General features: G+C 42.7%; 2 protein-coding genes across 4 annotated transcripts; one reads left to right on the forward strand and one right to left on the reverse strand.

The window, feature by feature from the left end:
* IQCB1 (IQ motif containing B1) lies at window positions 1,435–22,136 on the reverse strand. Of its 3 annotated transcripts, XM_021398492.1 has the most exons (14): window positions 22,013–22,136; window positions 21,569–21,773; window positions 20,638–20,800; window positions 18,878–19,007; window positions 16,564–16,657; window positions 15,378–15,477; window positions 14,697–14,869; window positions 12,201–12,313; window positions 11,015–11,124; window positions 6,874–7,016; window positions 6,306–6,454; window positions 5,717–5,845; window positions 5,198–5,354; window positions 1,435–4,167 (listed from the first exon to the last, which is right to left on the reverse strand). In XM_021398492.1, exons 2-14 carry the CDS (start codon window positions 21,669–21,671, stop codon window positions 3,938–3,940), a joined length of 1,794 nt encoding a protein of 597 aa, XP_021254167.1. In that variant the 5' UTR covers window positions 21,672–21,773; window positions 22,013–22,136; the 3' UTR covers window positions 1,435–3,937. The 3 variants fall into 3 exon arrangements, with proteins under 3 accessions (XP_021254167.1, XP_021254168.1, XP_021254166.1); XM_021398493.1 differs by lacking the exons at window positions 21,569–21,773; window positions 22,013–22,136 and adding an exon at window positions 21,409–21,560; XM_021398491.1 differs by lacking the exons at window positions 21,569–21,773; window positions 22,013–22,136 and having other exon boundaries at window positions 20,638–21,400.
* EAF2 (ELL associated factor 2) lies at window positions 22,272–35,814 on the forward strand. Its single transcript, XM_021398494.1, has 6 exons — window positions 22,272–22,486; window positions 24,062–24,156; window positions 24,988–25,124; window positions 25,849–25,994; window positions 29,364–29,630; window positions 34,956–35,814. Exons 1-6 carry the CDS (start codon window positions 22,384–22,386, stop codon window positions 35,000–35,002), a joined length of 795 nt encoding a protein of 264 aa, XP_021254169.1. The 5' UTR covers window positions 22,272–22,383; the 3' UTR covers window positions 35,003–35,814.

Genomic DNA, 60,088 nt, shown 5'->3' on the forward strand with positions numbered 1-60,088 from the left:
GCCTGCGGAGTAAAGACAAGGAGATGGTGACGAAGCACCACTCGATAACTGCAGAGAAAAGCTGAATTCAGAGGGAAATAGTTTGTCAGAGCCACAGTGCCCTGTCCTTGGTTCCTGCCAGCCCGTGCCCTCCTGTCCCAGGGAGCCTGGCTCTGCTGCGGGGCTGGCAAAGGGCACAGCAGCACCTGGAGCTCCCCGTGGCCAATCCGGGCCTCCATATCGATTATTTAGCAAATGATCTCCTCATTAACGAGTTTTTCATTACATGAGAACACCTGGAGGATGACCTGGTGTCTCTAAAGACCTATTGCAATGATCTTTATGGCTCCCTCTGCAAAGAGCTGCCTCCCTTTCTTATGCACACTCATTAATAAATAGCCCTGCTTCCCTGCTTGGAGAAAGCTCTCTCGTTTCTCCTTGTGCTTGAGGTACACGATACCCTGCAGCTATTTGTACTCGGTTCTGCTCCTGTGGAAACCAGCAGCAGGAGACTGAGAGGCGAGAGATGAAATAATACCTGGGTAGAATCACAGAATCATTGAGATTGGAAAAGACCTTTAAGATCATCTAGTCCAACCCATCCCCACTGTGCCCACTAACCGTGACCCTCAGTGCCACAGTTCTTGATCACCTCCGGGGACGATGACTCCACCACCTTCCTGGGCAGCCTGTGCCAGTGCCTCACTCTTTCTGAGAATAAATTTTTTACTAACACTCACCCTGAACCTCCCCAGCACAACTTGAGGCCATGCCTTCTCATCCTATCACTGCTACCCAGGAGAAGAGGCCAACCCCACCTTAGCACAATCTCTTTTCAGGGAGCCGTAGAAAGCCAAATGGTCTCCTTTGAGCCTCCTTTTCTACAGACTGAACAATCTCATTCTCCCTGCTGCTCCCCATAAGCCTTGTGCTCCAGACCCTTCACAGCTTCATCGCCCTTCTGGGTACATCCTGTCCTGCTCAGTACTCCATTACAGCAGTCTGAATGGCCAGGGGATACCCTGCTCTTAGAGGCATCACCTCAAGCCCATGCATGTCTCTATGCTAGAGATGAACTCCATGTTGTTTGCAAAGTCCAATTACAGCTAAAGCTGGGGAAAAACAAAAAAACAAAACAAAACAAAACAAAACAAAACAAAAAAAAAAAAACAAAAAAAACCCACAGACCTGCCTTCATAAATGGGAATTTTCATTAATTGCAGAGGCCAGCAGTGGATACTGCTTTGCCTCCTACTCTGAAGGGCTGTGTGGTTTTGTTCCATTTGCTGCCATCTTCCTACTCCATAAGTTTCAGGTGGCACCTTTGGCAGCTGCTGTCCCTTACCCATAACTATCAGAGGAATTTGTTTTCCAGATTGCTTAGTGCTGCTGAAGTGGTTGCAGTAGCACTCCCATACAGCTTTACTGAAAGAAAGGAAGAAACGAAACCACATGACAAATTGGTCCGATTTATCACAGCAACAGAAAACTGCAATTCAGCTAAATCACCCCCACAGGCCAGGTTAGCCTGCATCAATATTTAATGACCTAAGCACTGCTGCCTTCACAGCTCCAGCTCTGTCCCTGCCCCACCATGTGCCACCCCCAAGTCGAGGAGGGCACCCCTGCTGCAAGCTAGGCTTTGCCATCAGGCTGCCTGGGTAGGTGTGCTTCATGCCTAAAGAGCCACAGCCAAGTTAAGCCCCATTCCCCACTAGGTCAGCCCACCTGGGCTACATTTATGCCTCTGGGCAATCTCGGCTCTCTGGGCATGCCTGGGAGATGGCAGTGGGAGCAAACAATGGGCAGTATGGAGTGCAAGGCAGAGCCTGGGCAGCTCTGAGTCCCGCAGTGGTGGGAGGGACAGCACCCAGTCAGAAAGGGCACTGCAGAGGGGCCAGCAGCCCTGGGTCTGCTGCTTGGACACGGCTGCACTTCCTCACTGCTTTGCTGCCTTGGTTCACTCAGTCTGTAAAATGGAGATATTGAGATGAACAAAGTAAGAAGAGGCATTCTTAGTTATTAGGGCAGGGGAATTTGCACTGCTGGGCTGGTAATAAATAACCCCACAACTTGAATTCCTCCAGCAAGGCTGCACCTCCCACCCAGCTCTCCATTCACTTAAATTAAAAAAAAGCCATTATCCAGCAAATTGTATATTCCAAAGGGGGAGTTCATTACTCACTCCCATGGCAGTGAGTGGCAGAGGTCATTAACATTACAATAAATGGCTTTTTGGTGAGATGTTCTATAATTCACTTGGTATTTAACACTGGCCAGGGGGCCTCATCTCTTTACATAAAATATATTAGGCAAAGCAACTCTGTGCACATCACCCTGTGCTAAAGAGCTGTTATAATGAGGGTGATTAGGAATAAACATAACAGCAGAGGCTGCTGTCTCAAAATAGTTTGGGTCAGCAGCTATACAGCAGAGGGTACAATGACATGTACAGAGGACAGAGGCAGTGTATTTGCGAGGGAACAGGTGGTTTGCTGCAGTTCAGCAGGGGAAACTGGGCGTTTTCCAGGACTACTGCTTGGTAGCAGCTGGGGAAGATTTCATCCCCAGCTCCTCCAGCTCTGGTGTTCGTAAGGCACCTGGTTTCTGATGAGCATGGTCTAAAACTAATAGCAGGGCTGTGCAGAACATGTAATTCAACAGTCACATGTGAGTGCCCTGGCAAATAATGGATTTTTCCACCAGTTAGCTCTCCAAGAAGGGAGCTGAGAGCCAATTCAGTGCCTTCCAAATCACAGTGCCTGCTAAAAAAATTAACCCAGAGCACAGCTCTTCCTCCTGGCAGCTGCCCAGTTATTAATTTTAACGTATCAGCTGCATCTGAACGGCCTTGGACTTCTGCCTACTATTTCTATTTATTTGTTTTCCATTCATCACTGAAATTAAAACTCAAAACCTTCTAGAGAAGATGGAAAGCAAACATGCCGAAGCAATATTGCTGCCCATACACAATTGGCAGAAACCACTGTGCTTTTTCTTCCTCTGCAGTGTTAAGACTTTCTGGGTCTCTCACCTAATAAATACTTTATTAGTAGTGCAGGCACCTACTGCAGTCTTGTGCTCTCCTTTCTTTCTATGCAGATTGATCAGCAGTGGCCTCTGGCCCTTGGCTATAGGTTTTCACCATGGGACCAGGTCACAGCGATTGTGCTGGAGACCTTTCTGGATTAAATGATATCTGCATGGTTGAAGAAGATGAAGCTGTGGTGCAGATGGCCACGCTGACACTATTGATCCCATTTAACAGTTTGGACTGCGACCATGTTACAATGCAGTGCACTGGCTGTGCAAGAAACTGCGTGCTTTTAAAGGAAACCATATACAGTCTAACAAAATCTTTCATCTTCTTGATTTTCACTTGTTTCTACGCAAGAAGTGGAGGTTCCTCAGACAAAGCTTTGCCTGTGCTGACCGGTGTTGGCTGTTCTACCCTGCAGGAAACACCCAGCCTGCCGCCTGCTTGCCTGAGTTCTTACTGATGTCTTGATTTGTTCTGAATCCATCTTCACCTCAAAGCACATCAGCCCAGGCTTTTACAATGGAGTAATTCTTTATGCACCTGGATGCAAATAATAAGCGAAAACCCCAAAGTTATATACCATCAAAGTTACTAAAAGTAAGTTACAAAATATCCATATTTACAACTGAATTATTTAAATCCTATTTGTAACAGTTACAAAATATCCTTATTAGCAACTACAGTATTTAAATCCTTTCTGTATTAGCACAGTCAATAGGATTTTACTGCTGATGCACAGAAAGATTCTCAATAAGGTAAGTAAAAGAAAACCATGTTCTTTTTCAGTGCTTTGTCTTAGAATTCAAGTGTTTTGCTTCCTTAAAAACACATACAAGTGAATGCATAGTGCAAGGTATGAGTCCGGCTGAATGAGTAACAGATTCTTCTGCCTGTAAATGGATTAGCTTCCACCAATAGCTATAAGGATTTCCTTCCACCAATAAATAGACTTCCAAGTTCTGCATCCAGGGTGTCATCAGGAATGACATCATCCTCCTCAAACTCATCTCCAAGCTTCTTCCACCATGGCCAGCGAGCGTATTTCAGCATAGCATTGTGGGACTCTTTGGCCTTGGTAGCTACAGGGACTGATCGACTCATAAAGACAGCAAGATCTTTTTCTGTGGTCTCTGCTAACTGCGGAGCATCTGTAAGAACAAGGAGAAACAGGTTTCTGTATTTTGTTTCTTACGCTGCAGTTTTATGAGTATCTTATACAAAAAAATAAAGATCACTTCTTTCTTTCACCTTCTACTGTCCTAGGTCACTCATTTCCCCTTGCTGACATTACAATTTTATTGCTATGTGATAAACCAGATTGGAGAAGCAATCCAAATTAAGGCTAACACAAAAAAAGTAAATACAGAACAGGGAGAAGGAGGGAAAGCAGGACTACATCATTCAGCGATAGTGGTGTTACCCATCAAACTGAGTTCTCATGAAACTATGACCTAAGAGGAGCTCCTGGTTGCTGATGCTGGATCAGCTCTCCTGGCACAGGGTGATATCAGCGTCGTGCTTCCACCGCTCTGGCACAGCAGAGCTGCGTATTCACTGCCTGGGGGCCCCAGCACAATGCAAGTGTGCTGCTGATTTGTCTGTTCAGGCAGCACTGAGCTGCAGTGGCACATCATGTGACAGACTAAGTAATGGAATTCAGTAACTTGCTGAATTTTGTCCTGCTTGGGTGCTCTCTGCTGGCTGCAGTTTGCTATTCTCGTTCGCAATCCCAGCTATGTGGAATTTAGATAGCACAGTAGTGAATTCTGTTTCAAGTAAAGCCAAGCCAGTCTAAATGAAGACATGCCTCAAAATTCATAGCTCAAAGATTTCCCTTTTCATCTGAAGAAAACAAGAAAATAGAACAAAAAACAGTAGAGGAAGAGGTTGAGTAAGATGCCCTTAAAAATGTTTATGGCTTTTACAAGGGCCATTGTTTTTGTTGTGAGAACACCAGAAAGACTTCTAGCAGAAAAATAAGCAGCTCCTTGAAAAGCAGACATACATTTAGAGCAATACTTGGATAATTTCTAATAAGGCCTCTAAATCTCAACATCAGACGTATGGCAAAGGAAGAAGGCTATTTCAGTTTTCAAATAAGACTGTTCCCTTTAATTTTCTTTCCAAATTAGTTTAATCCAAATGCTAATTAAAACTATGACCAGAGCAGTCACGTACTCATCAGCAGCTCCACATCAGTGTTGACCTGAGCCAGTAACGTCTCTCTCCGCTGTGCTGCTCTCTGATCCAGCCTGCTTCTCAGCAGGAACTGTGCCAGCTTTTCCTGGGCCTGCATATGTAATTCTTTACTCATTTCTTCTGACATTTGGGAAGCCTGGGGGAAAATAAAAGTTTGTTACCATGAAGATCCATTAATCTGCTGGGGGCAGATTAATGTCCAAACAAGGAATACAAATGCTGTTCTTAATTGTTAACTTAATCATTTTGCTTCCTCTGGAGCTCTCTCCAGCCTGTCTACCAAGTATATGTAATTTTCCAATTACAGTTTGTTTTGACCTTTTTTATTCAATTAATAGTTTAAATCCCCAATATTGAAGTACCTTGCTCTCAAACAAGCAGGATTAATATAGGCATACCTCACATGGATTATCTCGATCAGAATTTATGAACATACCTCATCCCTACAGTATTTTACATTGCATCATTAATGGGAATTATGAAATGACTAAAACAGACCGGATGCAATTTGATGTAGTCATCCACCTTCTGCTGTAGAGCTAGTCTCTGCTCATCAGTCAGTCCTTTGGGATCTTTCCAGGGAGAGAGAGCTCTCTTTCTTCTTTGCTTTTCCAAGAACTTACAAGCCTTTGAAAAGAACATATGAGAATATGAGAATCATAGACAGGGAGTTTGTCTCACTTTGCAATACATCAGTGAAAGAAAAATGTCTTAGCACTGCACTCCTTAAAACATAACTTTGGCTATAATATCAAAAAGGCAACATAAAATGGTCATCATGAATACTAAATAATGTTAGAACACTCGTAATAAATGATCGACTTATCTGTGGTGTAGCAAAATTCCAGCCTTTGGTTTCAAAGTGGTAGCTCACATTTTAGTTAGAAGATGGATTGTATCACACTTCTATCTCATGCAAGGTTCAACCTCTCTAGGCAACTTGCAGCTATAGATTATCATCCTCTGCACATTTTTTGAATAAGTTATAGCTTTATCAACATTAAGAAAAGTAAACAAATCTTTTTGGGAGGCATCAAAATACTGCACTCAGTCCTATCTAATTTTAGAGCAAAGTTTATATACTTACTGCTCTCTGAATGATGACAGCTGCTTTATACTCCTTAAGAGATTGTTTCTGTTGATGAAAATTTCTTCTTGCTCTATACCCTCGCCAAAATCTCTGGATAGTTAATGCTGATTTCACCTCCATTTCCTGCATGTATTTATTCATCTGACCTACCAATGTGAGAAAAATCCAGTTATAAGACCGTGCTTTGAGATCTATCAACAATTTACACTTTTAATCCTTAAACTAGACAATATGAAAAAGCTTGGGCACTATCAGTTAAATATCCTTCCTCAAAGGCCCACTAGCTGCAGGCCATTTCTCAGAGAAGACTTGTAGATGCAACAGAGCTTTATATACAGAGGCTCTCCTTTTCTCCTGTACCATTTTGAAGGCAGCAGAACTCAATCAGTAGTTACCGAGCCCTTGAAAAATTAGCATGCTCTTGGTCAGGTAATCAGGTGAGGAAAAGAGATGGTGAGACTACAGTGCAAACAGACATGCAAGATTAGGAAATACATTTGAGGAAAATGTTCTTAAAGAGACCCAGACAGTTTAATCTTCTGAAACACTTTAATGTAAATCATACTGGGATGGATTATTTCCAGTAAGGCCAGCTGTCTTTCATGGAAGAGTCTCATGGCCCTCTGTCTCTGAAGTTGCATTTGCAGCTTTAGGGCCTCATCTTCCTTCTGTTTTTTCAAATGCTGAAGCTCCTGTTCTCGTTTAGCTCTACAATACACAAATACATTAACAATTAGCTTAAATTGTACATTTCTTAAAAGAATCTCTTCCTATATTGAATGGCCCAGCAGCTGCCAAGCCAGCTGCTGGCTGCAGGACTACACCAAGAGACAAGATGTTACCTGCAAACTAACAAATTACCACACTACCCGTGAGCAGGACAGTGTGAGCCAGAAACCCAATTTGTTATCAAATCAAAAGACACGTTTTTATGTAGGATATCGTTCTAAGCACACTAAAGAGAGTAATGCTTCACATGGGACATTCACAACTAAAGTGAACTAAAACAACTGTTTTGCTTCCATCATCTGGGGCAAAGGTAAAGCAACACTAGATAACTGCTCTAGTATGTATCTTTTCCAATGCATCCATCAGTGTGCATGGCACCTGCTTTCCATTATATTTACTGTTATTTTTGTACAGGCTGCTAAAGTAGATTAGAATGTTGGTTGTTAAGGTTCACTTCTTAAATCTTGAAAGATTTTTTCTCCAGGAAATACACAATGACACATTTTCTCCACCAATTTTGTTAACAGAACACTAAGAAAAGAATCTTCAAGCAAATTCTTCATCTATACTGGCTGCTGTAATTTGATGTTAGGATGTTGCCCTGCTCTGCTTGGCATTGGAAACGCCCCAGTAAATGTTTCACAAATCAGACAACTAAAAACTCTGCAACTGGCCCTTGAGTGTTTAGGCTAATAATATGCATTAATGCTAAACATGCTCATATATCTATACCAATAATTATTGAGACCACTTGGACGTGGTCTCAGTGAAGCTGGAGGAGCTGTGAGTTAGGGCTCCCCCTCTCTCCCCTCTCTTGTCCCAGCAGACCTGACAACCTCATTAGCAGCTTAACACTCAAGATTAAGAGCTCCCCCCACGATGAGGTAAGGGTGGAACTCCTTTTCCTATTGCAGTAAGATCACTAGCCTGCTCAGGGCCTGAGTTCCTCCACTGGACCCACAGCTGGGAGTTCTGCTCTCCTCTAGCACTTTAATAGGGACAATAAAAAGGGGCACTGGGAAAAGGAACAAATAGAGTGTAAGCATAAAGGATGAGGAGGAGGGGAGAAAAAGGCAGTAGGCTAGTACCAGTGCCCAGAAGTTTTGGTATCACTGCACATCACATACCTCTAGACCCACAGTACCACTGAGATAACAGTGTGCTTCCTCATCTCTAGCATAAAATTAATCATAAGTTTTTCCATCAACTATAGTTTCTCCTCAGTCCCTGTAACTTAATGGGGAAAGATAGGATGGAAGCTATTATGTTCTGGATTTAAAGATCTGGCTTGAACTGATAAACACCATCATCTAAGAGACCATAATCCTCTTATGACAGCAACGCAGACTCTAAGTGTGCCCACACATCCACCTACAGAGACAAATCACAATATATACAATAACATCAGAATGGGCTCAAGGTTTTCAGCCCACACTTTTCTGTAAATGAGAGCCCTAAATTTTGCATTTTTAATACAAGAAGGCACATACTATACTTCTAAGCTGAATGATGTCACAGGATGAAACAGGACTTTTGATGACATTTTCCTAATAAAACTATCAACACTTTTCCCTAGAAACGTTTATGAGCTCCACTAGGTGGAAAACGACAAGAATGTTTTCTGAACTCCTCAGATCTGTGAAGCTACCAGTAGTATTAGTCAAGTATGTGAACGTTTACTTCCCAAGTAGACTGTAAAACACACATTCTTCTTCATTCTCCGTTTCTCCTAATGATAAGCCACATTTGTTTGTACAAGACCACACTAACCAGGAAATATCTCTGAACAGAAGTACAACACACACGAAGATCCAAGCTTTCTTCAGCAGTTCATAGCATGGATTAACCTCCTCTGATCATCTACATGCACATATACATTCACACACACACATACACATGATTAATACAAATTATTGCCATTTTAACAGTTCTACGATTAGTTGCATAAAAGTGAACTGACTTCATGGAGAGACTGCAGGCTTTAATATTCACTGAGGAGACATTTGTGAAACCAGAGAGTTTCAGAAGTTTGTAACTTGTAGAGTTCAAGATCTTCCACTGCAGCTGCAGGTGAGCCAGATTTGGAGTTTCAGCCTCAATAGTATTTAACCACACTTGTCCTAAAATAAATCCATGAATAAAACCAAACCCTGACTGCTAAAAATTCAAAAGGCCACTTGAAAGCTTTTCTAAAATAATGCTCACAGTATTCCAAACATTATTTTGATTTTTCAGCATAACTCTAAGTGCAGCTTTGACCTAGATAGAAAAAAAACCACCACTGGAGCTGTACAGCCTCTGTATTGTACTGAGTACACTGGGACTGCCATGAATAAATGACTAAAAATATTAACACATTTCTATTCTTCTCAAAGTTAAACAAACACATTCAAAAGTCAATTTAAATGATTCAGGAACTGCTTATTTATGATGCATGTGCTAATGCTTGCACTACTGAGAAAATGGCACAAGAAAGTTAAGCAGCTGGCTGATTGCCAGTAGCCTGGCCACCCTCTCCCTTCTGCTACACCTGATCCCATCAGGACTTCAGGACATGTTTACTTCATGGTGGAATTTTTAAAGAGTTAACTGTGAAGGAGTTAACTGTTCTGCCACTAGTACATCATCTTCTAATGCTGTTTAGTGCAATCCAATGCTACAGTGTCCCACACTTTCAGTTTTCCATATGCTGTACATTTTTACACTGAGGCATCACAGAACTAAGAGGTTTTTTTCACGGAGAAGAATTTTGGCAGCTGGGAAAGGGACAGTTGGAGCTTTTGGCACCACAAGTGGCAATTTGGTACTGCTGGAAAAGCACATTGTTTGGATGTTTTTGCTAAAAGAATCTGCAGTGAAATAGCTCATATTGGCATTACATTACTTCTGTGTTTGACAAAATACAGCTGACAGGAAAAAGGCATCTTTCAGATGGAGGACCTCTGGGTCAACCCAAGAACACTCCCTATGACACAGAACAAATCCTTGGGAAAGCTACACATTTCCAAGGACAGGAAGCAATGGGAACGGCCACCTAAGGTTCATCACAGACAAATCACGTATGACCAGCCTGATGGCCTTCTGTGATGACTGGCTCTGTGGATGAGGAGAGAGCACTGAGTGTCATTTACTTGGACTTTAGGAAGGCTGTCATCAGTCTCCCAAGCACTACAGGGCAGGGCTGACACTCAAAGGAAACTCCACAGACACAGAAAATGGGTCAGCAGAAACCACATTAAATTCAAATGGGAAGTCCTACACCTCATGAATCATACAGGTTGGGCCCTGATTACCTGGACAGCAGTGTCACTGAAAAGAACCTGGGGATCCTGGTGGATTACAAGCTGAACGCAAGCCAGCAGTGCGCCCTTGCAGTAACAAAGACTAGCTGCATAGTGTGCTGCACTTGCAAAAGCAGAGACAACAGGTCAAAGAAAATTATTTACACAGCTTTACGCATGCACTCCAGAGGGGACACCTGTAATACTGTCCATACTTTACTGGGTCACCCCGCAGAAGACAGATATTGACTAACTGGAGGGAGAATGGTACAGAGCATATGGTATAAGTTCAGCCTAAAGGAAGGGGAATCTAATCTCTGTCTTTCACTGTCTATAGAGAAGATACACCCAGATTCTTACAAGTGTGCAGAAGAAGGACAAGAGTTAGTGGTAAAGAGCTGTGATAAGGAACATTCCCACTACTCTAATGGAAGAATTCTAATGGAACATGAATCACGCAGCACCAGGCCAGGGACTGAGTGAGATGGTGGGTCTGCATCCTTGGAGACCTCCACAACTGCATACAGCCCTGAGCAGCCAGGTCCTGTTTTAAGGTTGGCCCTGAATTTAGCATGGAATTGCATTATACGCCCTCAATTTTTCCTGAGATTCTGTGATGTGAGAAAAACCAAACCAAACACAAACAAATCTTATCACACTATTCTCTAGTGCTTTTTACAAAGCAATACTGTTTACCTGAAGTTTCTCTGCAAAGTTGTCACTGCTTGAGGCAGCTTTTTCAGCCTTCTTCTTGTCTGAAACCCCTTCCATGTTGCCTGTATTATACAAGCTGCTTGATGCTGTCTCTGAAATGTATAAAATAGTTAGCAGAATATTTTCTCTGCATATAAAAACACATTATTATTGTTTGCATCTTTGGAACAATCTCAGCATTTGGTCAAACCTCATCAGTTTTCCAATGTGCTGAAATGCACAGTATTTATAACAGTGGGGGGCAGTTAAGGTCTTAGACAATTATTATCACACAACTCGTGTTGGCTCCAAAGGCAGCTAATCTGATCATTTGGATCAACGCTGCCTTTGGTAAACAAATGAATCCACAGCACAAGTATTTATTAGCCACATAACTGCTATTATGAATTTTTAAATTAAAAGTATCTGAAGCACTTGATATTTCAAGTGCCAATTCAGTCAAAATACCTTCACTAGAAAGAATGGAAAGACAAGTCTGGAGAAGTAACTGTAGGAAATATTTACATTTCCAGTACAATCAGAAGTTGCAACAAATATGAAAGAAAAAAATTATATTCTTAAATGGTGTTTTTTCCAGGGAGAAGAAAACACACAGAACTCCCTGCTGTGCTTAAGGTGAAAGCAGGTCTCTGCAAACACAACTCCTTTGAAGCACTCTCTCTGAAAACCCTGCATATAAAATTTCAGTAAGCTCATAAAACACACACTTGCTCTTTGATTGGAAACACAGCCCAGGCAATGCTCTCACTAAACATTTTCCCTGTATGACTCTTAATTCTACCTGAATGCTCCCAAGAATTCAGGAATCTAAATTTATAACACTGATGTGAGACAAGAAGACACAATTATTTTTCTTTTACAGTTAACAAAAATTATCTTTTCCCCTATGATTGCATAAAAATTCACACTGCATCGTGACTAGGCAAAGTCAATTTCTCAAGCCATTCCCAGTGTCCATTCCTCAATAACTGGAATTTCTTGAGATCGTAAAAATGAAAGAGAAAAAAAATAGAGTGAATTGGAAATTAAAAAAATCCACTGATACAGTGAAAAAAGTAGCACAGGCATTGAAAATCTTGGACAAAGTAATATAGTAAATGCATTTATATATATATAAATCACACATAACTACAAATTCATATTGGAAAGTCTCATTAAAATTCAGCACCTGCATTTCCCCTTTTCCATTGGATTTTTCCAAGCATAGCAAGTCCAAAAGTTGACTGAGATCCCTGTCAAATCCTTTGCCAGTCCACTGTTTACTTAAAAGCACATTTAATCCTAAGAAAGAGAGAAGAACCATGCAATACTGCAAAGGCAAATTTTTCTTTCCACAGTTTTAAACAATTTTCAAATAGAAAAATCAAATCTGATTCTAAGTGTAAAGGAAGACTAGACTGAAGCTGAACGAGATCCCTCATCTTTGAGTTTTCATATTATCACTGACTATCTGAAATCATCATAGAAAAATACTATAGTTTTGTATGGACAAGTCATTATCGCGTCTATGTAACTGGCAGTTAAATTAGCAAGGTATTTCCAATGTCTTATCAGTATAGCATTGTAAAGTACTAAAAGAATGGCAAGCACTATGTAAGTGCTAGGTTTTATTAGCACCACTTTCATATTTTTCATAATAAAATCTATTTAGTTATTAATGGAATTCTTTGCTGCCTTATTTGTACAGCATAATCTCACTGTGGCTACCCAAGTGTCCAATCTCTGGCACAAAACAGCTTTTTAGTTACATAGTAGGGAAAAGTACCCTTGTGCTCCCCCACAACACGCACACTCCCTGTGCTGCACATAGAAGAACACATAATACACAGTTACATGTGTTTCTTTAGATCTCTACCAGACAAATCCCAGAGCTACAGAGTGCTTCAGAGAGCTGGAGGGAAAAGGAAGGAAGACAGGCAATAGACATGTAATTGGACGGCCTCCTGAAGAACTGCAGATTTAAATAACTTCTATCTTCAGATCATCGGCTATGAACATATTCACGTAGCCTGGTTACACAAAGCAGTTCCCTCACGGAAGTCCTGCAGGTCTGACATAACTCGTTTCTCAATTTCTGTACAGACTACACAGCCACGTGCAATTTCCACTACTGGCACGTTGTACAGGCGTGCCTCTCAGATGTGCCAACCCATGCACATAAAAAAAACAGGCCCTCCTGCAATCCTGTAGTAAAGACCAAGCTAGTCTTGGAGATGGGAGGTTTGGGGGATTTCCTCGTTTCCAGCAGGTTGCCTCTACTGACAGAAATCTTACACTGAAGTACCTCATACTGGCAACAGCTCTGAAGCACCATGTAGCCAAGTTACCCCAATGAGATGGCCAGGCAGTGGAAATGCTGCAGTGCTCACTGTTGCTGCTGTTCCTCAAACTATCTAAAAGATTTCAAAGCCTCAATGAAAGTTAACACGAGGACTCTAACAGAAAAGATTTTTTTTCTTAACAGAAGCAGTAAACATATACAGAAAGATCGAGAGTTTCTGAATGCATGGGGCATTTTGTTGATATTGAACAAAATAAACTATAACCTCTAAAGCATAATTCTTTGACGGAGATTTACACCTTTTTAGAGAAGCCAGCATTCTACTGCTGGGATGACCAGAATATCACAGCAGCTTCACAAGAAGCCACAATATTACATCAGCCTTGGGCATGTCTGTTTCACACTGCAAGGAAGCCCCCTCAATTCTATAGGCAATAACGTGGGAAAGCTGATTGTTAAATGCAGAAATTTATCTGGCTGGTACTACCTACCACGTAGTCTGCAAAATTGTAAAAAAGAGAACTGCACCTTTTTGTCCAGCATATCCAATTCTTATTGCTCTTCTCCTAAAAGGACAGAGACTTCATAAAAGTAGCTTTGATCACCAGTAATAACCAGAACATAAAAGACCTGGCAAACATCAAATTCTCTTTCTTAAGTCTCCATGGACATGGCAGCCTAGGTCAAAAGGGTCCCTGCTAGGCTGGAGACAGAAACATTAAATGGGATACCACGTTAAATAACGAAGAGCATAGAACAAATTATATGCATGCTCAGTTTCCTCATCTAAAGGCATCAAGATAAAACGATTAACTACTGGCATGAATTCTTGGAAAGAGTTCATTCTAATCACTTGGACATCAAAAGACAGTCAGCTCCTCAGTAACAGTACAGCATTTATCAGATAATCAGACTCATAATGACCAGGGTCAGAAGTTGACTTTAAGTAAAACTTTCACACTTCTGGAGTAGTGAGGTTTAGCACACTAGCAGGCATTTGACATACAGCTCTTCGTGAGGCAGTATAGATGCCCCATTCCTAGGACCTCTCAATATCCAGCCTTCACAGGAAACAAAAAAAAAAATGGAGAACATCACACAGAGAGAAGTAAAGCCCATCCAGTTAGAAGTGACAAACTACAGCTAGAAGAGACAAGCTGCCACATGCAGAGCTTTCAATACACAGAAGCAGATAAATCTAAGAGGGGCAGCACCTTAAATTACAACAATAAATGAACAGAGGAGAAGGAAAAGAAAACAGCACTGCAGTTTCCATCTGTACTACATCGTTACTGAACCAAGACAGCACTGGCTAAACTCCACCTTTGTATTTTTATCGTGGATGCAAGGAGGCTGAGTGATTGGTTCCGCACATTCACAAACCTTTGTAGTGAGTTGCCAGTAACTTCAGGAGCTGCTTGCAACATTTTCCCATCAGCAACAGCAGTTTCGTAGCAGCGTTTCCTATGACAGGATTGGTGGAAGATGAAAGCTTATAAACAAGTTCATCCAATACAGAGTGCAGGATCTCTTCATCAACCTGAAGCAAGACAGAACTTTATATATAAAAAGGGGGGGGGGGAGGGGAGGAGAAACAAAGAGTTAGTTACAAACTGTCAGGTTTTTAACACTGAATTCCTATTATAGATGTCCTCAGGTATTCAGCAAGCCAGCATACTCAACTAACTGGACCAGCAATCTGATCCAGGGCGCAAGGAAATGGAACTGAAGAGTCATTTTTCTTTTACGCTCCTTTTTCTCCTGCAATGAGTTGATACTCCCATGTTTATTCCAGTTAAACAGAGAAAACAAATGTTGCTAACTCATTTCTCACTGCCTTTGACTCGGTGGCAGAAGCAGTGCTACCATTTCAACCAATTCCCATTCCCTCATTTTAACAATGGGATAAACAAAATATCTGATCTTCCTATTTCTGCAGCAAAGACTAGGAAAAAAAAAACACACTAGGGCTCTTGTATATGAAAAGTTCTACTTTACAAAGCAGTAATGAATAGAGTTTGAAATTTAAAATTCGGGAAAATCAGTGACATAAGAACAACTAACCTATTGACCCCCAAAATGCTGTGTAAAACCGACATCATTATAACTGCTGTTTCAACGTTGTCTGTTATTAGCAGCTGCAGGAAGTGATCATTTTGCAGCACTGCAAGAAAAACAAACCAACCAACAAGAAATCACACAGTAAGAATCACAGGCTTTAAAATACTATAAAACAAATAAGCTTCATCATGAAACATAAGTCATAGCAAGTAAAACCAGACACTGTTTCTGGAACAAACGTCATCTTTTATAGTTCTTACACTGAAGCTTACTGGAATAAGTAAACTATTTCAACATAAAAAAAAAACCAACAAACATGCTGAGCTCTGCTTTTCTGCCCTCGGATATCCTTTAGGCACTGGAACTGAGATATAACAAAAGCTTTAAAACCTCTTATGTTACACTAGCACCAGTTTCTCATTACACCAGTGGAATTTTATCACTGGGGCAACAATATCCAGAGAAGATAAGCACTTTGACCTTAGCAGTTTGTTAAACCAGCTTTGTTTAATGCAAGTCCACTGATGTCACTGAAGCACCATCTCTTTTTTTTTATTCCAGTTCCAGTCTACATACATAGAAAGTTTTCTGTCCATTTGTATTTTTAGCTATGTATCTCATAATCTTTAATGTACTGTTTTCTGTTAGAAGCAAAAGCAAATTCTGCTTTTCATTGTGAACTAAACATCAACATGCTCAACACTGGCTTAATTTAAACTTTATTTTGGTCAAAAGTGCTAGTAAAGTTTGTTAGATTCTTGTAACAAATTATGGCGTGGCAACAAATTGAAAAACCCATTTTCAGTTTGTCCCCTGCTTCATGTCTTTCAATGTACTTCTGTCAAATTTCTGCATATATTAATCACAGACAAGTGAGAAGTTCTGAAGTACCTTCTCACTAAATAAATACCTGCTTTTTTAAAGGTACTACATTACACAGGGAAATTTCAGGAAAACGCTTTTACTGTTTGTTTCTAAAAGACTAGAAATACAATTCCAGTATTTTCCTTTACTGGATCTTTTACAATCTAAATACTGCTGTTCCTGTAGAATGGAATACTTTAATAGACTGCTTTAACATCTACAACAAATTAGAAAACTAGGTGGAGATTGGCTTACGACTGTCTCTTGACACCTTTATTTGCTCTGAACAAATACTCAAGTGTTTTCTGCGTTAGTTTTCCCTTACCACACTCTGTTAGCTGAATGTGCCCACCAAACAGCCAGCAGATGGCATCAGTTACTGTTTGGAAATAGCGTAAAAAATCTTGTTTTTCTTCATCCTAAACAAGAGAGAAGTAAAAAAAAAAACATGCGTATGTATCTTCCTACTACATCATGATACAGCAGGAAGTCTTGTATACATCAGCTATTTGGAAACCAACTATACCAACTGCACAAAGTAGGTTGGTCAAACCATGGGAACCAGGCAAAACAACTTGCAAGGCCAGAGATCAATCAACAAAATCTAAACATGCTAGAATAAAGCATCTACTCCTGAAATCTTTGTTACAGGGAGAGAAAAGGCTTGTTGAATCCTTAAAAGTAGAGGATAGTATGGGAGGGCTAAGAAGATAAATGACAGGTTAATACAAATGAATCCCAGATTTGATTCACAAAGTAGTAAATACGTTATTTAAGACTATAGCACAGAAACAATGGGTACAAACCAGGCAAAGATACACTTAACAATTGACAAGGTTCCTGTGAACTGTCACGGTGAGGCTTCAGAAGCACTTCCTAGTTGGTCTGGCAGCAAATACCAAACCTCTGTTAGAGCTGCAGTTTGATCAGTTTACCAAAACAGAATAGACATGCTTGCTTGTGGTAACACTGCACTGGACACAACGGCCAGGAAGAATCCAAGCTTTAATGTAAACACACACACAATTTGGAGTTTGTAATCCAGGTACAATCCACAGGCCACTGGAGATCAAAAGTCTACATGAGTGGATAGCAAAGTGATTTGGTGACAAATGTTATTTTAAAGCACTTAGTCTGCTATCTCCCATATTATTGAGCCTCCACCAGTGAAACTCTGGAAAGTCACTTCCTAGATCTGGGCACTAAGTTCCAGCTATTAGTCATGGTTTAACTATGTATTTGGTACTTACTGAACGAGAGAGACAAAATAGCAGTAGGAAGTTAAGGCATAACACTATCTTTGGTGTGTTTGGCAATAAGTCAGTTTCCGAAAACTATTTTAGTACTTCCCTTTACTTCAAAAACTTGTACAGAAAGTGAGTGAGGACAGAATAAACTACCAGCAGAGTGGGATTTTTGAGGTTCCAGTGAGCAAGCATCAAATCTGGGTGCCCAGTCACCCCTGAGACAAGATTTAAAAGCCAAAATACTAACTATAACGCAGACTGCATTTGCATTCAGAAGTAATCTTTGCCCACAAGCATGACTCAAGTAGCATGCAGGCTGAGACATAATAAGAAAGTGCAGGGGAAATTACATATTGCAGATAAGACTGGAGTCTCCTGGGATGTCGTTCAGGAAGCTTGCTTCTTAAGCACTACATGCACTTCTAAAGTATTGAACAAACAGAAAACACGTCACTCTACTGATTCTTTCTGAGAAGTGATTACGTATGTACTGTCCAGAACAAGACACTGTAGGGAAACTTTGCATAAGTGCAAGAAGTCAGTGAGACAAGAAATGAGATACAAAGGAGAAACAGGAATAATAAATGAAACTGTTAGTGAGACAAGAAATGAGATACAAAGGAGAAACAGGAATAATAAATGAAACTATCAGAATCCAGTGGGTTGGTTATTTAAATTATCATTATTTTTTTTTTTGCTGGTTCCGTCAGTCAGAATGCTTCAAAAGCATAAGGGAATATAACTGGGCAAAACCCTTCCTCTCCACAAAGGACAGCAATGTGAGAAAACATTCTCTTCTGCTAAAACACAAAGCCTGCCTTTAGGGTTCCCAACATGCTGGTTCAGAGGCAGTGGGCATTTGGGGAATTTTTTGCCATTTTCACTTTAGAAGTTCTGTGTCAAAACAAACTCGGACCTATCTGACCTAAAGTCTTAAGTCTTCCTAAACCATACTTTCTTTTTTTTGTAAAACTGAATAAAGCAGTGAGAATAAAGCAGTTACAAAGACTGAGCTAATTACACGCCGACTTTAAAAGACATTACCGTGACTGGGATGCTGTTTTTTAAAGCTTTTTTTTTTTTCTATCTTACTGCTCTAATTCTTCTGTCTTACATATAATTGCATCCTCCCTAAAATCCTCTAAAATTTCTGAAAAGCAGTAAGGAAATTCTCAATCTATGGTAACAAACTTGTTTTGGCACGTGTAATGGACTGAACACTCCAAGAGGACAGACTTCAGTTTCAAAGCTACAGAAAGAAAAATTATTTTTATTTCTGGAAAATAATTTTTCATAATACAGCATCCCTAAAATAATACCTTACTTATACAATATATGCGTTCAGAAAGTTTACAGAGATTCTCTGCTCTTTTGATTATGAAATTTAAATACCTTGATTGCTCGGATAAATCGCACTTGGAGGCGTCTTCCCAAAAACAGCAGGTTGTCTACAGCTGAAGGAAGAAATTTCTTGTAAAATTCCTCAGGATCCTCTTTCACCTCTAGTCCTACACAACAATGACTGAAACGGGAAAAAAAAGAAGTCAACCTGAATAGTCGAGGGCCTGTTTGAACAGTTTTGAATGAATGTCATATCATCAGAGAAGAAATGCTTCACTGAAATGGGACAATTCCACACTGAACAACAGTTAACTGCTGTGACCAGCTCCATGATAGCTGCCTCAGAAGGAACAGTAATCACTGGCAGGCTGGAGACAGCAAGTATAATGCCACTTCTTAGAGAACGCCTCAGTTTAAAACATATCCAAGGCACTTCTGCCTTTATCTTCGTGGGTTCTGTTCAGACTTGTTCCATATGTTAGGAAGGGAAGGGCTCTGATGGTCATAAGGAAAAGAAACAAAGGTACACAGAGACCTGATAAGGGAAAAGAAAGTACGATGAAGTTGGTGCAGATCACATGACAAAAAAGTACACCAAAAAGCTATCACCTTACCACAAAAAATTCTGTGAATCTGCCTACAGCTTTCCTCTAATTGAGGAATACACGTGGGCTACAAATCAGTTCTTCAGATCTCAGTTTTCTCACTTTACTCACCACAAACACGTCGGCCATTTCTGAAAGGCCACTTACAAGGAACTGCAATTTTTACAACTGGGAATTTTTTCAAGCCTGTATTCCACACCGATGCGAGTGTAACTAAAATGTCTTTCTAACTTCTTACAAATTTTGCTTCCTGACATCTTATCTAATCTTTGTTAGCTTTCTGTGAACACGTACGTGTACAGCTTTGCTTACCTAAGCCCTGTGAAAGCACATTCTAAGCATGAAGCTCAGATTCATCTAGTTGCAAAAGGACATTTTTACAACCAAAATAAATCTCAGTTTTCTCTGCAAACCAAAACAGCTTATAAGAGTTGATTTAAATATCATGCAACCCCGGTGATAAATCTTGCATCTCTTAGTGAAATTCCCTGCATTAAAAATTCATTTTGCAGATATGACATAAATAAGAGATGGTTGCCTAATTGCTTCATGCCTTAGAATTTTGCTCTCTAGTTAAGCCAAAATCAAGTACAACTTGGGGAATATTTATAACTCATTATTTTTCCTGACATCAAAAATTGAGATTGGATCATTGGGATTTGAGTTTTAAGTTGGCTTATTTACTAGCTAGGAATTAAACTTCATTATGCCATTCTCTCAACACCAGTACATCAAGCTATCCAGTCTGTAAGAATAATGTCCTCTGTTACATTTAAAATGTAAATAGATATTTATATGGAGCCAAGCCAAGCTGAAAGTCAATCAAGCTGAAATTTTTGGAAAAGAAATCTAAATGGATCTTTTTTTTTTAATAACTGCAATTAAAAATTAGTAATTACTTGATAAAAACTGTGACACAGATGAGTACTAATCACACAAAAAAGGTAAACCCAACACAAAAACTGTTCCCACCAAACAGTTTACCCCGTTCAATGAAACACAATGAGGATGAATTAAACAGAGCCAATTAGGCTATGCCTGATCCCTCTGCTCTTGACTGCTCCCTGCACTTTAACCCTGGCCTTTCCTGAACAACAAGCCTTGTTCTGGATGGCAGCCAACGTATTATAGCTTCAAAAGAAAGAGAGCAAGATGAAAAGCCACAAACAAAACAAGAAGAAAACTTCTTGGCACTTTTTTTTTTACCTTATTATCTCTGCAAGCTGGGCAGCAGTAGCCCAGCCTCCGTGCAGCCGAGAGCAATCTTGTCTAAGGACCAGCATGCAGTAGTGAATCAGATCATAAAAGTATATGTCTTGCTTAATTTTCTTGGACCCCTGATGTCCCAAGGAAGCACTACTTAAAATTTCTGTGGGAAGAAAGCAGGAGAGAGGGGAAGCATAGGAAGATGGGAAGTGAAGGGAAGCATAAGATTCTGCTGTACTATTTGCATTTTTTTTCCCAAATGTAAGAGGAATACATATACACAGAGCCAGGATGGAGGTAATTCTAAAAGTCCTAACAACAAAATATTTTATCAGCATTTTTCACGCACGCACCTACAGCCTGCTTGCTGGACTGTATGACAGTCGGGAGGATAGCTGAATTTAGCTTTCCATTTTCTCATTGCACATTTAGTTGCAAAACAAATGTTATCTGGGATGTAGCCCACTGGCAGGAACGTCCTAGGCCAGAGAAAGCCACAGGCACTGCCAGACGTATGGCTCCCTTATAATTACATCCCGATTTAGAACAGGGCCCAGCTTGTTCTTGCCTTTCCCACGAGGAGTGGCTGCGGCAAAGGCACGGCAGCAAGGAGAGCCGCACCGAGCTGGGACTGAGCTCCCGGGCGAAGGCTGACAGAGCTCCTGCTGGCGGTCACAGCCCCGCCGCCTGAGGGAGAAATGAGGCTCGGAGCAGCACCGGCCTACACACAGTGCCAGCGGGGAGCTGACTCTTTGCACTTCCTCCCTTTACCTTCAGAAGCTAAACGCTGTCAGAACAGCCACGCCGTCGCCTTCGCAGAACTGCCAGCCCTGCCACCGCCATTCCAACCAACCTGCTGAACCCAGGGAGGCGGACGGGCCGCCCACACCTCCCCACTTATCCTTTTGACTTTACAAGCGGAACAGATTACCCTTTAACTTCAGTAGCAGCCCCGGCACGTCCCGCTCGCTGCTCTCAGCGACCCGCGCAGCCAGGGCCAGCACCCGGGGGTCCGCCGCCGGGCCCGCGGCCATGGGGCAGGGGCGGCCCTCAGCACCATACGGGCCCGCGCACTTCAGCGGGGGGTCCTCGGGGCCCAGCTCCCGCGCCGTCAGCTGGAAGCACGCGCTCTCCCACTAGGACGGAAACAAACGCGAAGGAAGCCTCCCGCCGCCTCCCGAGGCCTACGGCTACAGACCTCGGGAGCTCCGGCAATCCCCTCAGCCCCGGGGCGCGGGGCAGGGCCCAAGCACAGCGGCGCCCCACGGGGGGCGAGGGGTGACGGGGGGTGACGGGGGGTGACTGGGGGCGACCGATCCCGCCCCCCCGACCCCCTCCCTTCCCGGCCGTGTGGTCGCGGCCGCTCTCCACCAACCAGAGCGCTGCCCTGAAGGAGGAGGGGGTCATTTGCATATCCGCGTGCCGGCGGCGCCTCCAACGCTCCCCCAGCTCGTGGAAACCTACAGGGCGGCCTCCTGGAGGCGCGCCGCAACGCCCAATCCGCGCTTACGCTGCTCGGTGACGCACGGCGAGAGGGGCGGAGCTACGCGGGCGGCCCCAGCGGCACGGCGGCGGGGGGCGTGGCCTGGAGGTAAGGGGGCGTGGCCCCCGGCAGCAGCGCTGAGCGGGCGTGTCCGGCGCGGCGCCCCGGCCCCGCCCCCGCGGCGTGAGGGATGTGCGGTGGCAGCGGTAGCGGCGGGGGCCGCTCGGGCGGGCCATGGTGTGAGGCGTGCGGTGCGAGCCGCCATGAACGGGATGGCCCCGCCGCTCTTCGAACCCAAGGAGCGGGTGCTGCAGCTGGGCGAGACCTTCGAGAAGCAGCCGCGCTGCGCCTTCCATACCGTGCGCTGTGAGCTTGGGGTGGGCGCGGTGGGGCGGGGGGCGGCAGGTGCCAGGTGCCGGGCTCCGGCTGGGCGCGGGGCCGGACCCAGCGGGGCTCACGCGGCCCGGGGCGTCCCCGTCCCAGGCTTGGAGGGGGTAGGGCCCTACCCGGGCGGCTCTGCCTGCAGCCGGGGCAGTCCCTGCGCGCAGGTCTCGAGCTCTGCCCTCTCGCGCTTCGTTTTCAAAGGTTACGGGAGGCGTTCGTCGCGTCCCCTCCTTGAGTACATAACCGCTGCCTGGAAAGCTGTGTGCTCGCGGTCCCGGGGTAGCTAGGAGACGGCTGCCCTGGGGATGATGGCTCGGGCACGGCGTGCTGCCGGCCCCTCGCGGCTCGTAGCGCTGCCCCGTTCGCTCACGCGTTCCCCGTGGGGCCGCACGCCGGGAGCGAAGTGCCACGCGCGGGTAGCAGCGCTGCCGCTGCGACGTGCCCTCCTTCTGAAACCACGCCGGGTGCTTCCCACCCTTCCCGCTTTTCGCTGACTGCGGTAACTTGATGATTTGTTCTGAAATCTGTTTTGAAATCTCCCTTCCTTTCCAACGAATGAGACATAAGAACTGGCGCACTCATCGCCGCTGCACGCACGGAGATCGCTCTGACACCTGAAGATTTTGTTAACAAATGAGTAAAGGGGAGCGCAGCTGCTGGCTACCAGCGAAGCTCAGAAGTCGGCTTATGGGCACTGAAATCAGTAGCTCGGTTTTCTAAAGTCTGAACCGCCCACTGGGCGTAGTTTAAAGCAAATATCTCCCCTGAGTCCTGACGAGAAGCTCTGGAACTCTGCTATGCTTGTCCCTATAAGCACTGAGGGGGCTCTGCAGCACTGAGCTGCGGGCAGGGAGTGCTTCCTGGGCTCCCTGCGGTGGGGCTGCTCCCCAGCAGCGCTCTGTGCCTGGGGTCCTGGGCTCAAACCCACGTGCGCTGCGGCAGCGAGTAAAGAATTCCCCCTAACTTCTAATAGCCCCCTCCCGGACCTGCTCCAACAGGTCTGCGCCCTTGTGCTGGGAGCCTCAGAGCTGAACGCGGGGCTCCAGGTGGGGCCTCATGAGAGGCAAGCAGAAAGGGACAATCACCTCCCAGGCACTTTCAAGAACTGCTTATTGCTTTTCTGAAAGTATTTAACTGAAGTTTTTTTCCTTTGAAGTATAACACATCTCATCCAATCTCCTCTCCTTTAGTATCAGTGCTTTCCACATTTTCATGGAAGGGTCTGGGTTGAAAAGGAACGTAGTGATCATGTAGTTTCAACCTCCCTGCTGTGTGCAGGGTTGCCAACTGCTAGACCAGGCTTCCCAGAGCCCCCGTATCGTATCGTACCTTTTATCTGAAAGGTGTTCATGTTTATGCCAAATATGGAGAAAACAATCCTGACTCTTGATTCTGCTGATTTACAGAGTGGTCTGATCAGGGGAATGGCAGGTGATAACACCAGCAAAAAAAATGCTATAGTATAACAGTCTCCAACTGAAACGATATTCAGAGCATGTCTAGGGTTAGAAGACTCCTGAAAAGCCCGCAAATAATCCAGTTTGTTTTTATTTTTAGATGACTTTAAGCCTGCGTCTATTGATACCGCTTGTGAAGGAGACCTTGAAGTTGGCAAAGGTGAACAGGTGACAATAACACTGCCAAATATTGAGGTGAGCTGGTTGGCTGAAGAGTGGCAGCATGTGGGATGGTATATTTTGCTGTCATAGAACCACAGAATGTTTTGGGTTGGAAAGGACTTAAAGCCCATCCAGTTCCACCCCCTTGCTGGGGGGTCACCAACCACTAGATTAGGCTGCCTGGTGTCCTGACCAGCCTTGCCTTGATCACCCCATAATGATATCTTATGGCTTATTGTCGCAAGAATATGGTGAATATAGGAGGATACAAAGTTTTAATGCTGTTTCAGAGCTGCCTGTGTAATTTTTAGAGTTTAAAAACAATTGCTCTATTGTGTAAAATTGCAGAGGACCTAAAGGTTAAACAGCTGTGCTGTGGCTTTAAGTGTATTCACTGAATTGGAAATAAGTTGTAGGATGACCCTGAAGTGTTGCGTATGCTGAAAAGCTTTATGTGGATGTTGGCAGTGCAGGTTTCCCCTTGGTATTTACTGCTGTAGCACAGTTCTAAAGCAGGAAAGACTGGAAAGGGAAAATTTACTACCTGCCATGCTTTACTGCCCTGCTTATTGGTTAACTGAAATCCTTTTTGGTAAAAGGAGTCCTACAGTAAGTATGCTGTGAGCTGGAAATAAGTTTGAAACTGATTAAATGCTAAAGATGAAATCCCCTTCCAGTTGGTCACCAGCTGCTTTGAGTCATGTTTAAGATGAGTCTAATTTGAAATAACCAATAGCATTTCTCAAAGCTTGTAATGAATGATTGCTTGTAATGAATTTGTTGTCACTGTGATGGATTGTTTTCTTTTTATAAGAAGAAAAAGTACTACATAGTAACAGTTGTTGGACTCTTCTGATTTGCCAGGGCTCAACTCCACCAGTGACAGTGTTCAAGGGCTCCAAGAAGCCTTACCTAAAGGAATGTATCTTAATTATCAATCACGACACTGGAGAATGTCGCCTGGAGAAACTCAGTAGCAACATCACTGTGAAGAAAATCAGGTGGGTGATTTACGAGAGGAACAGCTGTCTTCTACTCATTAAGAAAATCGATTTGTTACTAAGTAGAAATTGATATACCCTTCTGCCCATTACTATTTTTATCAAAACATTGTATTTAGAAAGTCCCTGAGATCCTTCAAAAGAGTGGAAAGCCTGGCTTTGCATTGTACCTTTTGAGTGCTGACCAGCAGAAGACATGGGAAAGCTGTTTTTCCTCTGTTTTCTTTTAAAAAAAAAGTGGCATGCTGTTAAGAGATGGTAACTATTATCTAATGAATACAGAGGAGAGAAAAATCTCTTTGTTAGTTTGCATAATGTCTTCTGACTTCTAAATGAGAAAATAGAACAGAGGTTTTTTTTTTTTTGGTCTGGTTTCAGTAGTAGCAGTGACTTGTTTTTTCCCATACCAAGTTTGTGATTTATTTTTCTACCGGTGAATTTTCAGAACTTGCTTGCAGCAGTTATTAGTGAGTGATCCTGGGTAGCCAGGTATTATAACAAATCAGCTACCAAAGAATTCAAAAGTTACTGGCACTGTATTTAAAAAATAAATCCATATTTGGTTATATGCCAATAAAATTAATGTACCTATAAATATAACTGCTTTTTAGGAAGGTATAGCAAATAATTCTGTAACTTGATATACAGCATCGCCCATGTTCCTGCTTTTTTCCTTATATCCTGTCTTCTAGAGTAATGACAGTTTGTTTTTGTTTTTAAACAGAGCTGAAGGAAGCAGTAAGGTCCAGTCTCGTATAGAACAGCAACAGCAGCAAATCCGAAACTCGACTAAGACTCCAAACAACATTAAAAATTCCCCACCAAAAGACAAGATGTTTCCATCTTCTCCTATGGATGATATTGAACGAGGTAAACTCCACTGCTACATCAGTTTTAGGAACTTTGCTCTTAACACTAGCAGTTTTCAAGAGCAGAGTGTTTTTCAGTCTGAGATTCACTCCAGATGCTAATTGTGTAAAGCACTTAGCCCTCATACTTCGGTTCAAGTGGCAGCAAAGCAGTGTTTGAAACTTAACCTTAAAAATCAAGTGGATCATTAGGCTTAATGCCACAGGTGATACTGTTTTTACTGATTTTTGTTTTTTTCTCCTACTGCTTCTTTAATCAAGCAGAAAGTAGATTGTATTGTGGTACTGAAACCAGCATAGTTGTTCCCATTTTGACACAGCTTCTTATTTTGTTTCTCTGTGTTCAGCAAACATATAGGTTACAACTCAATTTTTTGAAATCCCAGATGAGACTTGTGAAAGATGACATTCAAGTGGGGGGGGGGAGGGGGAAGCAAGTGCCTGCACAAATAACCTCTTGAACAGTGCTATGTGCTGTGTTGTTGAGACACTGATTTAGTGAGACATGTATTTTGTGTAGTAGCAGGCCTTATTAGCTTTTGGAGGGCAGGGAAAATGGCAGGTGGTGATTGCTTGCTACAGAAATACTGACAGGTGACAGTTTCAGTCAGAATTGATGTCTATCTCCAAAGATGTTCTGAATTCCTTCAAATGGGTTTTACATGTGTGTCACTATAAAGATGTTTTTATTTGGGGATTAAACTCTGACCAGAACTTTTTATACTGGAGAACAGTACTAGAATAGAGCTAGAGTTGCAAAGATGAAGGAGAACTTGAGTGTGTCAAATGAAATAATGCTTTTTCTTGGTTCTGTTGTTTTGGGGGAGTGGGAGTGTTGAACATATTGCAAGACACCAAAGTGGATGCCAAAATACATCAAACTCTTTTGTACTGCCAGTCCAATTTTGAATAGTACTGAAGAATGCAGGGTAATTGAGAAACAGGGCTGGAAGGGACCTCTTAAAGGTCATCTACTCCATCCTTCTGTCCTAAAGTTGGGTTTCTGGTGATTTTTTTACTGTGTTCTTCAAGCTCTCTGGTGATGGATTCTGAGTTCTCCCTGGCAGTTTATTCCAGGGTTTTTGTTTTCCTTATCATTTATATTCGTTGTGTAAGTATAGGATAGATTACTCCACTGCTTTTAAGTAGCCCTTAATGTACTCAGTGCTCTGCCTTTCCCATTCTTTATCCAAAATGATGCCAGCTGGTTCAGTCTTTCATTAGAAGTTAAGTTTTCTAGATCACTAATTCATTGTCACTCTCCTCTAGCTATCTTCCAACTAGTTCAAAAGTTTCCTGAAGTGTGATTCCGAAAACCACTTACTGTTTCAGCTGAGGTTTTAGCCTTGCTGCTCTGAGCAAGAAGGCTGGCTTACTGGCACTGTTGTCATATGCAAAGACCAGATAGTATCTCATCTCAATGTAATGCTTGTCACTTCTGCTGCAGCACGATACAGTAGAACTGTGTTTAGTGATCCACTGTAACAGGCTCTTCTGAAGTGTTGCCTGCTTAATCATTCTTCATCCTGTGCTTGTGTAACTGACTATTCCTGTTTAAGTACTCTACTTTGAACTTGTTACTGTCTTCATTTTCTGGGACAGGTGGAAGATTACATGTCTCCTCCAGTATATGCATAGCCCTTCTTTCTTTGTCTGAAAATAATTAATTTTTTAATGAAATTCAACTGTTTCACAATTAAAGGCAAAGTTCTCATACATCAGTTTTTGGTACTGTTAGCTTAAATTCTTAGTAGTCATGGGTGAGAGCAGGGTGGAAGAGATGTTAAGTGCATAGGGCTTGAGTGCTACACACTGATTAGCTTACAGCCTCAGATGGGTGGTAGATCAGTTCATTGTTCCTTTAGCCTTTCTTCTCTAGAATTATTTTGAAGTATATTCTTGATCTTTCTGCTAGCTACATTCTAATTTTTGCCTTAGCTTTTCTGGCTTCTTTTCTGTGCTGATGTTGTGCATACTTGCCCTTTGCTGCAAGATGCTTCCAATTTCTTTACCTCTTTTTTTCCTTATGTTTGAGTCAGCCAACGTGGTCTTTTACTGTACTTTCTGTTCTTCCTTGGCGTTGAGTTAGTTTGTCCTTGTAGTCATAGCCAGGCTATTGCAGGAACTGCCAGTTTTCCTGAGTGCCTTTCTTACTTTAGACTGGCCTTTGATAAGGCTGACTGGCCTAAACACCTTTTCCTTTAGACTGACCTTTGAAAATGCAGAATTGGAAGCATTCGTGGAAATTTGTGTATAAGCTTATTCTTTTGTTCTCCCTTCTTGATTTGATTAAGTCCTGAACAATCTTTCTTCTTGATCGCTTTCATCTTCAACATGTTCATCCATATTTGATGTATTTGAAGTAAGATGAGCTCCCTTCCTACATGCCTTTCGTGTCTACTATATCAAAGCTGTTCCTGACATACTCTAAGTGTTTGTAAGACCATCATAGCAAATGGCTGGATAGTTACAACCTTGTGTGATGATAAACTTCTGCCCTCCGAATTACTCCTCAAGTTGATGTATAAGATCTCCATCCAGTGTGGTTCAGTAGTCTGTTTCAGACTTCTCACTTCAGCAGCACCCCTATTTTGCATAATTACCATACGTCCCCTGCGCTGAACTTTAGCTATTACATATCAAAAATACAAACTGTGCAACACAACCTATCCCGTCATACCATTCTAAATATTGTTATATTCAGGTGAGTTATTTTGCCAAGAATACAAGACTTGCGTGTTAACTTCACGTATTTCTTGTCTCCCTCTTGTTGCTCTAGCTTTTTTGCCAAGTCTGTAAAGAGAACAAGGATTTGGTGAAATGATCCTAATGTGAAACTGCAGATGGTTCCTTTGGATGTTTTGTATGCTTAGCTTAATTTTGATCAAAATGTCACATCCGTGTGTGTTGATGGCAATGCTGAGCTGTGGGAAGGTATTTTGGGTGCAGTTACTGACATCTTGCTGCTAACTTACTTATGTGATTCTAACTGCAGTTTTTAATCAGGGAAAGGAGTCTTTAGAGAGCTAGGGAAAATACAGAAGACTTGCTAGTTGCAGAAATTAAAGGCTATGCGGGATGCGCTACCCTGTGGAATGTGGGGTTAGCATTTGGGTTCACAGTTACCCTTGTTCTAACGCTTGACTTGAAAGGGGAAAAATTGCCCAAGCTTTGGGAGAAGAGAACCACATGACAAACTAGATGTTTGCTTGTATCCTTTTCTTTGTTCTGAGTGTTCCTGATTTTTTTTTTCCTCCCAAGTTGCAGTAATGTATTGATTCACATACCTGATTTTTTTGGATCATTTTCTTTGTCCTTCTTATACATCAACTATGATAATGCTAACTGAGAAACAAATCATTGTTTCCAGAACTAAAAGCAGAAGCCAGCATCATGGATCAGCTGAGTAGTTCTGACAGTTCATCTGACTCCAAAAGTTCTTCATCCTCTTCATCAAGTAGTGAAAATAGTTCCAGTGACTCTGAAGATGAAGAAGCAAGGCCCTCTCTTCCTATGTCAATGCCATATCTGCAGCCACAGCCTACTATGTCTGCCATACCACATCAGGCTGTGCCTGACAAAGATGCCAGTCATAACAGATCCCAGGAGAACAGTGGTCATATGATGAATACACTACGTAAGTACAAAGACTGTTCTTTTCTTAGTACGCAATTCCAGACATCAAGATTCTGAAAGGAAACCATATTGTTTAAGTATGTCTCTGTTTTAATTAAAACTGTGGGAAGCAATGCTAAGGTTTGATTGTTCAGCCGAGGTCTGAATTAGACAGTAGGCTAGAAGGCTTTTGGTCCCAAGAGATACTAAATCAAAGCTGGTGCAGTTCTAAGCTGTCTTGGCTTCCTCCCAGTTATATACATTGAGACTGCAGAACAGTAATTTTGTAATGAAAATACTTGAACTTACAGGGTACTCCCAAAACCTATCATTTCTTGGCTAGAACTATGGGAAAGATACCACACCAAACGATACTGTGAATTACAGAAAAGATGGTATATTCTTAGCTACTTCAGTTACTATTATTCATGGCACTGTTCCAACTGGACAGCATGGCAAAACTCTTTTGCATAGAAGGAAGGCGGTTGCTTATTTTCAGGTGATACTATCTTATTCCACCAATTCAACCAACTAAAAATGTAGTTTCAAAAGTAGCTGCTGCTATGTTCAAGAAGTGGTTGCTGCACAGCTTGGGAATATGTTGCTGAGTATAGTCCAAAAAGGAGAGCTTGGACAGAAGAGGAAAAAAATCACTAGGTGTAGTTTCAAGTTTGCTACCTAAGTAAGCAGGAGTATTCAGATGTAGACATTGTAAGTATTCAGCTGTTTGAAAACGAGTATGTTTTTAATTAAGTGTTTAACCACAGGCTCACAATATGAAGAGATTCCTGTAAAACTCTACTCTACTGCCTGAGATCTTTAAGGCATATCATTCATATGTAAACCGGTTATATTGAAATTTTAGACTCTGGCAGGTATACTTTTATTTCAGCACTTAATAGATAACATGAACAGGTTTGGTGGTTGGTTGTTTTTCAGTGTTGTTTCTTTTGTAGCAAGTATTTAAATACTTAAATGTCTGTGGTTAATTACGTACTGTGTTATCAGAGATAAGATCAGATGGAAGAGTCTTGTGACTTCATGTGCCAAGAACTAAATGCTGTCTTCATTTTACTGTCAGTGTAGAGAACAATGTCTTCATGTTTGTAATTTGTGTGACTTCAAAATGTGCCATTTACTTCAACCCTTATTCACAAATGAGATTTAACTGTTCTTCGTGCTTTATTTAAAGCTGCTATGAAAATGAGATGAAGCTCTTCCTCCTGTGACAGAATCCCAGCTGGGAAAACTTCCACTGAGAAATAACTTAAGAGTACAGGTGGCCAACTCTACTAGTTCCAACAGTCGTAGCGAGAAAATGCTGCTTGAAACTTGACAACATCAAAGCCATCACAGAGGAAGTTGATGGCTTAGTTCTTGAGATCTATGTAGACAGGTGAAACCTTCTGTTTGTAGCATCAAGCCTTGGGCTTAACTAGCTTGCATAGCTATTTAGCTTAATTCTAAATTGGAGACACCTGGCTTTGACAGAAGGCTTTCTTGGAGATGAGGAATTGGCTGGATGGTTACAGTCAAAGAGTTGTGGCCAGCAGCTCTATGTTCAAGTGGAGACCAGTGACAAGTGATATTCCTCAGGGGCTGATATTGAGACTGATGCTGTTTAATGTATTTGTCAGTGTCACGGTCAGTGGGATCGAGTGCACCCTCAGCAAGTCTGTCCATGATGCCAAGCCATGTGGTGCACTCAACACCCTGAAGAGAAGGGATGCCATCCAGAATGAGCTTGACAGGCTTGTGTGGTGGGCTCGTGCAAACCTCACGAAGTTCTGCAAGGTTCTGCATGTTGATCAGTATAACCCCAAGCACAAACACAGGCTAGGTGGAGAATGGATTGAAAGCAGCCCTGAGGACAAGTACTTGAGGACATTAGAATCATGTTAGAATATCCTGATTTAGGACTAAATGATCCTTATAGATGCCAACTTCTGGTTTCAGATAAGACCACACAAAAATCAGGCCGTATGTCTGAGAGTGCTGCCCAGGTGCTTCTTGAACTCTGTCAAGTCCAGTGCCATGACTGCTTCCCTGGGGAGACTGCTGCAGTGTCTGAACACCCTCGTGGTGAAGAACTTTTCCTGATATCTAACCTGAATGTCCCCTGTTGCCACTTCATGCTGTTCCCTTGGGTTCTATTGCTGCTCATGAGAAAGAGATCAGTGCCTGCCCTTCCTCTCCCACTCATGAGGAAGCTGTAGGCTGTGATGAGGTGTCCCCTCAGTCTGCTCTTTTCTAGGCTGAACAGGTTGCCCAGGGAAGCTTTGGATGTTCTATCCCTGGAGGTATTTGAGGCCAGGCTGGATGGGGATTTGGGCAATATGATCTGGTGGGTGGCAACCATGCCCACTGCAGAGGGATTGGAACTGCATGATCTTTAAACTCCTTTCCAGCCCAATTCTGTGAGGAGCCCCGTTCTATTTACTGCTTATTCTATACCTAACTTGAGTACTGTTGACATTTTAAATACACTTCAACTAGACAAAGATTTAAAAAGTCATTTTGAAGGAGAATGTTTTCCCCACCTCCCTTGGTGAGGAAATCTCTCAAGAGAGGCTAAATAACAGTGAGACTTGGAAACACTAAATGGATAGCACATGGTTCTAGCTTGAATGACAGGATTTCTCTGCTGGGGTCCTGTACAGTCATTTCTTCCATCTCAAATGTTTTTCAAAAATAAAACACTGAAGCAACAAATGTCAGCACAAACAAACAGTTTGCTTGTCTAATCCTGTTTTGAGGTTTGACCACGTATGTGCGTGACTAGCTTTGTGCACCTCTGCAGGATCAAGGCCAGACTGGGTTATTAGTGAAGTTTTCCTTTGGCTTGCTGTATGTCCAGGCAGAAGTTTGGGGAAAGGGTTAGAGAGAGGTTTCATCTTAGGTGTATACATCATACAGTTGAGGTTTTGTGGAACTTGGAAGACACAGGAGCATGGTAACAAAATACTTCTGTCAGATATAAATAATTTCCCTTCCTTCTCAGGAATCCAGGGCTCAGAGCTGCCTCTTACCCTCAGCAGCAAGGCCCACCCCTGAAATCCTGCTTCTTTCTCCCTTCAGAAGCTGATCTAAGCTCACAACTTGCCTTATAACAAAGCTTGTAAATGGTGATGCTAGTTAATCTCTTTACAAATATTTGAACATATGTTGCTTTATGTTTACTTGTAAACAAAAATTATGCTAAATGAAGTCTAATTTCCTAGGAGAAATCAGTACACTGACTATACTGGGGTAGTGTCTCATGTACACAACTTTCAACACAACTTCAGTTCTCTTGATTCTTGTTGGTGCTGGTACAGCAGCTAGTTATGAAATACTTTTCCATTGTATTTGTTTGGTGTTGGTGTACCAACTAAGATCTGTGAAACACTGATCACTCTTTTGAGTTTCCCTGTCCCAAATAACTTCTTGCATGAACTCAAGTGTATTATAGCCACAGATTTGAAAGTTCAGGAAACGTCGTAGTTTGCAGGGTAATCTATTTTGTGCCTTAACATTAGCACTAAGCATTGGCACTGTGGAAGACTGAATTCCCATTTTCTCCCCCGCTTTATTACTATATGCAAAGTACAGTTGAGTGTAGATGCTTCTTCAGAGTCCTGATTAAATGAAGCTTCTGTTCTTGCACCAAGCCTGTCCAAAAACTACTACCTCTAGTCTCTGCTGTTTTGCCATCTTTCTGAAGGTGTTCGCTTTTTTTTAGAGGTAGAATTAGAAAAATGGGCCGGAAAGTTTTCCTTGAAATAAATCCAAATATATTATTTCTGACTCTGGAACTTGGAGTCCTTGCTTTTCCCATCTGCTGGTTTTCACAAGCGTTGGTATTTCTGGCTGGGTTTATTCATTTTGTGTAATTTCTATTAACTGTGTTGAAATAACTTCTGAAGGCTTCAGAATCATTACTTGGAAGGTTATCTTCTTGTTCTTACAGCAGCCATCTCTCAAAGTAGGTAGTGCATAATAGGATTAGAATTTCCAAGAACTCTTTGATTGTTTTCCTTTGAGTGATAAATGCTTGAGTTTAATTTGCTAATGCTATTCTCTGCCTTGAAATATTGTTTCTCAGGCTAATATATTGTCCAGAATAACTTCTGAGAAATTACTTTTTTCTTTCAAAATTGCTTTTTCTAAACATCATAAATGATATGGCTGTAGATGTTCTCTTTAGAATTGGGGGAAAAAATTACTACAATAGTACTTTAAAGATTGTTGGAAAGATTCATCTTCACTATTCTTGTCTTGTATAAACAGTATTTTCTGCTTTGTTGCAGAGAATCATGTACCACGCTTTCTAAGGATTAGTGATGACATAGTGGAAAACAAAGGAAGGCTACTTGCAGCCATGTTAAAGACTTTAGTGTTCTAGCAGAAATGATATGCCTGGTAACAAAACATACGATCTGAGTGTCTTGCTGGTTTTACCCTGTTGATGTTACTCTTATCCATCTGCAAAAGTGATCTCTGAAGGGTGAAAGAACATGTGAAAATACTGTGTGTACTGAGTTTCAGTAATTTTATGTGCTTTTTAGTTTCTGAACAATGTGAGAGATGCATTTTTAATTTTTTAATGGCTGTTTGGCAAGAGATGTGAAGAAGATCATACTAGCTGGAAGAAATTCTTAATTAAAAAAAAATGGGGTGCTGCTGATATGGTATAGATTCTTTATAACATACTCCTGTATTTGTTAGTTTTCTCTGGTCCTTAAAGATTCCTTCCCTCCTATCCCATAATCTTACGGACATTCATTGCAAGCACAATGTAGTCTCTGTTCTTAATTTCCCATTTTGAAATACATATATAGCTTCCAAATTAAAGTGCTGTGTGAAATTGCTTTTGATGTTTTGTTTGTTCACTTGTTCCAAAACCTGTTTGAAATAGTAGGTCACTGATACATCTTTAAAAGGTACATCAAAGAACTGCTCCTGATTGAGACATGGCTTTGTTTTCAAGCACAGCTGAGTGCATTCAAATGTTTATTGAAAAGAAGAAAAAACCCTACAACTTGTTTTTCACAAAACTGCATTTGCTAGCAGTTTTCCCTTTTATGAAGCATGAAGATGAGGGTGGCAATGATAGTTAGGTGTCAGCTGTTGTGATCTTGTAATAGTAAATGCTTTTGTGACTAATAAGCTAATGGCTCTCCTGCTAAGATTTTTAAATCGCAGAAATGTGATCTCTGCGGTTCTGTCACAGAAGAGTTGGCTTCTATGTTCATGTAGAAACTAATATCAAGTGGGTTGTAAGCCTTAAATTGGGAAAGGGGAAAATCCTGAAAGAAGAAAAATATTTCCTTGAAAATGACTAACATGATGACTCTCTCTCTTTTAGGAAATGACTTGCAGCTGAGTGAATCTGGAAGCGATAGTGATGACTGAACAAATCTTTGGCCTTAAATGTATCACCTTTTTTTTTTTGCTAAATATGTCTTAGCATCTGTTTTGCACTAAGATTAGATTACCAGAGACTGGAATGAATGTCCTTGATTTTAATAATAAAGGCATCCTAATTTTCTACTGACACATTGAGTCCATAACACAGCAGCATTGATATATTGTCAGTGCTATGGTTATGTGTTTACCTTTCAAATTACTGTATTTACAGTAAAATGTGTATGATCTGATTTTAATTATTTTGCCTCAGCCACCTGTTTTACTTGAAAATGATTTGTAACAGATTTGTAACAGCTAGTTACTTTATATAAATAGTTATAGGATGGAGAAATTTCTGATATTTATGGAGGCAAGTTTCCTTCCTATCATTTAAATGTTGGATGCTGATCTCACAGCTTTAACTTGGAGGGTATAAAAGGGAGAGTGACTAAATGAGGTCTGCTGTGTCAGCTACACTTTTTGTTCAGTTCAGTTTATACCTTCAAGGAAACTGCTGAATAATGTGGTCCACTCATGCAGTTACAGTTTACAATTGTTCAACACATTGCTGAATTCCTAATTTCATTGTATTATAGGACTTTATATCCTGAGCCTCAAGATTCCTGAGGGAACTTGTCTATTCTCTGCCTTTTTTATGTAATTTGAATAGGCCGGTCTTTTTACAGCCTTTTTGTATCTAAATTTAGATAACTGTGGAGACAGCAAGGAATTTTCTTCATTTAATTCTGTAATGGAAATCAAAAATTTTCTTTGTAGGAGTATAAAAGTAATTTAATAAAGCAATATTTATCATTTTATTGTCTGTTTGTCCTGGTTAAGGATTCCACCTTCTACTTACAGTAGTCATGCAATTGAAAGGGTCATACAATTTTCCTGCTTTCTTTTTCTTTGTAAATAATATGCAATCCCCACCCAGTATGCGAGACTTGGGCGTTTGTTGCTTTCTCATGTGTTGAGACAACCCTCATGAAGAGCTAGCTCTAAGTTTACAGCAAGGCCAATGACAGGTATGTAACAGATTGCATCCAGATGCAATTGCTAAGCCATAGTGTACTAGAGAAGGGAAGGTATTTGCTTAGCTCCCTGCCCCCAAACTATGGCACTTGGCTACGATCTACACCAGATAACAGCTTTCTAGTGTTTCAGCTTTCTGAAGATGGTATCGTAAGATGCAAAACATTCTTCTGCTTATTCTAAAAGTAAAAAAAACCTCAAGTTAATGACCAGGGTTAAACAGATCTTTGAGAAGAAAAGGCTAATGAGCAATTTTAAGATGGGATGCAATGCAAATAAAGACTTTTTCAAGGGTATTGAGTTCTCTGATGGACCATAACTTGCTACTGGAACTTTAGCAGACTATTTTGTTCTCGGCACCTGCTGCTAGTGAGGTTTGCTATGATAAGGGGAAGACCTGAGCTGTTACTGCAAATCTGTAATTGTTATAAAGCAGTGTCCTGAAGTGAAGTGTCCTCTTTGGCTTCCCCACATCCCTAATAGTTTGCATCAAAGACTTCCTTCAGGCCAATGCTAATATTTTTTTTTTATATACCCTAAATGCATGATTTATGGGCTTGAGTAGCTGTATGGCAGCACTGACTGCGCTAGGATCTAAATCATGTGTGTTTATATTTCTAAATTATAACCATTCATCCTTTAGAGGAAAACAAACAAAAAAAACCCACTGCAAGTGCAGCCTACCTGTGTCTGATGTATAATTGGATTCATGTATATACAGGTGCTTAAATATAGCTCTGCAGGTAAAGCAGCTTTCCAAGTTTTTGAGTCTCAGGTCTGTAACTAAGCCTGTGCTATCTTTAGGTTTCGATCTTTGGGTTAGAAGCTTTCTAGAATGGGAAGAGCCCTTGCTTAGCTTTTGTACATCACTTAGCACAAAGTGGTTAGAGGCGAGTCAGTCACTCCCCAGTATAAATATGTGACTTAAATGGGTGTATTCTGTCAAATGCACAGTTGTGATAATTCCTGAAACGCTCCCTTTAAATATCAGTGCAGGAAATAAGATTCTGGAATAGAGTTCCTATTGAGATAAGGGGAGAAAGATAACAGACCTCAAATGAAGAAAAGGGTGCTATATGCTGGATGCAGTCCAAATGCATGCAATCTCACACCCCTTCTCTATGTAAGTGTCAGGCACTGGCAAGCAACCTAAAGAGCTTGTCTGGAGCTTTTGTTCTACAGAGGAGATTGGCTTGGGTCTCATCTGTGACCTGCTTGGGGCATTTGCTCCTCTGTGCCACGCTTTGCATGCCTTCCTGAGCAGGCAGAGCTACCTGCACCTCTTCCTTGAGTTTGTTATCAAATGACAGAAGTGAGAAAGTGGTTGCATCTAGAAGCATGAATAAGGGAGGTATTCTAGCAAAAGGAAAACAGATGAGGGCTTTTTTGGTCCTGGATTTTTTTTTTCTCTAGGCCCTGACTTGAAAATTGTTTTCCTTTCCTTTCAAATCATTTTTATTCCTGTTGTGTTAACTAGCAATGAGTGAAATCATTATCTGCAACAGGTTTCTATGACCACTATTCCTACAACCTCTGAGTGCCTCTTTGAGAAGAGTCTTCTGAAATACATATGGTTCCATTTCCTTGCTTTTGGCAGTTTTGTCTTTACATCCAGAGATACAAAGCATGCATGTGCACACATAACTCTAAATAGTATATATATCTGAAGAATAAGTACAGTTGTTATTGGTACATAACTAAGCTACTGTTTATGGGATTTGAGGAACATCTGCATATCACTCACACTGATAAATGAAAAATGTCTGCTGAATGCAATGGGAAAGTGAAATTGATCAGTCTTATGGCTCCCGCAGCATTAAAGGCTACTGTGGAAACAGCTCACCTGAGCCTTCCTCTCCTCATGGCTCCTGATATGTGCACAGCTTTTCCAGTAACTACCTCTTCTGGTCACAGTATTCAGCTGTGGTTCAGTTCTGATACAGTGATAATATATACTTGCTAATTGCAGCTATCTTGCCTGACAGCTTCCAGTTTTCTTAAGATCTCTGTCCTTCTATTGTTTTTCATGAACCCTGCCTTGGGGCAGTGGGACAGGCTAAGGTGATCTCTTTAGGACAGCCTTGACACTGCTCTATTCCACAACTAACACTGAGATTGCCACTTACTGGTGGTTTTACATCTATCTGTAATTCTCTCTTGAGATCCTTGCCCACAGTGCTGTAACGTGCCTTTAGGAAGTTCTCATAAAGATCAGGCTCTGTATAATGTCCATGCAGCTGCATGGTAAGCAATAATCTTGTTTTCTGCATGATCTCTGAAAATTATTTTGATGTCCAAGCAGGGACTACTCCAGTTAACTCTATCAAAATCTTTAGATCAATGTTGACTGGAGCACAATGAATATTGTTCAATTTAATGTCAAGGCACGTGACATAATCAACCTTATTACATAAGTATTTTAGAGGGAAATGGAAGATAATGCTTTTTCAGAATAAATGGCTTGAATAAGTCACTCCTGTGCTAACAGACAGTGAATCATTTTGAGAAAGGAGCAACCGTATTTCTAAGAAGAATGATTTGTTGGGTCTTTCATGAGTGGTTTCTGACGAAGAGATCGTCTCAGATAGTAGTTTGCTTAGGTTCTCAAGATGTGGGGCCGCAGAATCATTGCATCATTTCTGGTCAACACTTTTGATTTTCTTTGCAATTTCTATACAAATATTTCTGAGAACGTCCTTCTTAAACACAGAGATGAAGATACCTAGGATGGGCAGAAATGAAGTCAAGAGAAGGAATGAGATCGACATGGCTTACAGTGGTTCCAACGTTGAATGCTTGCCTATGTGTGAATTCCTCCCCTTGCCATTTTTAGAGGTCATTCAGCTAACTTTGTAAGGACCTGGGGATGGTCTGGCAGGATTTGGGGTTCAAACCAGCTTTTTGAAGTGATTTAAAATTAAGAGTGAAGAAGAGAGTTTTGAACAAGGGTTTCTGCAATTTCTTAAAATTTACATCCCTGCTTTTTTGGAGGAGATGGGGGAAATGAGAAAAGGAAGGGAAGATGTACTGAAATGAGGAGAAGTGCAAAATAATCAGTTCTTCCACAGTTTAGACTTCAAACTAGATAAGGGGGCAGTCATCCATACCCAACCAAGTCTGAAACGTGGAAGGGAGGACAGAAAGATCTATGTCTTCACAAATCTTCAGCTATTATTCTGCCCAGCTAAATGAATTTGCAGTAACAATGTCACCTGTTTGCTAACTGGTTAGCAGTTTTGTCCCAAGCGATCTTGGTTCCCCCCTGCATAAGTATAATGCACAGTGACTTGGGTATTTGCAGGCAGCAGCTCTCTGCTTACCAGCTATCACTGTAATTCACTATCACTATCATTCCTGTGCACAGGAATGGGCTGAATTGGGGGAAAGCCCTGAAAGAATGTTACTGTGACTTTTACTTCGCAGTTTGCATGTTCTGGTGTTGGAGAAAAGCTCCTGAATGTCAGAATCAGCGCTCGGAGTTTGTGTCAGCAGGAAGAACTATTCAGCTCCTAAGAAGGTATGCCAACTTTATACAGGATTTTCGTAAGAAACTATGCTACATCTGCTGTAGTGAAGGGTCTGGCCTGCTGGGAACAGCAAAGACTTGGGTTGTAGTCGTTTCTGTGGTTTTATGAATCCATAGAAGAAATTAGTGTGTTCTCAGATTTTTCCTTCTCTGAAAAGCAAATCCTTCTGCTATGGTAAAGAAGGAATGGAGGTAGAGGCGAAGATGAAGGAGCCTTTCATTCAACAGAGAAGGCTTTGTTGCTGTACAACACATATCTGGTGAGTTAGCCACGGAGACCTCTCCTGACTTGCTTTAAACAGGGGCCCTTGTTACAGAACCTGTTTTCCATCTCTCATCTTCCATATGCTATCTTTTCTGTTCAGCTTGGTTTGTCTCCTGAAAATTCATACCTGCCTTGTTCTCATAAGTGTGCATACACACAACAGGGGATTATTGTCTCCCTATGGGAGATGAGGTCTTCTCCATGCTGTTGTTTAAAGTTTAAAAAGCAGAGTGTCTTAAAAAGGTAATTAAGATCCAGCAACAACATAAACTGTTCTTTAATCTCTTTAGTTTCACTTCTACATGCTGTGTATCTTGTTCTACCAGTTTCCATGCTCTTGCAAAACAGTTGCACAATGGTTTCCTCTTTGCAACCAGCAGAATTAAGCTTGAGCTCACCTCCTTGGACGTACCTTTTCTGAGATCCTTGAATCCTTGATGTATTGAGTTTCCAGTAAACTCTGCAGCCTCCCCCCCCCCCCCCCCATTTTCCTGCACCTTTTAATTGCCACAGCTTTTGCAGTAAATACTCATGGACATCCTCATACACAGTTCTCATAGAGATGCAGGAGATGTTGCAGCCTGAAATGCCAAATCACCTTTTAACTGATTTCCTTGTTACACCTGACTTGCTACACGCTGACAATGCATGAAAAAACAGCTTTTACCAGAGGTTTGATCCAAATATTCACATTAATGTTATAAAATCCATCACTGCCCAATGTTCATTAACGCTAAGGCCATTTTAAAGGCCAGTGTCTGACTGAGATTTCCCCTTCAAATTAAGAGTTTTTGTGCCAGCTTGTGGTTCTGCTGGAATAATGAGAGAATAGAGACAGGTGATTCACTTACTAGACTGTAGACTGTGACACAGGCAAAGCCAGGCTGGGTATCACGTTGCTTCACAGTAACACCGACACCTCTACACATGGATACACCTACCCCCATGGCAAAAAGCTGTTCTGAGTAGTTCTCATCAGAACAATGGATAGGCACAAGAGCAGCACTGCACAAGGTGACGCATGTCAGAGCATTAGGGTCAGACTAACTACAAATGATCTGGGAATTAGCAGTCCTAAAGCAACTCTTCTGGAAAGGTTTGTATGCTTGTGGTCCTCTCCCATCACAGGGTGGAACAACTCCCACTTCTGTTCTGCATGATAACCCCCCCTTTTTCTTTTTTCCCCCTTTTTGCCGTGTGCAAAAATTACCAATGGAAACAGTTAACATTTCATAAATACTTTTTTTTTCTAAATAAGTAATGGTCATAAGAAAAATGTTTATCAAACATGACCTGAATGTAGGTGGGGAAAACTTCATGTAAACTAACAGCTACATGCTTTCCTCACATGCTTGAGCTACTTTCCCCCTTACAAATACAGCCAGACTTTGCTTAGTAACCTTCACCCAGATACGGTATTTCTCAAGGATACTGATGATCAGTGGCTGTGGCTATGTTTAGCTGAGGATGCAAGACCGTTAATCTATTTAAGAAGTTCTTGCTGCAATGAGTGTATTTTAGAAAGTACCATCTGGAAGGAGTGTACAGAGCTTAGTGGGGACTTTTTATCCCTGTTAATTTGTAAAACAAAATGACTGCTAAAAGCTGAGAACCCATCCTTGCTACTGTACTTTCCATTTGACTCCCTCCTGGTGATGAAACAACAGCTACTCACAGGTGATAATTGAAGTCCCCAAGAGAGAAACTTGTTAACGTTTTAATAATGTCTTAGCTGTATTTATAATACTGTAGAGAGACTCTGAGCTGAGTGAGCCAAAGAAGCTACTGTGTTACATCAGAGCCTTTGATCCAAATGACCTCTGTTCTGGAAACTAGAAGTGCTTATGCTGCATAAATCTCTCTAAATCTAACAAAAATACACGTGAGGTTGTCTGTGCTATGCTGCAGAACAGTCATGGTTGGGTAACTTCAGCTGCTGTTAAATGGGATCATCTCTGCAAAAGGAGGCTGGCAATCAGTCCATCAGATGTGTTTGCTGGTGCTGGTGATCTTATGCTTCCTGGAACCTGAAGAGCAACCCCCATACAGGTATGCTTGTTGTTGGAAGTGCAGAGACGCAGACGTTTCCCTGCTGCTACAGCAGCTTGTGAACTTTCCCGGTCTTATCATCAGCTCACACCACACAGAGACCTCCTGTAGGGTATAGATGCTCAGCTGCCAGAGCCTTCCTCACAGCTGGGTTTTCTTCACCTTGTACTTCTTTGACAAGGAGGAGGGGCAGTACCAATGGTAAATTTGTTTTCCAAGCTAAATGAAAACTGTAATTTCAAGTGTGCTTGCCTCGGCACCTCTCACAGCTTTCCAGTTTACAGGGATAGTGGCAGAGTGCTCGGTGGGAAGGAAATATTTGGTCATCCCACAATAAGGTGAGGTGACTGCACAAGGCTGAATAATTGTGTTCAAGAAACATTTAGATACAGTGTTGAGAGACATGGTTTAGTGGGGTTATTGGTGGTAGGTGGATGGTTGGACTGGATGATCTTGTAGGTCTTTTCCAACCTACCTAATTCTATGATTCTATGATTCTAATTGCTCAGCAGTAGGAATCCTTGCTGCCTGACCCTGCTCATGTGACAGAAACACACAGTGTAACACCCTGTGCTGCTACAACCCTCCCAGACTGGAATATACCACTGTTCCAGTGAATTAGGCCACCTCGTTTCACAGGCTTCTCCCCCACCTTAAGCTCCTAAGGGAGGTGAATGCTGCACAAATCATGGACATTGCCCATGGTTTCTTTCAACACCTTTCCTCTTGTGCTCCATTCTCAGCCATGTGCAGCACTGGAACTTAAACACATATAGCTTCAAACTCAGGGAGTCTGGACAATCCCTAGCTGTTCCTGACTTGAAACACCAACCACCTAAGGAAGCAGCTGCTGCAGGCAGAGCACAGAGATGCCCCGAAATAACAGCGAGTTCCTCACTATGGGCAGCAGAAGTAGCACATACTTTCCTCTTGTCTTTTCATGGGAGAGAGTATTTAGGTTTGTGTTAATTATATGGGGAGGTGATAATATACCCAGAGACCTCCTTAGCCCGGCTGCATGGGGCAGAGCACTGAAATTCCTTTCATTCACCTTTGCGTTGAAGAGTTGCCATCTTACTGCCAGAACAATCTTCACTGGCCAAAGGATCAACGCTACCCCGAAGCTGGAAGTGATCTCAAAGACCACCTAGTTCCAACCCTCTACCATGGGCAAGGTCACCTTCCTCTAGACATGGCTGCCCAAAGCTCCACCCAATTTGGCCTTGAATATCTCCAGGGATGGGCAGTCACAGCTTCTCTGGGCAACCTGTGCCAATGCTTCATCCCCCTTATGGTGAATAATTTATTCCTTTCATCTACTCTAAATCTCCCCTTTCACTTTAAACCCACTGCTTCCTGTCCTGTGACCACACTGCCTGATAAACGTCCCTCTCCATCTTTCTCACAGGCCTTCCTTAGGTACTGGAAAGCCACTATACAGTCTCCCTGACACCTTCTGGTCCATTTGATGCAATAGTATTTTAAACCATTGCCGTGCCCCTTCTGACAAAAAAGGAATAAAGCCTTGTGTTTCTGAAGGTGCCACTTTCAAAACATAAAGAAAGAGCATCTCAGAAGAGAGCCAAGCTGGGGGAGTCATAGTGGGTAGTCCTTTTCCCTTAAGGCCTGAGTTAGTCACACATCCGAGCTCACAGTCCTGTCAGGGCATAAACTACCCAGCTGCGTGGTCCTCCAGCATTACCAGTTCAGGAGGAAAGAGAAAACACAAAATGCAAACGTTTGAGTCACAAACCAAGGGTGGGTGAGCGGGATTAGGCGAGGCTGTGCTGACTAACCCACCCCAGCAGCAGGCAAATATTGCTCCTATTTTGTCCTGAAGCAAATGAGCCTGGCTGTGCTGAAGCTCCAGGTGGTGTTGAAACAGGCTACTGGTGCAGAAATGTCTGAACTCTGATCCTGGGCCACTCTGCCTAAATGGTGTATCTGGCCTGAGTTGACAGGGAGTCATCACAAAATCAGCCCATCTACAATACAAAGCAAAGCTGGGATATATTGTTGCTACTGTTATATCTGGCATAGATGAACTGAATCTTTTCAGGCGGAGACAATTTATCTCTGGCACAAAATGATTAATTAGAAGCTGTTTCAAATAGTGTCTTTGTATTGATAAGGTGTGTCCTGATGAATTTGTCAAAGGCACCATTTCATCGTATTTTGTAATCCGATTTGTAAAGCTGTAACTAGAGTTAATGATATCTCTAGAGATTAGCAGAGAGAGATTTTTCCGACTAGAAGCTTGGTCCCACTTTCAGCATTTCTAGATCTTAAACAACAAAACAACTGTAAGTTAGAACACTGTTTTCTCAAATGTCTTCGGAGGCTTTCCAGATATGATACAATCAAGAATTTAATAGCGAGGCCATGTATAGATAGCACAGGGTTTGTCTCCAGCCATAATTCTGCTTACCCCAGACTACAGCGTGATGGCCATTTGTTAGTTACAACAAGGACAAAGTAACTCTTCAGAGATGCAAGCTTAAGGCTGTCAGGATCTCTTTAGCAGTAAAACAGCTTACCTGTTCAGTCACACTGGCAAACAAGCATGAATATGAAAGCGTGGCTTCTTATCACCTGCAACATGTGTGAGTGGGGCCTGAGACCTGGCTGCTTTGAATTCCCAGAAATTAGCTGATAATGTGCTAGCTGTGTTAAGATAAAACCATGTGCTTGCAAGGCCTGCTGTTAACTCTCTTTTGTGTGCATGCTGAGATACAGACAGCTCTGAAGAAAGAGCATTTGGTGCAGTAGATTCTGGTCTTGACTTCAAAAGAATGAACAAAACTGTTACGCAGTAATTGTTCGGCAAAGGCCAGTTGTTTAGTGCAAAGGAGAAATGGCTGATAATTTTTCATTTTTTTCCATTTACAATGGCTTTAAATGCCTCAGGGTAATAACATGAATTGTAAATTCTGACCATTATTTAAATTAATTGCAAAATTCTAACTCACCTCAAAGTGACCAAAATGAGAACTTGAATGTACAAATATCCCAGTGGCATTCTTCAGGGCACTGAAGAGTCATTTCTACATGCACAGAGATGTATGCAGTCCCCTTTCCCAGCTTATTCCTCATGAGTAGTGTGGTTTGGTTGCTCTTCCTGCACTTCACTTTGGCACAATTGCCAACAGGACAGTACCTCACTGACAAGGTCACTGTTTCTGCTGGCTGTGTTACCACACTCAGCTCTCGACTTCCCATACCCTGCAGAACAGATGGACCTCACTGAGCCTCAGTATAACAGGCATTTTGTTTTGTTTAAGCTGAAATTACAAGTCACTCCATCTAGTGAAAATATTTGCACTTCATGTGCTTGCAGGCTTCCAGAAGCCTAAACTTGGCATCCCAACAAGTTCAACCAATTTGATCCAGTTGAACAGTTTGTATCCTCTCTGGGCAAACCTTTTTCCTGCAGATACACACTTTTTCCCAAGAGTTTGTCTTTCCCCAGAGAGCCAGATTTGAATGCTGGTGAAGCACATACAGAACTTTTGTGCATCTTTAAAACAGGCACTGGGAATTGGTGTACGTGACAGAAGATGGTGCTGCATTCAAGAATGTTTTGATTCCCCAGACTCTTGCTCAAAGGAAATCTGAAGCAAATTGGTTTGGGGTGCATCCCTACAATATTCTAGTCAAGATGTACTAGTCTAACATCTGTTATTTTCGCATGCTGCATGTTTTTTCACTTGTGCAACCCCAGTTTGGCAATTGCCAAGGAAGGCAGACAGTTTTTTTCCATGACCCTGGACTGAGAGTGGAAAGGCTTGAGATATGAACCAGCACCATGAGAGCTGCTTTTGGTATCGATTAGGACTGACGGAGCTCAGAGGGCTTTCCAAGTTTATTCCACAGAGCAGTCCAGACCATGACCTTTTACTAATGGATTTCTTAATGTTTGCCTAGGAAAGAAGGTGCTGTCATTTCCTTTAATCAGGATGCTGGCTACTAGGCATACAGGAGTTGAAGTATGTTACTAGTAAGGATTAAAAAAAGAGAGAGAGAGAAGAGAAGAGAAGAAAGAGAAATAAGAGTGGAGCTTTTTTGAGTGGAGTGAATGGAGCTCCCAGACATGGCATTTCTCCTGAGGGAGCTCTGACAATAGTTGTACAAACAGCCAGAAGGCAGCTGCATAAGCCCTGTGTTCGGTGGGCTCTGTTCCCTGTAGGGTCCCACACCGCCATGCCTGTGAGCTTTACTATTCTTCTCCTCAGCTTCTACTCAAGGAACTTCCCCTGCTTTGCTCCTCCTGCAGGGATAAGGCCTTGCAGTTAGGCCGGGTGCCAGATGGAGCAGTTGCCCAGCTTTGTTGTCTTTGAAGAATGCTGGTGTTTAGGATCTCTTCTCTGATTCCCCTTTGTAGAAGCGCTTTCAGTATTTCAGGTGTACTTGTGATGCTGCTGAAAAACCAGGTTTTGCTGTTGATTTCTATGCATACCTCTCTGCATGGGAGATAGAGATAACAGCTGCTGAAGGGAACCATCTCCTTCCCTCACCTACACCAGAGACTGCCATGAGTCCCATGGATCTCCCTCCCAAGAGCAGCTGTGAAAGAAAAACATTTCTGAAGAATCAGTCATGTAGAAAAAAACTTTCATGCTGCATTTCTATTGTTTCTGAGTAGATGTCTTCTCCTCTGTTTCCTGAGGTCTGTTGCAAGTGCCTAATCCCAGCTGTCAAGCTAAGCTTTCCTTGACAGAGTTCCTGTCACAGCCTGAAAGCACCGGCTGGTTTCGGCTAACCAGGAATCCCACTTTGCACTGTTTCTGTTTGGCAATCAGTCAGTGGCAATTTCAAGGTGGTGAGGACTGAGGGAAGCTCCATGGAGAGGTGGTTGCTCCTTTGCAGCCAGATACAAAGATAAATTCGCCCGGTCCCAGGTCCTGCCCTCAGCATTTGCAGGCTGTATTAATGCAGCTTCCCTCAACCACTCCATCTGCTGCCAGAAAACTCGTTCCATAGCTGGCAAACATCCTCATCTCTTCGGGCCATGGTTTAACCCTGCCAGCTAAAGGCTGTCATAACAGCTGGCGGGGGCTGAGGGAGCGCTCCCCAAGTGCCAACCAGCACGGTTTTATGTAAAATTAAAAGGAGAAGCATGGCTCCTGTTACCCCGCGGGCACGGCGAGGAGCTGTTTTATTTAAACGCTGCCCCGGGGAGAAGGAGGTTTCCTCCGTCGTGTTTTACCTCAGTGCCCCGCAGGTGCCCCCTCCGCGCCGTGGCGGGCGGCCATGGCTGAGGGCGGCGATGGCTGAGGGCCCGGCGCCATCTTCTGGGCTGTGCGGAGGGGCAGAACGCGGTGCTGGGGAGCGACCAACACTTGCCGAGGGGAGCTCCGGGCGCAGCCTGGGAACACCCGCCCTAGGACTGTGTGGGAGAAGTATGGGTCTGGGGAGAGCCCAGCAGAAATGGGGGCTCAGCAGCAGGCTGCTCCTCGTCCCTTCTCCCCGAGAAGCCCTCCTTGTGCCCAGCTGCTGTCACAAGTCAGGCGGACAGCCAGAAAAGCACTCAGTACGTTGTGGATTTCTTTCCCTCCTCCATTTTCCCCCTCTCCATAACTGGGGCTTTTATCCTTTATAGACTTGTGTTTCTCAAGCAGTTCAGGGGCAGAGGAACCTATGTGATACATTATGCTTGCTGGCTGCTGGAAAATACGGTGCCGGTGGAGCACCGAGCACGTATGTGCTGAGCTTTCATGTTGCGTGGTGCTGCATGTCCTTGCAGCTCCTTGGGTTGGGCCATCCAGCAGAATGCTAATAATGAGAAAACAGGAAAGAAAACATACAAATCTTATTTGTGTTTCTCGTTGGAGTCTAGAGAAATAATGATAATAGCTTTTTATCCACTATGACTAAGGAGAGGTGGAAGGGAAGGGGGAAAAGCTGTCCCTGTGCATTGAACCAACAAACCCAACAAGGCAACAAGCTCATTAAGCATCTCAGGGCCCAATTTAACAGTGCTGCCAAATACCATCAGCATGACACAGCACAGAAGGTCATCTGTAAGTTATATATCTGTGCAGCACAGTCGCAAAAAGCCAGATGGAAGGTGCTTTGGTTGGATGAAGACAGAGGTGTGTATGCTGTGCTCATGCACTGCTGCCATCATCTGCACATTGTGGGGGCTGAAGTTGGAGCTCAGCATTACTCTGAGCGTGAGCTCTATGCCAGCTCAGCCACATTTCCAGGTAGGAATTGGTTTGTGCCAGGCAGGCCGGAGCTTGGTGAGCATGTGCCTGTCTGGGCTGACATGCCCACAGAGTCTGGTGAGATTTCCACTTGCCATCTGTCTGAATTCAGGCTCCTCACTCAGTTGGGGGCATAACATTCAGTCACTGCTGACCACTGACTGGCATTGGGCTTCTGGGAAAAAAGACTGACCACTCGTGATGAGATTTCCCACAGCTGGAGGCATTAGAAATAGGCAAGATGTACTGTGTCCATTTCCCCTCGTGGTCAGACTCTAGATCCTTCTATGGCATTTATCTGATGGATCAAAAAGAAATTTCTTCCACATACCCTTGCCCATATTGCTTCCAGTCTGCATGGAAGGAGGCAGAGTGCACAGAGAGATGCATTAAAGGAAGTCTCAGCAGTAGCTGGGGAGAATTGGGAGATATGCACAAATGAAGTGTGGTTTCCTAGTCAATAGAAATTAGGGGTCTGCTGCTGTGGGAATACGGAATGAATGCTGTGCATGCTCTTTCACTGCCTCTGTCAACATTCAAAAGGGGCTGACGCTTCCCATTGCATCCTTCACTTGTGTGTGCAGACTGCAGGTCCTCTGCATCAAGACTTAACTCTCACGAGGTGTGGGACTGACATCTCACACAGTGCCAGTTGTAACTGGTGCTTTTAGACATGGCTCTGGTGTTTCCTCACTTTAACCCCCGTGGTGGTACTTCTGTTGCAAATCAGGAAACTGTAGAAATAAATCTCTTCCTCTCAAAGGTGTCTTGTTGTTCAAGCAGAGAGTTGCAATGCAAGAGATCTCTTTTGCTTTGCCACTGACTCGGTGTGGCTACAGGCAAGTCATTTCCTCTTTCTGGAGAAACTTCAGGTCTCTGAAAGCCAGAGAAGATTGTGTCTAACATGAAAAAGAGTTTGGGAGTGGAGCTGCTTGTGTAGTGGTTAAGTAAAGGAGTGTTTTGTTCTTAGTTTGTTGTATTTTATTACTTGTCACATCAAAGAATAAAATGGCAGACACCATCAGCAAAGGGGAAAATGTCTTTTGAGGAATAGTTAGTTCACTGAAAAATACGTTTTTGTGGAAGGAAATTATTTGAGAGCCTACCTATATTCAGTGAATTGTTTGGGCCAAAAATGAAAGGGAGAACTTTTTCGGGGAATGTTTTGCTCTGGCAGCCTCAGAATACAATGTGACACATTTTTTAGAAAATGATGTTTGTTTAAATCTGACAAATTATAGGGGAGGAAAGCAAGACATTTAATGGGCTTGGAGTGGAGAAAGGCCTGACGCTGACTGAAAAATCCTGTAAAAAAGAATTCTCAGATTGTCTTCTTGTGATTGGCATGTTTTATGGGTTGTGAGCCATTGTCTGAAGCTCCCAGGTCTTCAGCATAATAAATCTAGGCTGATGACAGGGCTCAGTAATCTTTTTCTTAACACAGTTACTGGTTGCTGCTGCTCACAGCAATAAGGAGGAATTTGGTGTACACTTTGTAGTAGGAGTGCAGACAAGTATCAGCTACAGCTGCTCAGCTGGATGGGCGGTAGGACACTAAGTGACCCTTCAGAAGGTCTGCGCGCCTTGCTTTCCCTCTCAAGTAGAAACTGCTCAGCATCAGTCTCTACACATGTATGGTGACACCAGAGCTTTGTGTAACTTGAATAACCCTAGGAGAGAGACCCACTTTCTAAGACAAACAGTGCCAGATTGGAGCCTTTTCCATTTAAGATAAATTGTGTTGCATTCCTGCTGTGTTCTAAGCTGTTTGAGTTGCAGATAGATTGTCTTCTGGAAAAGCTCCTAATGTGCAAACCCTGTCTATCTGTTAATTTTGTAATGAGCCCTAAATCCCTGGAGAATGAGGGAGAAACTGCTGCAGCTCTTTCACAGGATCTCTGAGATGACTGCGAGATCCTTCTGTCGGGAAATTGTAGTTGTTCTCTTTTTTTTTCTTGAAATGGAGAGAGAGTGCTTTGTGACTAATTTGAGTGTGCTGATGAGGAAACGGAGGTGTCCTTCTGTAAGGACTTAATTATGCATATTTAGGGACAAGAGTCTTAAAGTAATGGAAACCATGAATAATCTCATCTTCGAAGTCTGGGTCATCTGTCAAACTGTGGATGTCTGTGAAGAAGGAGTCTCTCCTGCCTTCTGGATTGTACTGCTCTATATCCCTGACACAGCAGCAGCAGTGATTCATGGTGAGGTCTGTGAATTGGGCTGCACATCTGTAACACTGCCAGTGTAGTGGGCAGATGCCAGGTTAGAGGAGCAAATGCCAGTCCTCTAGCTGGCCATGCAGTGGCACTGAAAGCAAAGCTAAATCCCAGATGTGAGCTCTCGCAAGGAGTGCGCTGGTTACAAATGAGGTGCTGGATGGGCTCTCTCACCTGTGCTGGGAAGACTGAGAGGAAAGGTGGAAGGAATTCGTCGAGTACAATGTGCAGACCGCCAGGAGACCTGCTCAGCCCTGTGCTGTTTGGGAGATAGCTCTGCTAACCTGATTGCTCATGACGTGCTCCCTGTGTCCTAGTGTTTCACCAAGGCTGTTACCAAGGAAAAGTTAGTGCCTTTGGTGCTAGCTTGGTTTGCCCTGCAGAAAGACAGAGAGTTCAGCTTTCCTTTCTGCAAGAGAGGTGTATTTTCATCTCTCTTTGTTCTCCCTCATCTATTCCATGAATGAGATGCTGACCTTGCTCATGAGCGTATCTGCGAAGTGCATGGAGAAGCAAAGAGAAGGCAAAGAGAAGCTTGAGGCAGAAATCTTGCTAAAAGGACATAGAAAGAAAGGAGTCTGCAGCAATAAAGGGTCTTACTGTAGCTACCGACACAGGCAAAGATTGCCTGATGATCTCCTAAATTTCAGAATCTGCACAATGCAACAAGTGGTTTGGAGCTGGTGTACTTGAAGAGGATAAAATAGTTTTGCTCAGAAAATACCTGCTGCGAGGTCAGCTTGGACTTGAAGAACCTCTCCCTGTCTCAGCTGATCTCCCCTAGCCACCAGGGTACGCATTTGTTTCTTTTCAGAAAGAATTTGAGTGAGATTGTGTTTTATTCCAAAATGGGATTTTTTCAAAGTTGCAGAAATGTTTGTTTGTTGGGAGCCCACCTCCTTCCCAGTACTTGTTTCAGCAGAGCAGACACAGGAGTGGGACACAGGACTTAGTGTGCAGCGTGTTCTCTCCTAATGGAGAAAGACAATTAAACCCTCAACTTAATAGCTTTCTCTACTTTCCAGGTAAGTTCTAATCGGGGAGCATTGCCCAGAAGATTTGCTGAAAATCTTGAAAAAACATGAATGCAAGTTTCCTTTCAATTTGTGTTAGGTATTATCAGTTCAGTAACTAGGCAAACACAGAGTAAGCCGAACCCCTGACCTCCTCAAATTTAATGATTCTCTCTGGATGAATTTGAGTTAAAATAATCTGCTGGCAAGGGAAGCCCCTGCTCTGCTTTGGATTTGCAAACCAAGCTTTATGAAAACAAGCAATGTCTCTAACCTTGTGCCCCTTTTCCAAGCATCATCTGCCCTGTTCTTGTACAGAATATCCAGCACTAGTATTACATCTATTCTCCTCCTGTGTGTAAGGACACAAAGAGGGGTGGACCAGAGCAGAAATATTGTGGATTGCCAGTTGGCTCAATTGTCAGGTAACACCAGATTGCCTGAGTTCGTGTGCAATATTATACAGGCTGTGTTTGCTGCAGTGTGGGATTATCATCTGCTCACATATCTTTGGTTGCCTCAAATCACTGTCCTTTCCTCAAGGTGTCTTTAAAGAATGTAGCTATTGCAACTAGACTGCCTCTATTTTTCCACCCTCTGAAGGAGAAAATAGATGGATTTTGACTAGTGTGTTTGGCCTTTATATTGGTAGAGGAATCATAGGGCACTAGGTCTGCTATACAGATGTGCGTCCATTCTGCAGCACATGACAGTATGATTCTGTGTCTACCACCTTTGCAGCAGTGAGGGGCTGAAGGTACAAGCAGAGCTGGAATAAAACTCTGTGGAGTCCTTTGGTATTACATAAGCAGCAGGCAGAGTCCCTGAGACAGGAAGGGAAAGAATCAAAGTGACTTAGATGATCCTAAAATACAACCCAAACATTCTGGGGCTGCGGAATGATTTTTCTTTCAAATTTATTACTAGCTCATCCTCTCTCACCAGGTGGGAAGGTACAGGCACAGACCAGCTCCTGCTGGTCACAGCCTCTCCTGCCTGTGCTTTACATCAGCATTCCCCTCACCTAGCAGGTATATTGCTTTCCTCCTCTGCTGTCTGGCTCTGATTGATACTGTCATTTGTGTATTGAAACAGCCAGAGCCTATAAATCCTTCCAAACACCCTATTATTAAAAAGACATCTCACCTTCAACTTTGGGCTGGTGAGAAGGGCTCATTGCGCTTCTGTTTGTTAGCTGTGCTTATGCAGGCAGTGTCTCCTGGGGCCAGAGATTACTCTTGGATGTGTGGTGTAATAGGGTCAGTGAGCTGGCTGCGTACGTCAAGAGATGTCGAGGGCAGGCAGACCTCTCAAAGGCAGCAGCTTGCAGAAAGTGAGAATTTTACAGCTGCACTGGGAGGGTTGGTCACATGTGGTGGGCATTTGTGACTTCCAGGTGATACCAGCCCAGGGAATTGTTGTTTATTTCTTACCTATGGTAAAGATGGGCACAAAACCAGAAGCTCTCTTTAACCAGCGCTAAGGCTGACTCACTAAGGTACTGTGCCATTCTGGGGACAGAAACAGCCAAGATGCACAAGGCAAACACTGCCTTGAACTGTTCAGAGGTTTCTCAGCCTGCTCCTTCCTGTGTCCCACAGATCCTGCGTCTGCAGGGAAGGCATGGACGAGCCATGCACCAAGCCTACAGAGCACACACAAATACTCCTCCAGTATGAGTCAGCTCTGTACAGATACGACACTATTGTTTATCTGCTCTACATCACCTCTGAAAGAAATAATGCTGAAGTATGAATGTCTCCCGCTGCCCAATTGGATGGAATCTTCCTGTGTTCTAGAGGTTTCTTCCTCATTTTTTATTATTTCTCCTCAGGCTGAAGGGTCTGGTTTAGGGCCAGCGTAATAACTATCATAACTTTGTCAGGCTGACACATCAGTATGGTGCCAATCACAGTTATAGAGACCCTGGGACCACTTCATCACAGCCGCTTCACTCCAAGGCTTCTTTTAATCTGTCCTAATAAAATTTAAATGACAGTAGCTGTTCCAGTCATGAACCAAGAAAAGCCTCTCATATTATTTCTTCCCATTTTTTTCAGTGTTGGATTCTCCATTTTATATTGACTAATTTATATGTGAGAGCTGACATCCTCTGGAGCCGGCAATGTGTTTCTGAAACAAGTGGCACTTCTCTTTAGTGCCTCTTTTCTTAGCAGATAGGCTGTTTTCAGAGCAGTATGGAAAACTGTATAGTTGGGGCATTGCCACCCTCTTCAGAATCCAGGCTGAATTTTCTGCTGCTTATGGCTGGTTTTGACCAGGAACTGTTACTGAGAGTGGACATGGACTTGGCTGTCAGAGATGTGGCTCTCGGGTGGTGCTGAGAAGCCAGCCTGCCTTTCAGCCCCATGTTAAGTGAGAAGACCCAGCAGCTCCTATCATGCTTCTACTTTTCTCCTCTCCTTGGAGGGAGATAGTAGAAGGAGAACTTTAAAAAATCTGCGCAGCCTTTTTACTTTAAATATGAGTGGCATTAGATGAGCTGTCTTGCTAGGAAAAGGCCTTGCACTGCAGGGAGAGGTAGGGCAGTTTGCAGTGGCTTTTAGATCCTGCAGGCTGCACAGTCTACAGACACAGACTTGCCTCTGAGAAAAAAAAACTTTGGCACTAAGAGTCAAGCCACAAAAGTCAGTTTCAGCCTTCCTGAAGTGTGAGGGGTCAGGGAGCTTTTTGGAGATCCTGTGGCTTGAACCTCAGTAAGAGCTATTTCTAGCACTGAACACACTAGGATTGGGATCGTGTCCATGTCTTTTTCTTATTTTTCATTTAACCCGTTGTTGGCTGCTGTGTTGTATTGCTTTTCAGATCAACTGGGAGCAACTGATCGTGACTGCAGTGAGTGGGAATGCATATAATTCCTGGTGGCTGCAAAACCCATCCTACTCCATCAAAACACCACACTCAGCTTAGTTCAAACAGATACTTTTCACCTGAAATGTTCATCTGTCTGCTCCTAGCAGAAAGCTGGAGAATGACCAGGGATATGAGGGTGGGATTTGAGGACTGCTGACCATTCTCCCCTCAGTTAATGTCTTCCCCAGGTATATCTGCACTGTTCTGGTAGACTAGCTCCAGCTACTGCACCAACACAGCCCTTCCCTTTGACTTTAGGACTTTTTCTCCTTCCTTTTAGCAATTGGCCAGCTCACAGATGTAAGTTAAGGGCAGTGAATTATAATCAAAGCATTTTCCATCTCCATTCAGAATGCATGGCAGGGAAGGCGATATCAAAGGTTTTATTAATACTGAAGTGGTGAAATGTCACCATCTCTGTGGTACAAGCAAGACTTGATATACATGAGTATAATAGAGATCAGATTGAGACCCTCAGACTTCAGTGTCAAGGGCCTGCAGAAATGCGTTGCATTTTCTTCCCTGCTGATGAAAATGAAGTCCTGGGGGAAATGAGTTGTTTGGTCTCATCTGAATTCTTTTTGGAGTAGTGTTGCCTTCAGAAACTCTAAGTAGCAATCTGTGCCTCTCTTCTTGTCAGTCTCAGCTGGAAAGACAAGGAAATGGATGGGCTGGGAACAACATTTCTGGCATCTCTCAGCCATCCGTGTTATCTCATTTAGCTACAAGAGGGATTGTTACTGGAAGCATCTGTTTGTCATGTCTGTGTGGAGAAAGAGGTAACGTTTAGAAGACAGAGTATGCATCCAAATTTATCTTGCTTTTTAGGACAATTCCAAACAGACCAACTTGAAGGAAATGACATTTTTGGTTACATTTTAGAAGACAGAGCATGCATCCAAATCTGTTGCTTTTTAGGGCCAATTCTGAACAGACCAACTTGAAGGAGATGACATTTTTGGTTACATTTCCTGACTTTATACAATATTCAGTATCCTTCCGTCAAGCTACATATTTCTGCATGAACATTTTGTTCAACCTGTCCAAGACCAGGTTGGATGGGGCTTTGGGCAACCTGATCTAGTGGGAGGTGCCTCTTCCCATGACAGGAGTGTTGGAACTGGATGGTCTTTAAGGTGCCTTCCAACACAAACCATTCTGATTTTGTGATTCTATGATTCTGTGATTCTAACATAAAGGGAGGTAGCCTCGATCCTTTTGCCCATGAAGATTGCTTTGTTTTGATTGTAAGATAGCTGTTCTGGCTGCTGCTGCTGAGATAAGAAGGAAGACCCTGTATATGGGTGCTGGGTAGCTGGACAGACGTAGGCCACTTCATTCCCAGTGTCTCAGTGGTTCTCACCTGGTTTTTGTTGCAGGAATCTTCTGGGTTCCTTTTATCCCATGCCCCTTTTGTAAGACTGTCTGCCCTTCAAAGATCTTATGCTGTGGCAGGCAGTATAGTGACCAAGATGATTTCCTTTGGATGGATCATTCATGTTACTCCTGCCCTTGTTACTTGTGAGGATCCCTGCCTTTTCCTCTTCCCTGAGGTGTATGTCTCAATGGAAAAGCTGTAGATGATGTGGAACTGGTCATCGTCCACTATTTAACACATGAGCCCGAGCTCTGTCTCTGAAAAATAGGTAGGTTGAACAAGTCCCTTTCCTTTCCTGCACATCTGGTTTTCCTTTGAGACAAAATGTTCAAAAACACATCCCACAGGAGCAGCCTGCTTCATTAGGAATTGGGAAATACATTGCAGTCTGAGAATAGATTACTTCTGAGAGACACAAAGTGTTTCAGATTCCTTGGGAGCTGCTTCTTTCTGCCAGTAGGTGTTCTTGCCCCACTCTAAATTCCAAATCTGGCTCCCCATCTGTCTCCCCAGGGACAACCTTGTTATCACTAAGGGAGAAACAAAATGACATGTCTGATACCATTTTCTTGCAGCAGAGAGTCTGAGTAGTTAGTTCAGGGGCTGTTTTCAGGGTGGACGAGGACCTTGCTTCTCATTTTCAAGAGACCAAATCCTTCTCAGCTGAATCTCATCCATCTAAAGATTGTACAAGGTGCCTAGAGCTTACTGGAGACTAATGCTACCCAAGGACACTTTCTCTTGTCTATAGCTTTTTGGTTGATCACTTAAGAAAGTAATGAACAGTCAGTTCTGAAGCCTTGCAAACATCTAAGGGGGTAACCAAGGCCCAAAGGGTTACAATAATTTCACTGACATCCTTTTAAACCCCTTTCTTTTCTCTTGCTGCATTTTAAATCCTGTGCCTCACTGCTTGCATTTTAGCATGTGTTAGTTGGTTACAGTTTCTAGAGTAGAGCAACTAAAGTTCTGTTTAGGGGAGACTGGTGTATGAATCATTACCTGCAAGGCTTGCAGTCAAGTAGTGGGTTATAGTACTAATTAAGGTAAATGTCATAGCAAGAGCATGCTGACGTTGTTGGAATTAATGGCCCAGAGCATTACTACTTAGCACACCTTTTGAAGTTAATGGAATTGTATTAATTGGGATCTTGGAGGGACTGAGGGACATAGAGTACATCACTCCTGAGCAGCACCTCTGTTATTACATTAAGTCTGGAATAGCATCCAAGTTCTTGCTGCCATTTGTGCTCCTCTTGCACAGCCATTTCACAAATGGATGGCTCTGACGAGGCTCGGGGGAAGGTTGTTTGGTCCTAGGGTAGAAGGTGAAAAAGTCTGTTCCAGTTGCAGCTGCAGAGAGTCACTCTGCCTTCAGAAACCAGGGCTGAGAACTGCCAAACTGCCTCTGGCACAACCCTGAGGGAACAAGGAGGTAGGATCAAAAATATTCTGTGCTCTTTTCCCCGGGTCTGGTTCTGCACGTCATCCTCCCCTGCACTGAGCTTGTTCCAATGAACACAACCCAGGGTATTGCTACAAAGCACGATGTGAGAGCATTAAAAAATAACGGTGTCTGTCAGAGATATTAAGTGCTTTGGGGTATTTGTCAGCTGCTGTAGCAGTGAGACCCATGCAGTGGTCAGACCTAAAGCCGATAAAAAATTAATTTTGACATAGCAAAAATTGGTTCATGGAGGGCATCTGCTTTCTTTGGGAAACAAAACAAAACAGATGAGAAAACTGATGCTTTTCTCTGGAAAACCTAAACTCAAAACTTTTAATAGAATCCTTTGTGCAGTTGGGGAGAAGGAAAATAACAGCAGTTTTCTACTGAGAATTTTGATTCCAGACCAGAATGTTCTCGTTTTCATCCAAATTTTCCACTGGGGGAAATAATTTTTAAGCAGCTCTCATACAAAGTAATTAACCACAGACAAAGAGTAGATGATTTCAGAAGAATAGGAACACATACAATCTCTAGATAATGACATTAAATCCGTTATGCACGGGGAATGGAAGTTATTATGGCAATATAGAGTGGCTGTGCTATTTTATCTTTGTCCAGTTCAGATTTGAAAAAAAAGATACTTAGCTATAATATAACACTTTCTCTGTATTAAGAAGAGTGCAATTATTAATTGTCCTTCACATTACCAGGATGTAGGTTCACAATTACCACTGACTACATTTGCAGGCTTTCACATTATCTCCTGGGTTAACGCTGGGAAGTTTTGATAATTGCTTGAACTGATGATGATTTGATGTCAACTTAATCTCCCTCTGCGTAGAAGCCGAAACAACAGCATGTCTGGGCTGGAGCTGCCCACATGGGAAGTTCCCTGTCAGCTCCATGCTGTCCTCTTTTCCTGTCTTAGACACCTTCGAGGCCTGACTATATCCAGAGCTCAACAAGTATGGTGCTGGTCTGCAGCTGGGCAGGAGCTGGAGCACATGAGCCCTAATTCTGCTACAAACATGCTACCTGATGTCAGCGCATCTCTTACTGCTGAGCATGCTGTACCACAGCCAGTAACTGGCTGCACGGAGCAGGCAGAGTTTGCCAGCAGAAAGCCCCTGTGTTCAGGACGACTTCTTTCAGGACTTCTTACTCTGACCTTTGCTTGCAGAACTGCTTTGCTCCCAAGCAAGCATGAAGTGCTCCTTGCTGTTTAAATCTATTGCTGTTCTGTTTGAATTGAAAGATTCCTCTGTTCCTCAGCGGAGTGTGTTGTAAAACAGTCAGTGACATTTGTTAAATGGAGAACACATAGGGCAAGGACTCCATCAGCTCTGAGGAGACAGTGAGTAATGGTTTCTTAATGTCTGAGAGCTTTAAAGCTACTATAATATTCTTCAAAGTCAAGATAGCTTGGTGGGGCCCTGCACTGCTATCCTGTGTTCAGGGGGAGGCCATTGCTGAGTGTGTAGTCACTCACCATACTTCAGCAGCAGCTATGCAGAGATGAAGGAATTAGCTGCTGTGCAACATGCATCACAGAAGAGACAGATTTATTATTTACTTGCAAGCGTACCTGTACTACCCATCACTCAGCTTGTTATCCGTGCCTGCTAGACACTGCTATGCACTTCCAGTGGTGTCTACTCTGCCCTCTTTCTGACACAAATCAATATCCTAAGGCTCAGTGCGTTTTGGAAGGAGGTAGAAGATGCACGGCCTTCACTACAAAAGGGGGAGTGGAAGGGAAACGCTTGTCTGTGTTCAGATGGAAACCTGCAGTACAAGCTGGGTGAGGATGTTCTTGTTTTGGATCCCTTAGGCCTCTTATCTTCATCCAAGGATTTCCTTTCGTGCCTTGGGCATAGTCTTCTCTAACTGACGACCACATGTGTGGAGGGCTTAGAAGAGAAGGCAGGGCTGCAGATACTTTTTGATTCTTGTATTTGGTCTCTCCCCACATATGCATAGTTCTCGAGCTAAGGAGATGAGGCTGTCCTGAACGCATTAGGACCTGCAAGTCTCTCCTCCAGCCATCATGACCTCTTCTCCCATGCACAGAACAGGGCTGAGCCAATCGACCTCATCTGTCACCAGTATATGAAGATGCATATTAACACTATCTGAAACTTGGCTAACTACTGTGTGGTAATGAACTTCACATTTTTAGCTTCAGAGTCTCTGGGATAGACTGAAGCGGAGTGATAATTTATATCCTCAAACCTGTTATTTACAAGCAGTCATGTTCTTCATCTTCCTGTAGACAAATTGAAAGAGCTGTAAATTTGCCACATAGAGTCCCTTGAGTTAATGCTTATGGGAAATGTAATACAAAGCATTCATTTGTCCTGGAAAATTGAGCCTGAACAGTACTACCAAGGAAATAGGCGCAAAACCTGAAAATAGGTGAACACACTCTACATAGTCTTTACTATAAATAATTTACTGCCCATATAGACACAACAGAAGAAGCAGGAGGAAAATTAGGTCTCCTGAGTGGCAGTTCACCTTATTAATCACTGCCACTGGTGACTATTTAAGTACTAATTAAAGGCTAACTGTGGGTCATAAGAAATGAACCAGCTACCAGATAGGCATGATAGCATTGGGCATTTATTCCCTTACTGATCATATAGACATGAAATCACACCCCCAGCTTTTAGCAAGAGTAGGACTATTGACATTTTAGAGTTGATCTGGAAAACAGCTCTGACTTGTTTCTAAGGAAAAAATCAAGTGTGTATGTATGTGGGAATACAGGCGTTACGTGAGATAAGGTACAAAGTGTGTGGGAAGTGAGGTCTTCGAATATTTGCACTTCTTTCTGGACGTCTTCATGAGGGCCGCGTTGTTTGGTAGAACTCACCCCACACAGAAACACTTGTAAGAGCAGAGACTGGTGAGGGACTGTTATTTTCCTTTGAAAACAAACTGGTGTTTTGACACCATAATTCCCCAGCACTTGTGGTTTGCCACCCAGAAACCTGAGTTTAAGGAAGAGGTGCAATTGCAGCTATTTCTGTACAATGTCTCGCTTCCCTGCAAGTTGCCCGGGCTTGAGTGGAGTT

The sequence above is a fragment of the Numida meleagris genome, chromosome 5 (genome assembly GCF_002078875.1).
Source record: "Numida meleagris isolate 19003 breed g44 Domestic line chromosome 5, NumMel1.0, whole genome shotgun sequence".
Classification (NCBI taxonomy): domain Eukaryota; kingdom Metazoa; phylum Chordata; class Aves; order Galliformes; family Numididae; genus Numida; species Numida meleagris.

Excerpts from the sequence above, each read along its gene's own strand:
- IQCB1 (XM_021398491.1), bottom strand. The coding sequence starts at position 20,975 with ATGCTGATAAAATATTTTGTTGTTAGGACTTTTAGAATTACCTCCATC. Across the intron at positions 11,125-12,200 it reads ATGGAAAAGGGGAAATGCAG|AGACAGCATCAAGCAGCTTG; the intron begins GTGCTGAATTTT and ends TATACATTTCAG. Across the intron at positions 5,846-6,305 it reads CTGTCATCATTCAGAGAGCA|GCTTGTAAGTTCTTGGAAAA; the intron begins GTAAGTATATAA and ends TTCTTTTCAAAG.
- EAF2 (XM_021398494.1), top strand. The coding sequence starts at position 22,384 with ATGAACGGGATGGCCCCGCCGCTCTTCGAACCCAAGGAGCGGGTGCTG. Across the intron at positions 22,487-24,061 it reads CGCCTTCCATACCGTGCGCT|ATGACTTTAAGCCTGCGTCT; the intron begins GTGAGCTTGGGG and ends TTTTATTTTTAG. Across the intron at positions 25,125-25,848 it reads ATCACTGTGAAGAAAATCAG|AGCTGAAGGAAGCAGTAAGG; the intron begins GTGGGTGATTTA and ends GTTTTTAAACAG.